General features: G+C 42.7%; 2 protein-coding genes and 5 non-coding genes across 9 annotated transcripts in view; 6 read left to right on the top strand and 1 right to left on the bottom strand.

The window, feature by feature from the left end:
* The window catches only part of LOC134449820 (uncharacterized), a 20,950-nt gene extending 1,235 nt beyond the window's left edge, over nt 1-19,715 (bottom strand). Inside the window, exons 1-6 of the mRNA XM_063199928.1 lie at nt 19,682-19,715; nt 8,824-9,031; nt 7,746-7,908; nt 7,181-7,310; nt 5,614-5,763; nt 470-588 (exon numbers count right to left, since the gene is read on the bottom strand). Of these exons, the coding sequence (XP_063055998.1) occupies nt 470-588; nt 5,614-5,763; nt 7,181-7,310; nt 7,746-7,908; nt 8,824-8,996 (735 nt within the window). The 5' untranslated portion in view covers nt 8,997-9,031; nt 19,682-19,715. The remainder of the gene's footprint in view (nt 1-469; nt 589-5,613; nt 5,764-7,180; nt 7,311-7,745; nt 7,909-8,823; nt 9,032-19,681) is intronic.
* Nucleotides 19,716-35,716: 16,001 nt separating this feature from the next.
* Nucleotides 35,717-55,863, top strand: nt5c3a (5'-nucleotidase, cytosolic IIIA). Of its 3 annotated transcripts, XM_063199599.1 has the most exons (10): nt 36,665-36,715; nt 36,893-36,984; nt 43,410-43,508; nt 48,029-48,098; nt 48,226-48,272; nt 48,446-48,531; nt 48,887-48,976; nt 50,071-50,233; nt 53,007-53,207; nt 54,070-55,863. In XM_063199599.1, exons 2-10 carry the CDS (start codon nt 36,955-36,957, stop codon nt 54,169-54,171), a joined length of 888 nt encoding a protein of 295 aa, XP_063055669.1. In that variant the 5' UTR covers nt 36,665-36,715; nt 36,893-36,954; the 3' UTR covers nt 54,172-55,863. The 3 variants fall into 3 exon arrangements, with proteins under 3 accessions (XP_063055667.1, XP_063055669.1, XP_063055668.1); XM_063199597.1 differs by lacking the exons at nt 36,665-36,715; nt 36,893-36,984 and adding an exon at nt 35,717-36,041; XM_063199598.1 differs by lacking the exons at nt 36,665-36,715; nt 36,893-36,984 and adding an exon at nt 40,810-41,242.
* Nucleotides 55,864-56,253: 390 nt separating this feature from the next.
* trnap-agg (transfer RNA proline (anticodon AGG)) lies at nt 56,254-56,325 on the top strand. Its single transcript has one exon. It is a non-coding gene; the product is annotated as a tRNA-Pro (tRNA).
* Nucleotides 56,326-56,712: 387 nt separating this feature from the next.
* trnap-agg (transfer RNA proline (anticodon AGG)) lies at nt 56,713-56,784 on the top strand. Its single transcript has one exon. It is a non-coding gene; the product is annotated as a tRNA-Pro (tRNA).
* A 5,487-nt stretch (nt 56,785-62,271) lies between these two features.
* trnap-ugg (transfer RNA proline (anticodon UGG)) lies at nt 62,272-62,343 on the top strand. The gene has a single exon. It is a non-coding gene; the product is annotated as a tRNA-Pro (tRNA).
* Nucleotides 62,344-62,813: 470 nt separating this feature from the next.
* Nucleotides 62,814-62,885, top strand: trnap-ugg (transfer RNA proline (anticodon UGG)). The gene has a single exon. It is a non-coding gene; the product is annotated as a tRNA-Pro (tRNA).
* Nucleotides 62,886-63,602: 717 nt separating this feature from the next.
* On the top strand, nt 63,603-63,674 carry trnap-agg (transfer RNA proline (anticodon AGG)). Its single transcript has one exon. It is a non-coding gene; the product is annotated as a tRNA-Pro (tRNA).
* The last annotated feature ends 8,415 nt before the right edge of the window (nt 63,675-72,089 follow it).

Below are 72,089 nucleotides of genomic sequence, written 5' to 3'. Positions count from 1 at the left end.
TTGCAGAGCAGACACCGAGACATTTGAAGTGATGAGGTTGGCTGTCGGCCCTGTTGAGCGATATGTGTGCGTGTGCGTGTGTGTGTGTGCGTGCGTGGGTGTGTGTGCCTGTGCTTTTGGCGGCTATATTTGGAAACTTAGAATTTGTACAATATATAGTAATATCAAACCTTTTTTTGCAATGCACTAAATGTCTCTGGCTACTCTTGTAAAACTATAGTATTAATCTTTAGTAATTTGGGCCATATCCATAAAATGTGTGTGCATGGCTTACAGATCTGTGGACTCTCTATAAGCAATGGGCGAAAGACTTGCATAAATCTCCAAGAAAATGTGTTTTGTGGTGCGTGTGTGTGGGTGTGTGTGTGTGCGTGCGCGGGTGCGTGTGTGTATGTGTGTGTCCATGTGCAGTGTGTGTATTCGTGTGTGTGTGTGTGTGTGTGTGTGTGTGTGTGTGTGCCTCCCGTACAGCCATCTCCAGGGTATGCAGGACCTCCTGGTCCACCATGATGTCAGTAAGGAGCTGCAACAGAGTCGTCCGAGTGTCCACTGACTCTTCACCCAGGGGAGACAGCTGGCGCGCTAGCTCTGCACAAACACACAACGTGCCATTACGCTTATGTTTCATTATTTTATATCTGTTATGGTGGCTTTTGTTTGAAATAAAACGTACTGTACTTTCTCTTGCCATGCTTTGCGCAGAGACACAGACACAGACAAAGACACACACACACACACACACACACACACACACCAAAAAAGTTGGGCGTTTCGTAGAGTACCTGAGGACGTTTCGTGGAAGACCTAAGGACGTTCCGTTCAACCCATGCAGACGTTTCGTGCAACTGGGCAGACGTTTAGTTCAGGCTGCCTATTTTATTATTATTTTTACATTTTATTAAACGTGTGTGCCTACCACCCCCACAATGCAATGACCACAAAACAAAAATTTAACCATGTAGAAAGTGCGTGCGCCTCTATTTTTTTTAAACTATTTTTATATTTTAGTTCAGGCTGCCTTTTTTAATTATTATTTTTATAGCCTATTGTATTAAACGTGTGTGCCAACCACCACAATGCAATGACCACAAAACCAAAAATGAACCATCTACTAAGTGCGTGCGCTTCTATTTTTTATTGGGCTATTTTTTATATTTTATTAAACGTGTGTTCCTACCACCATGCAATGACCACAAAACAAGGCAGTTCATTGTACTGTCCGTAATTTTACCAAACGAAAAAAATATCCACATAGAACAAAACAAGTCTCATGTTTCAAAAGTAGACGTTTCAAATCTTGACACAATGCGAGAAGCAAGAAGCCATCAGCTATAAGGGGACAAGGTGACTGCATTGACTACATCCCCGATAAATTATTTTAGGCAGCAGTCGTTCACAGGTTTTTTAAAAACTCCAAATGCTCTGACGATAACCCCTTCGTGAAATATTAGGCTACAGCAGATGCAACCAAACTGAATTATTATTTTATTATCTATTTGCCGATTATATTTTAGTGCTTTTATTTTCTGTCATAACACCATGCACTTCACCTTCTTTCCCTCTGCTCTTCTGCTTGCTTAATAGTGCTCAATAGTGTCCAGTCACATTGCTATTATTTTATATACTTACACAATCAATGCTACCTTCTTTTCGCTGCTGTGTCAACTGTGATGCTATGATAGCCTATTTTCAATTGCGTCCTCAGACGGCAAACGGGTTTAACTGCCCTGGTTTAACGCATCACTGTTACGCTATTTTTAACTGTACCTAAAGGAAACGCTCTTGAGCAATTATTTTATTTGTATTAGGTAGCCTAGGCCTATATTCGTTATAAAAACATATATCTTCGGACAAAGGCCACCCATAACGCTGGTGAATGAACTCTTGTGAATGATCCTGCATCCATGGTCGATAATGCATGCCAAGTGGACGTGAAAGAAATGCGAAGTGAAAACAACAGCGTGTCAATGCAAGCACTTTATTTATCACATGTAAAAAGAGAAGGCAGAAAGTGCAAGGAGTTAATAAATACATCATTGCACGAGTGCGCATATTCATGGAGCCATACATTACTCATATTATTACGCATGGTTAACAAAGCCATTTAATCACCATGTGAACAACACACCACTGTTGGGAACGTAACTTATTTACTGCCATATTTGCGATGCAACTGAATTCACAGGGCAAGGCGGCATGGCTAGGCTTTGAATGTATCAATCTCATCTGTGTTGAGCTCCTTTTCAAACATGAGAAGTTAGATACTATTAAGTCTGTCTGTGACCATTGTGGTTCTGATCTTCGACTTAACTCGGTTAACTCACGTGTCATATGAGTCGTGGCATAAGCAAATGTATAAGTCATTAAGCCATTTGCAGATCGCAAATTGGTGGATATTTGGGGATGCACGAAAGGAAAAGGCAAGTAGCCTACAGACGGATCATTTGCCGTTGCGTTTTACCCGCAGACAGTATGAGATCAGATGAGAAAGAAAGTTGCGTGTGGAGTAGAACTACATCCTATTTCTTGCCTTCTGCATTCGGCAAACTTTAATGCTTACGAGGGTCAGTGATAGGTAATTGCTTCCCTGTCACGTTTTAATAGGCCATGTATTACCCAAACTGGAAACAGATCCTTCCTTTGTTGAGCTGTTGATCTCGTGCCCTAACTGACGAGTAATTTGCACAGGTCATTTGTACACTGACCAGAGCTGATTTATGTTTTTATAACGAATAATAACAAATAATTAAAATGACCATGAGCCTATGCTGATTTCTATTTTATAATAACGAAAAAGAATACAGCTCCGTTTGACGGGACCAGGGGCAAAGGTCTAGGGGTGTAGGGGTAGAAATTAGAAATGGGATTTAGCGTAAAATTATTGCTCAAGAGCGTTGCCTTTAAATTTTAAAATAATGTAAAGATGATGCGTTAAAGGCAGTGTTATCTACTGGGGAACAGCTGATTTACATTTTTAAATAACAAATAATAGGCCTGGGCCTACAAATAAAACAAAATAGGCAGCCTGAAGGTTGACGGACGATTTCCAAGAAGCCGTTTAGTTCAAACTTAAAGGGACACTGTGTGAGATTTTTAGTTGTTTATTTCCAGAATTCATGCTGCCCATTCACTAATGTTACATTTTTCATGAATACTTACCACCACCATCAAATTCTAAGTATTCATTATGACTGGAAAAAGTGCACTTTTCATACATGGTTCGCCATTTTGAATTTCCAAAATAGCCATTTTTAGCTGCAAAAATGACTGTACTTGGTATTACTTAGTAAACTTTCATGTAAAGATCAAATTTGGCAATAGGCAGCCCAGTTTCAATGAGCAGCACAGTTGCAGTACCTTTTTTGTCCATTTCCTGCACAGTGTACCTTTAAGGACGTTTGATCTTAAGGACGTCCTCCACGAAACGTCCCAGGCAGGGGCGATTTTAGCTTATGATCTTTAGGTGGGCCTGGCCCCTGGTGCTGACAGTGGTACCTGACAGAAGTACCTGACAGAGTAAGCGTTCCATTTCTATTTCAGATTTGAGATTTTGTTTTCAAAAGGCTTTCAATTTTAAATAACAGTTCACTCAATGAAGGACTACCCACAAGTCATGACATTACATTTTCCAACACGAAATCTAACTTACATTACCTTTATAGGTAATCCTTGTGATTGGTAGCCTACTATGTGTCATATATGCACCCTAATGGTTGGCATAGTTCTTATGTGATTGAGAGGAAAGAAAAAGAGAGAGGAAAATATTATAATAAAGTATAGGAAGTATTATATAGAGAAGATACAAAGCCAGATGACAATGAAGCTTTTTTTGTCAAAACATGATAGCCTAGGCAGTTCTACAGGTACAGTAATTTGAACAGAAAGCTTGTTTCATCATTTGGCAGCATAATGGCTTAATGCCATTTAACCTTGTATGGATTTTACCCTTGGCACAACAAGTAGAAAAGACACTGAAGAACTAAGACTCCTAATTGGATGATATTACTGTAGCATATCTGCGATATATTTAGGGCTAGGCCATTGAGTGACTTAAAAATAATCAGAAGAGTTTTCCCTCTCATGTGCGCTCCTTGCACCGCAAATCACAGTTCCAATCGGTAGCTCAATAGATAAATAGCCTATTCATCGTGGGTTTTTAAAATCTGACATCTCCTTCTCAGGCAAACATAAAAATAAATAACAATTAAAACATCCCCTGCCAAAAGTCATGCCGATTATGGTAATCTCGCAACAAGGCACGCGCTCCCTGTCACTAAATGGACAGTAGAAACGGCACGGGCACCAAAGTCACTCCTGCTCATTCTGAGCCAGTATGTTCCAATAATAGCATAGTAAGGTTCAACCTTCACACTTCCCAATCATTAAAATCAGTAGGCTAAGTGAGAAGTTGGAGAGCCTGCATTCTCACATCACAATTAGGCCTACAGCATCACCAAAATATGGATAAACCTCATTTGGGCGATGGCAAACCTCGACTATCAATGTAATGGTGACTCGCAGTGTAATTTTAAGCTGAGATTTGCCTGCTGTTCGCTATTCCAACGCAATTGCTGAAGCATGTTTCATTCCCTCGAGTCACAACTTCTAAACGCTGCCAGGCAGATACTGTTGACTGTCCTGATTGTAGCGTAGGCTATTAGTAACAACCCATATTTAGCATGTCCTCATCATTTGTCCTCTGATTTTTTCTGATAAGTTTGCAAAGAAATGGCATGGTTTCCACAGTAGGTTGATACGCATTGTATTCCATCCGTATTTTGACTCCCCTTTCCATTATCTTGTTACCTCAAGCTTTTGTGATTCTGACTGACTCACCTTGCCTTGCATGAAGTGGTCAACAGAGAGCCCCATAACACCGGCGAAAGTAACATTGTGCGTCGCAAGGCACCACCTCACAAGATCTTAGCCACCGCTACCTAGGGTAGCCTAGGGCATATTTCACGGATATCCACAACCTAATAGTGGACTTTTTCATGGTCTTTCATTGCAACACTTTTTTTAACCAATGCTTACAAAATTATGTCAGTTATGATGACAATCAATGTTATCATAGTCCGCACATAGCACTGTAGCCTACACCACCTTATTGTGTGTAGTGTGTGCTCCATACCTTCTCATCACAAGAATATGCGCCGATTTGGGTTCTGCCTCGGCTGCATGATAAATCCAGAAACTACTTTCGCAAAAATCATAACTGAACACAACTCTGGCGGCAGGCAGTTGCATGAAGATGCAAACCAATCAGAAGAGGTGTAGCAGACTCGTCACAAGACCTTCCTTGAAGCTCATACACAGGGTTGCCAGACAGGGCAATAGCAGCAGAATATTGCGCAGGGGCAAAGCGACTGCGCAATTACATTCATTTCCAATTCACAAATAATATTTTAAAAGGCTCCTGAGCTAGTGGGGCCGAGCCAAGTCACGGTGGGGCCGTGGCCCCACTAAAAATAGCCTAAACTCGCCCCTGGTCCCAGGCCTTATATGAATGGCCCCAAGACACACACACACACACACACACACACACACACACACACACACACACACACACACACACACACACACACACACACACACACACACACACACACACACCTCTGAGTGCCAGTGAACAGAATGGTTCGAGGAGTGTCTCATCTCTGGCCGTGGCTTCTGGATCCAATACCTCCATCGTGATCACACTTTCTGGTTTAGGGAAAGTTGATTCCGCCATACCAGAACCAATGCTGCGACAAACTCTAAAAACTGATACAGTAAAAAAAGAAAAATAATAATAGCAGGAAATTATTGTATTCAGCCTCCTTGTAAAATTACAGCAATTTACCAGAGTTGCCAGTAATTTACTCTAATTGTACAGTGCATGTATTTACTGTATATTTACAGTTCTGCTACTGCAATTTAAGTTGCAGTACAGAGATGTTTCTACAATGCTGTTTATGCAATAACAGTTACAATACATGTTAAGAAATAAACAATTTTAATAATGTGCATTTATTGACACAACTATACAGCATACTGAAAGGACTTGATACCACTGACTCACAGAATAAAGCTGTGAATATGTATTTGTCGAGATGCAAAAACACATGTCACATGCGAATTGCATGTAAAATGGAGATCAACAGACTTTCCAAGAGAGTTGACTATGTGTGACCAAAGAAACCATATACTGTGTCATAAATGAATATAACTTATATTTGATCATTGCCTCCTAATTGCTGAATTGCACCAACTTTGATGTGTACCTTGGTGTGAAGGGAAGTGGTGTAATGACTTGGCTGAGACATAAGCTCAGTTCCTATTTGGCATCTTAGTCTGTGATTTGGTGCGTGTGGGTCTAAAGATCCTATTTATACAAGGTTTACTGGATTTGGTGAAAAAATGAGAGAGGTGAAGCATTTTTTTCAATTTCAAGTAAATACAAAATAGCGGAAAATCCACCCAGGTAGAAAATGACATCTGCATTGAACTCATGCAACCCCAAACCGAGTCAGTCCCACTACCAATCTTGACTGTAACCATGGGACATCTTTGTTCTTTATTTTTCTCTCTTGGTTACCACCACACATGCTTGACACCATCTAAAGCAAATGTGTTTATCATTGTCTCATCATTGCTGGAACCATGTCCTGTGGTCTGATGACATAAAGATAAACAGATTTGTTTTAGATAGTTTCATCGTAGTACGTAGCACGTACTGTAGTACAAAGTCAAGCCTAGTAATAGGACTGATGTGGTTTTGGGGTGCATGAATGCTGTCAACATTGAAAAGCTGAATTTCACCAAAAGAAACTCGCGTGTGAACATGTACCATGACTACTGAAGCAGATCATGATACGCTATGGGATTTTAACATAGGGGTATAGTGTTTTTGATTTCACAATGGCGACTCCAACCACCGTTATACAGTATAATCTGCTAAAAGCTACGCACAGGTTGGACCTTGGGACATTTGAAGCATGAGAAAAGAAACAAGAGGAACAAGGTGAAACAATTTTAAAAAACAAAAATCATGGGCGCACCAATCACACACACACACACACACACACACACACACACACACACACACACACACACACACACACACACACACACACACACACACACACACACACCATTAATTGTCCAGGGGAACTGTTCATTGAGCCACGTTTTTACCCACCTGGTCGAATAATTGGTTGAACATCATTGATTTTTAGCTTCATGAAGCGGTATGCCAGGGTGGTGTTGGCTGGGACACGCAGCTTCACTTTATTTTCTTTTCCAAAACTTCCGCTGTGATCAATGGACACCTTCAAGAACAATCACATCGGCATCATGACACCAATCACATCGTTGCGTACTGTAACAACAGTCACATCACTACACTCAAATATATTACAACGGCGTTTAATTAGCCTTTAATAGTCCCTTATTGCTGCTCCATATCCAAAACGTGTGAATTATATGGTGGCTTACTGTTGTAAATTGGTTTGAAAATGTAACAGCGTTAAGTGCTTATGTGAACTTTGCATAACGCTAATGTAGGCCTATTTCCAGGTTACTGTAAAACAAACAAACAAACTATGTTTACGGCGCATAAATAAAAGGCCCAAAGGGATGTACTTACAAGATGTCAACATAGGCCTACTGTATACTTGCACACACACACACACACACACACACACACACACACACACACACACACACACACACACACACACACACACACACACACACACACTTACCTTCTGAATGTTCACGTTTGCTTTGCTGCTGGCGCCTTGTTCCTCCTGTTTACTGATGAAAAACTCGTTTCTGTTAAACACACGTGCACTCACAAACCCCAACGTTCTTTTCCAATCCCACACTTCCAACTGCCTCAATAAGGGATGGCCCTTCTCCAGGTACCTGTAACACACACACACACACACACACACACACACACACACACACACACACACACACACACACACACACACACACACACACACACACACACACACACACAGAGTCATGGGAATGTGAGCACTACCTGGGAATTCCTCTTGAGACTTGTGTACTCGTTATGGGCTGTGATTCCCAAAAACTCCTAAGTAGGCCTAGTACTTAGGTCAAAGTAGTACATATGAGGGGCACCATAGGCTATATATCACATCACTAAAATAATATGCATACAATAACTTAATCATACAATATTTTTTTCTTGCACATGCAATTAAAATGCTTGCGCAATTAAAGTGCACAATGCGAGGTAAAAAAGTTTATGTATTAACTTTTCATAATGATGTGATAGTTATTTCGTATATACTGTATAGCCCACTCAGCACCTCATGCCTAAAGATACACTGTGTAAGATTTTTAGTTGTTTATTTTCAGAACTCATACTACCCATTCTCTAATGCTACCTTTTTCATTAATACTCACCACCACCATCAAATTCAAAGTATTCATTATAACTGGAAAAATTGCATTTTTCATACATGAAAAGGGGGATCTTCTCCATGGTGCGCCATTTTGAATTTCCAGAAATAGACATATTTAGCTGCGAAAATGACTGTACTTGGGTCATACTAGAAAAAATAAGTTTATTACTCAATAAACTTTCACAAAAATTTGGAAATAGGCAACCCAGTTTCAATGAGCAGCATAGCTGCAGTACCCATTTTGACCATTTCCTGCACAGTGTACCTTTAAGTACTACTTAGCCGTACTACTTTTTTTTACAAGGTTTTTTGGGAAACGAAGCCCTGATCTGAAAAAAAAGCATTGAAACCCTATCTGTGTATGAAATCGGTGTATTCCTGCGCGCGTGTGTGTCCTTACTTGTTGTACGACTCCCGGACCAGTGTGGCCATGTTTACTTCCTGTTTGTGGAGTGTTCCAATGTTGGAGTGCACTTCAGAGGATCCTTCACCCTGCAGTCCAACCTTTAGTCCTACTAGTCCCGCCACAGTAGCTCCCCCATCCACAGACGCAGAGAACTTGTCCTCAAACATGCCGGCATAATCCAGGAAGACCTCTTCCTCTACCTCTGCACACACACACACACACACACACACACACACACACACACACACACACACACACACACACGCCTTACTGAATTTCCACAGACACAAGTACACTCGCCTCCAAAAGAGTTGTCGCCTACCCATCTGTTTGGAATAACAGCTAATAACCTGACTTTCAATTAATCACTTGGCTTCAGAAGTCACTCATATGAAAGCTACAACCCTCTCGAATGAAAATGTATGTACAAAAATAAATTTCATGCACCAAAGAAAGATTGACGCTTTAATGAACACAGACAGGGCAGATTTTGACAAGACAAAAGTTTTGTCGCCTATCGAACATAATGTGAAAATGAGCAGATAAGTCACTTCAAAACACTTCAAATACGCAGATCGGGTGTCATACTTAATCACTGGTTCACTCACACCTCTCCAGAAAATCAACTTTGGCCTTAGGTGTATGTTTAGGGTCATTGTAATCATGGAAAGCAACACAATGAAAATCAATGGAGTTCAATGAGAGATGGTGACATATTTGCTATTCGTAGAGCAATACATTTTTAACTTCATGATGTAATCAATGATAAAAGCCCTCACACACCAGCAGCATGCATGCAGCTCCACATAAGAGCTGTATCCCTCCCATGTTTGACTTTAGGCACCATGTATTTTTTCCAAATTCTTCACCTTTAACACCAAAGAAGTCTCTCCCACTGTCCTGTCTCAAAAAAGCCAGCCAAGAGTATGTCAGGCCTAATTCTGACAAAAATGAAGGCTAATGAGACTCATACTCTGAAATCAAGATCCCAAGATCAACCATTTTAGAACTGATAGCATCAGAACTATATGGTGTTGGAGATGAAGAATATGAGAAAAGAGAAATGGTGCATAAAGTGAAACATGGTACAGATACAGCTCTTATGAGGAGCTGCATGCATGCTGCAGGTGTTTGGGGGCTTTTATCATTGATTAAATCATGAAGTTAAACATGTATTGCTCTACGAATAGCGAATATGTCACCATCTCTCATTGAACTCCATTGATTTTCATTGTGTTGCTTTCCATGATTACAATGACCCTAAACATGCACCTAAGGCCAAAGTCGATTTTCTGGAGAGGTGAGAGTGATTCAGTGATTAAGTATGACACCCAATCTGCGTATTTGAAGTGTTTTGAAGTGACTTATCTGCTCCTTTTCACATTATGTTCCATAGGCGACAAAACTTTTGTCTTGTGAAAATCTGCCCTGTCTGTGTTCAATAAAGGGTCAATCTGTCTTTGGTGCATGAAATTTATTTTTGTGCATACATTTTCATTCGGGAGGGTTGTAGCTTTCATAGGCCTATGAGTGACTTCTGAAGCCAAGTGATTAATTGAAAGTCAGGTTATTAGCTGTTATTCCAAACAGATGGATAGGCGACAACTCTTTTGGAGGCGAGTGTATACCATTTTCAAGGTTACTCAGACATGAGGCAGAAAACAACCACATACAGTAATATGGTACAATGCAGCACATCTCTTGCAGCCTTCAAGAAGCAAGTAAAGACTCTCCTCTTTCGTGGCTGTCTACTAGACCAGTGGTCACCCACCTTTTTATGCCCGAGATCCCCAACCTCTGCCTAGATGGCAAGCAATATCTACCTCTTGAAGCGTTGACAGGAATAAAAATCCAGTCAAGACTAAGTCGAGCTGAGGCTTTCAATTTAGCCTTATTTTAGCTGAATTAGATTATTATCAATATCAGTAATTGTAGTGCTATGGGAGCCAATGTGATGGCTATGATAACTGAACCTGGTCATGTAGGCTACTGTAGCCTAGGCCCAATTAGACAAATATAAGATGAAGAAGTAGGCTATGTATGTGTGTGTGTACTAAGCCTGTCTGCTAGTGATGCTGGCTATGATTCTGTCCTCGTTTGTTAGTCGCTTTGGTTATAAAGCCTCTGCCTAATGCAATGCAATAATAATAGCAACAATAATAATGATAATAATGCAATGGTGCTCTCAAGCTTTAAACTTAAGAAAATAGTCTCTTGTAGCGTATTGTGCCATTAAAAATCGTGGGGTGAATCGGAATGTAGGTAAAAAATCGTGATATGAAACAAAAAGTGAGTTGAGTGTTGAGTGACTGTGCACATGACCCAGTACCAAATACTAGTACCAAATATTAGCAAAACATAACATACCAACATTTGCAACCCAGCACAGAGAATTCTTATATGCGGTTCATAAGCAAAGGAATCAAAAGCAGAAGTAGAAGTTAAAAAAAGGAACAGAATTTCCTTCCAACACAGGTGACATATCTGAGTAACCGGTAGATTTGAATTTCTTTTCATAACATGATGCTGTTGGTGCAGTTATTTGAGCAGGGAGCTGGGATTTGGCAGCATGACTATTGCTATTTCACTCTGTCTGGATCTGACCCCAGGCACAACCAGTAGACTAAGGAGAGGTGATCATTTGATTGACCATAGCATTGGTCAAGAGTATGAGCAATATGACACCTAATTTGGCACCTACTGCCCTCAATTACAGTATATGAATCTGGATCATGTGATTCAAGATTAAATTTTCATAATTTAACAGACCAAACAGGCCAACAGGCTAAAAGCCAAACAAAGGGCATGGCACCCAACCACATTCGAGGGGCAGGTAACAGCAGAACAAGGGCAAAGTATGGATTGTGGGCTTTCAAAGCTTTGTTTCAAAAAACAACGGTACAGGCTGTAGGTAACTAGCCTCGCGCACCATCCTACGTACTTCCGCCAAGAGAAATGGTATAGTATTATGGGATGGTCAGGACCAGGCTAGGTAACCACCAGAATGAACTTTTCATTTTCTGAGTAGGCTGAAAAGTGCATGCAGCAGTTCATGAAGGCATCAACTCTCTCATATAACGTGCAGAATTTTGGTTCTTTTTTGTTTGCTCTGTAAATCTTCATTTTAGACATGGAACTCAACTGGAATTTGCCAAGTGCTTCTCTTTTTCACGAGTATTGGAAAATGGCTCCCACCACCATAAAAAGTGGTGACAAGATCACATTAACCATTTCTTAATACAGGATATGCATCATCTTACCCCAAGGCTCATTTTCCCTGTTCTCCCGTACCCTGTGTGTGTGTGTGTGTGTGTGTGTGTGTGTGTGTGTGTGTGTGTGTGTGTGTGTGTGTGTGTGTGTGTGTGTGTGTGTGTGTGTGTGTGTGTGTGTGTGTGTGTGTGTGTGTGTGTGTGTGTGTGTGTGTGTGCACCAAACCTGGATGGATGCTGTCGTTATCCTTGATGAGATCATTGAGGGTAAACCCTGTTGCTATGTACTTGCTCGCTGCAAATGGAAAGGGTTTCCGCTTGAAGACCACCGCTAAGGGATGGAGTTTGTTTGAATCATCCAGACATTGCACGGGGATAAGACTGCCGTTTTCTTCTATGTCCTTTAACAGGTTCTTCGTAACTTTGGCAAACATGTCTGTCTGTCTCACAGTTAGTGCCCTCGCGGTGCAAGACAGTTTTGTGCTAAAATCGGAAAGGATCAGCCTTTAAAGGGTGTGGTTTCGACAATGGCCCCTATTCCCAAAGAGAACAAGACAAGCAGGAAGCATGTTACTCTATACCAAACACCCCTGGGGGCACAATGTTGACCTTGGTCATGTGACCTGAGCATTTACTGCTATATGAGGAAGAGGTAATTGTCTGAAATTTTACTTCACTTTGAGAAATACCCAGAGGAGACTGGAGGCCCACGCAAAATGTCAAAGAAGTGGACATTTGAAAGAAATTTGCCACTAGCAAAGTATGACATTATTCACCACCTAGCCTGCCTAGCCTGGTGACAAGATGCACCTCTAACCCAGACTGTTGCAGTACTTCTACTTTTAGGTGTAATATTTTGAGGTAATAGCATGGTAATCAGGTGTAACGTGTTTCTGGGGTAATAGAATGCAGTGACTGACCTAGTAAGTAGAAGTCCCTAGTCTATCTCTCCTGTCCAGGGCCACCCAGCCCGTTGCACCTCGTCCATCAAAGAGACCATGTTGACCTCGTTGTTTGCACAAAATACGCCTTCTCCAGCCATGCTGAAAACCATTTAAGTGCAATCTCCAGGATTTGACATTAACTTTTTCAGTCACCAGCCCCTGTAGCCTGTAGCTGGTGCTTACAGTATACCGAGTCACTTGCCATTCAGCTATTCTACTAGCCACAAATTTAATATTGTTTTTTCTTTATCGTGATACTGTAGGCCTTCATATAACCTCAGAAGATGAGGAGCTAAAGCGAGAAGATGAGTGCTTGGCTACATGGAAATGAATCAAACAAATATAACCTTTTTCGTAAACTAAAACACAACAGTTGATACACAAACGGCAAACAAAATATTGGCTACTCTGATATGTCATAGCAAGGAATAAGATGCATGCCAAATTGGCTAGTGACACAGAAATTATTAGCCAAAGCCAAATTTTACCAGCATTTGGCCGGTTGGCAAGTGCCAATGTCAAGCCCTTATCCGACACTCATCAATGACTAGTCCAGTAAACTGATACTGCATTTCCAAGGTCTCAACCTGCATTATGAGATTAATAATGAGAGATTACTTGTCATTGTATTTAAAAGCCAATGAATGTTTACTTCTACTCTATCGTAGGCTACACAGAGGTAGTTATATCATTATAACTTAAAATAAGAATAAATGGATGAATCACAATACATGGATAATGGTATAGATACATTCAGGTGTAAGAGAACAAAACTCGTGAAATGTTTGCTTTAACAACACAACTTAACATGTCCCTCCCTGTACATTAGTATCCAGAGAGGTGTACCTTCTTTTGTATCATTTACAAGGCTTTTTTATTGTATTTTTCTCAGATAGGACAGTTAAGTAGAGATAGAAAATGAGTTGGGAGAGAGAGACGGGGAAGGGCCGGCAAAGGACCCAGGCTGGATTTCGAACCGGGGTCGGCCGCATAGCAGACGAGTGCCCTACCATATCAGCCACGGTAGGTCCGATAAGTGCTCTTCATGCATTCCAGAAAGACACCCTGCAAGTCTTTTCCTGACAATCGTATGTGTCACCACGTCAAATTTGCCACCACTAGGCCTTCTTCAAGTATTTGTTTGTTATTACTATTATTGTTGATGGTAATTTATAAGGAGAATAAAAAGAAAAAATCAAAACGATTTTAGTGTAGCTCAGAGTTTCCAGACCTCACAGAGAGCGGCTTCAGTTAGAATGGGAGACATTACGACATCTGAGATGGTGGTCAGCAGCACAGGAGCACCACAAGGAACGGTACTCTCCAACTGCTGTTCACTTTGTACACAACTGACTTCAGTATACGATTCTGTGACATTCTACATGCATACGTTTTCAGACGACACTGCAATTGTGGGTTGTATCAGGGACGGTCAGGAAGAGAAGTGAAGATGATGAGTGGTAAAGGACTCTGTGGGATGGTACCAAACCAATCAGCTGCACCTGAACACCACCAAAGCCAAGACAATTGACTTCAAGAGAACAACCCCGCCTTTGGTGCCTGTCTCTATTGAGGGAGAGAATGTGGAGACAGTCTGCACTCACAAGTTTAGACATGCACCTTGACAATAAACTGGACTGGTCCGCAAACTCAGAGGCACTCTAAAAGAAGGGCCAAAGTGGGCATTACATGGCTTAAGTGCAACATTTATGATGGTTTATGTTTACTTTTAGTGTTTAGTGCACAGTATTTGTGAAGATGGTTAAAACTGAGTGTGTGTGTGTTGTGTGTGTGTGTGTGTGCGTGTTTCAATACCGGATCAACAACTTAACGTGCAGCACTTACAGATGTTTAGGGGAAAGTGGGTCAATTGGGAGGCGGGGGGGGGTGGGGGGGGGAGAGGGGGGTGGGGGGGGGGGGGGGGGGGGGGGGGGGGGGCGGGGGGGGGGGGGGGGGGTGTTGTCTCATTCCACCCTCCTCAGGAGTTGATATGACCTCATTTTTGGATCCTATTGACTGTTTTATGTGGTGTGTGTTTGTGTGTGTGTGTGTCATGGAAGTACAAAGATGTGAAATGTGATTATTCAGAATGAATAAACTGATTTTATTTCACAATAAATATTTTATTAAGGGGGAGAAAAACAAACGTCATCTTTGTGTGTGTATGTGTGTGTGTGTGTGTGTGTGTGTGTGTGTGTGTGTGTGTGTGTGTGTGTGTGTGTGTGTGTGTGTGTGTGTGTGTGTGTGTGTGTGTCCGCACGTGTGCGTGCGTGTTTGTGTGCATGTGTGTCAAGGCTTGACATTGGCACCTGCCAGCTGGCTAAATGCTGGTAAAACCTGGTTGTAGCTGGTAATAATGTCAGCGTCACTATATTGCCAATTTGGAAGGTAGCCTAACAACTTACTTTGTATGACATATCACAATATTTCGCTGTTTGGCCCTTATGTAAGCCTACCAATTGATTGGATTCAACATAAGGCCAAGAAAGTTATTTAGTTTCTATTTGTTTGATTTATTTCCATGTAGAAAACTATGCACTCGCCGTCTTGCTTTAGCACCTCATCTTCTGAGGTTAGACTAGGCCTATATATGCAGTATCATGATGAAAAAAACATTGCATTTGTGGATAGTAGCCTAGAATAGCCGAATCAGGAAAACCACTAGCCATAGTGGCCGATGAGAGAAAAAAGTTTGTGTCAAGCCCTGGTGTGTGTGTGTGTGTGTGTGTGTGTGTGTGTGTGTGTGTGTGTGTGTGTGTGTGTGTGTGTGTGTGTGTGTGTGTGTGTGTGTGTGTGTGTGTGTGTGTGTGTTTCTGAAGTTAAAGCTAGTAGGTCTATGTCAAATATAGTCAAGGAAAGATGAATAGATATACTGTATAGGCCTATAGGTTTGCCATGGGAAGAGTGTGGAAGATAGCCTTTCTGCAGTTAGGCTAGTTCAGACTGGAGAGGTTCACAGTGAGGAGGGGAGCATTTGCACTGCCTCCTAGCCTGGTGAACCAGCGCCACCCGCTGGACGGCAAAGTCTGGTTTATCAGGCTAACTGCCTCCTGGTGCAGCAGGTGGGCAGTCCATAGGCCTTCAGATGGAGAATTGTTCCTGTGTTTCCTCTGTTTCTGCTGTAGGCCTATTATCTTGTTTTCTTCTGTTCTTAAAGGTGAAAAAGATTTGCCCCAAACAACGCATAGCCCTACAGACCCAGCCCAAACAGACATTTGCTGGCTTAAATGTATAGAGCTCCTAAGTCACACGGAAACATGTAGCAGACTGTAGTATTTCTTGTTAGCATTTAAGGACTTTCCGGTTCCCACTCGATGGCCGTGGGGAATGGGGACCAGTCTCAAATAAGGTGTGTGTGCAAATACGCAACTAGCGAACCCCCGCAAACTGACGAGGGTATTACAAATATGCTGTAGGGATGACATGATTGATCATTTTTGTGTCAAACGCCGACATAAATACGATGTTGCTCTCACATGCTTAACCCGGAAAACTGGCAAACTACAGGAGGGAGATTTCATGAGCCGTGACCATGGTAACCCATGTCTGTAGGTGTCGCAGTTGAGCATCGGGGTGAAAAAGCCGCCATCTTGTTTTCTCCATCCATTCATTCTTAATGCATGAAAGAGTCACACAATGTCTTCTCCGAAGGTTTCCAAAGATTTTTCCAAGAGAACGCAATGTTCTGCAATAAACTGCAAAAATTACCAGTCGACCTCTGAATTGTCTTTCCACCGGTTCCCAAAAGATCCACAGAGGTAATGTACTTTTTCTTTATTTGCAAAATTGCTGACCGTGTGTTCTCGGTTGCATTGCTCCACTACTGTCTACTGTGGGCCTACTGCCAAGTGCTACTGCGTAGTGTTATAGCAAGTAGTACATTTTATACATAAATGCCCTATGGGTAAATGGAGTGCAGCCTGCTTGTCAGTGAACGCGCTCTGACCCACTGCCTTGAAAATTAAACGATGAGTGCGCTACGACTTAGCGCACGGCATATTTAACTGCCAAAGAATGAGTGAAACAAACGCTGTGTTCTGTGATCAACTGTCACAACTAACAACTGTCACAACTAATGTGTCTGATTTACTGATGGTATTGTGTTATACTTAAAGAAAAAGTTTTCATATAAGGTCATTGTCAAATGGATATGCTATGTATGACATTATTGTGTACAAATAATAAAATAAATCATTATCACGTCTTGAGTTTTGAGTCGTTTTTCTGTCATCTATCTCCTTAAGTAGGCCTATCTCCCTGAGTTATTATATGTTTTTTTCTCTCTCCGTCTGTAGCCTAATATTGATGTTTTTTTTTGTTGACATCTGATTTACTGATTTAATAATAATAAGACTAGGGCCTATTCAAAGACGTGTGGCTGATGATAAACACCAGTGTGTAATTGAAAGATGTAGGCCAATTTTAATACAAGGACCTACGCCTACCTTCATAGCCTACCGGTAAGTCTACTATTGTGAAGCCTACATAATGACATGATGCTGAGTTGGGCTATGTACACTATCTCCTCTATTCTGGATAGGAAATGTGCAACAGATGAAGACACACAAACAGAACAAACAACACTGACAGTTTTTTTAAAGGGTAATTATATAGGCTAGGCCTAACTACCCATGAGAACATCTTAGAACATTAAAACATTATGACCCGAGTGGGAGGGATGATGTTGACGGATATCATCCCTGGTGTGGTTCGGCCATAGGCACGAAGCCGAAGGCTGAGTGCCGTCGGCAATCACACCAGGGATGATATAGGCCTACGTTAAACATCATCCCGACCACGAGGGTCATATTGCTTTTATACAATAGTTCAATTGCCAACAAAATACCAGAATAAATGTTCGAATTCATGTTTATTAGTTACCTTCATCATACTTTGTTTACCTGCTCCGCTAAGCAAAGTAGTTCCGAATTGATTATGGTTGCTATGCAATGACGAGCTGACAGTGCCAGCGCGTAACGTTCCATGAAACGCTGTGAAGTGCATTTCTGTGTGGACTGCGAATGGGCTTCGCTTAGCCTACTAAAATGATGCATGATAAATGAAAACACTGTGCAACTTCAACATTTTAGTAGATGCCTACTTTATAAGCCTTTTGGCCGACATTGATTTTCACGTTTTTGTGGACCACAAAACTTGCTGATAGCTGCGTAAAGACACACCTCGCCTTTCCCTCTCCAGTGCCGCATGAGATCCTTGCGCTGTTCTCACACGCACAACCACACAAATCAATCCCTTGTAAGCCTATGATATCCCGATGTCTGCTTTAGGCTACTGCAGGCTACAACTTTGCTGCTGAAACACTTTCATAGGCAAACGTCTGATGTGGGTGCGAACCCGAGATGGGTTCGCGTTTTCCCTCCCAATAAACTAAAAGGCAACTCATTCCAGTTCCAAGCAGCCATCATTTTAAATTGCATGGCACACGGTATCTTGCTTCCAGATGCCCACTTTGTAGGCTACTATTAATTGATTTGCACGTGGTGGATGGCAAGCTTTGCTGATAGCCTAGGCTGTATTTTTAAGCCATCTCTTCCTCGTCATTCCCTCTCCCGCAGCGCAAATGAGATCCGATTATAGCGGTTCTCATACACTGCAGGAGACCGACATAGCCTTTCTGTAGCTGTGTCGAAAAAGTGTCAAAAAAGTCCCGCATAGGCCTATCTCCCGTTTGAAACTATCTTCCGTGTATGAACAGATATTTAACGTAGGCTACATGTGTTAGATTGCCTTCAAAAGACTACGAAATAGAGGTCGCAGAGGTGTGCCAACTTCCCAGACAACTGCACTAGAATCAGATCACTTCTTTCCTCTCTGCCAGAATCCAAATACCAACGGGGATAGGCTACGCGTCTCTGTCATGCGGGCGTGCGTGCGCCCAACTTAGTCCAGCATTGAACAATGGAATAGAATGATGGTGAGTTCAAAATACGCGGCCCTGGTTACATTCACTTTCTCCGCAGTAGACTATGAGATAGAATGATGGCGAGTTCAAAATGCGCGGCCCTGGTTACATTCTATCCACGGCGGAGTGATTATTAGGTGTGATGAGTCTCCGGGGATGATGTCCACCTAGACATCATCCTCCTTACCGACGCGTAGAATGCCAGTAGAACGCGTCTCGTCCAATCAGACATCGCAAAATAAATTGACCGGATCTAACTATTGTATAATAAAACATTATAGGCCTTACGCTTTTACCACTGACATAGGCCTATAATATGGTTACGTTGGTCTGTCTGTCTTTGTTAGCAGAACTCAAAACATTATGAAAGAATTTTGATTAACCTCAATTGAGTTGATGGAAACGACAAGAGAGACGTGATCAATTTTTGGTGGTGGTGGTCTAAATCCAGGATTTATTGCCTGATAAGGCGGATTTTGACATCCGAGTTTTCAAAAACAAGGGAGTAAGACTGATGCCCTAACAGGTCAATTATTAAGGCAAACTGCTTCCTTGGCTTCCAGATCTACACTCTTAATATATTTCTAGTTGCTATCATTAATAATATAGCCTACAGTCTGGTCGGCATGCTGTAACCTATGTAAACATCATAGGCTATGCCTAAACGTTCAATAATGCCAGCTTGCCTTAGACCGAGTTAAGACTATACTTACTACAATCTATAAATATAAACTGCGTTTTAAACTGTCTACAGAATAACAACTAAGATCACTTACCCCTCTTGTCATTTCCAACAACTCCACAACATTTTAATCAAAATTCGTTGATATATATTTACAATACACTACCGTCATTAATTACTATTAGTATTAGGCCTAGTAATGGACAGCAGTGCGGAAAGCCTCCAGATGCCTATTCTCCATGGTGATTCAGAGTCCTACTCTAAAAAATAATTTAAAATGATGTAGCTAACTTCTTAACAGGACAGTGCATGATTTGGTATATACACCACAGTAACTGGGGAGACCCCGTTGTTTCAAAAATATTTTTCTTTGTAATTTACGTGGAAATTGAGTTAATGTCACCCATACATCTCTATGTATTTCTGGCGATTTCGAGCGATTTTCACCCCACCCGCCATTTTCTTCCGGCGCGACTGATTCCCAGAAGTTAACATGGTTATGAACCCTGTAAGCAAAGAAAGTGGATCTAACAAGGAGCGACACTCAGGTCTTTCATGGGAAACAGTCAATAGAGGGTGTTTTGAGTCAGTTTTGATTCAAATCCGCCATTCTGGAATCACGTACGCCACTGTGGCTAGTTACTTTGGCAACTTTAGCCTTATAGATACTCAAGTTCTGCACTGATTGTGTTGAGAAAAACACATGAGATGGTATAAGCATTCATAACTGAAGAATTTCCGATAGTTATATCGATGTAGTTGTACCGTATTATGTAGAAATCCTGTACACATTCCCAATGCATTCCTATGTAATTTGTCCGATATTCATTCCAGAATGGCGGCCACGGCTGAAAATCATGGGGCAGAGTGTTGCAATGGGGCGTTGTATTGAGTGTCGCTTCTTGTTAGCTCCACCTTCTTTGCTGTGCGTACACCAGAGGCGGTTCTTAATGTAAGCACTTAAAGCACGGCTTACCAATATAAAAGCGACAGACGCGACATCCGAATTTAAACCCTTCATCCTGTTGACGTGATTCAGCTGTCTGTGTTGTCTGCTACTGGCGGTTCTTATAAAACTGGTTAAACAGCTACACCACAGTGGCTATCGACAAACACTGTTTAACAGCGATGGTGAAACACGTTACTACAGAAAATGAAGCACAATTTCTAAATGACTTGGAGTCAATGGCAGAGAATCTGATTTTTAATTGGCTTTCCGCCGATGCCCCGCCAGTTTTTGAAGCACATTTTGATTGTGCTTATACCAATAGCACACCGGAAAATATGATTGACAGATGAGTTGATGAATCATAACTCGATCTGACACCTTACGTTAACATTGGATTCAGGAAGTAGAGCTCAGGCAGACGTGATGTTTACATTTTTGACTGAAGCCAGTTGATTTTATGATAACACATTTGAACTGCAATCAAAGTTTTCAGGAAACGTCTGTGTTTTGGATGTGGACAATTCATGGAGTAGAACTTTGGGACATATCAAGAAGAAACGAATGAATAATATGCAGATAACATGAACCACACACTAGGGATGCACCGATACCACTTTTTTGAAAACCGATACAAGTACGAGTACATTAATGTGTGTACTTGCCGATACCGAGTACCGATACCAATACCTTTTGCCACCAAAATACAATGAAAATAAATGCATGGCCTTGTTTTTTTTCCACCTGTGATATTTTTATTGTCCATTTCCATGTAGATTTAAATGTTAGTAAATGTATGAGGTGGCACTTTTTTCCATGTTGATTTCAAGTCCACAGAACATGACAAGATTTTGCATTGTTTTGAGTAGTAGTAGTACTCGTAGCTGGTATCGGCAAGTGCTTGACGAGTACGAGTACGAGTATAATGATACCAGTATCGGTATCGGTGCATCGTGGCGCCCGCTCTTTGCCAGTGAGACAAAAATGGCGGCACTTCCTGTTGATTTTCACATGAAAGTTTTGCTTAATTTAAAGTCCCTAAGCCACTATAAATGTTGTGGCTTCCATATATTGATGTAAAAGTGCCCCACGAAGTAATGAAGCACAACGAAGTTACTCCACATCACCCTTTCACCAGTTCGTTTTTCTAAGCTAGGTGGGTGCTAACTAGCATTTGAAAGAACCAGACCCAAAGGGGATTTCTGCAGCCTGAGTCCACTGAGGGAATTTATTTTCGGGCTGAAGATTAGCTTCTGTCCCAGTAGTAAACAGAGTTCCCCGGCGGTTTGGCGACCACGCCCCCACGCCTTATTTGGCTCACTCAGCACGTGCGTCCTCAGTCCAATCGCAATGCTTTATTTTTCCCCAGACGTTTAATCGCATTTAAGTGAAAGTGCCATGTATACACGTCGCAAAACTCTTAATCCGATCTATTTAAATCTAATTTATTAAATCGGACTTAAAAACATCATGTAAACGTAGCCAGTATGCCTTTCTTGCTTAGCTATGATATCATATGGATTACAAACAGGAACGTGGACAATGATTTTGAAAGCGTGTGGATTAAGTGAAAGTTTGGGATTTCTGCGGTCAAGACAGCATTTTAAGGTAAGGTTATATTTGTCCGCTGTAACATGTTTGGTTGTTGATCACTCGCTCACCCATAGATGGGTTCACCATTGTTCAGAAGGGCTGGTGTCTGTCTTTCCCGTAGCCTGTTTTCAAGTTAACGGCAGGCCTACGCAAGTTTTTGGCAGCTCTCGTGTACAGTGAGTGTACCCTGGTCGCAACGGCATGCTCGTGGCCACTCTTGACTTCATTTCTATTAGTTCTACCTAGCAGAATAAGAACCCTTTCTGGAATGATGACCGTCAGTGATGTGTTTTTCTGTTCAATTAAGTCCATGAGCCAGACCACCGATCGCAATCGAAAGGGTGGGCAAAGTCTTGTTGGTATTTTATTATTGCTATATATGTCCAGTTTATGAATTGGTATGATAACCTTGGCAGAAAAGTAGCTTTATCATATTTATCATGTATTTCTTATTTGAACCATTTTACACTAAAGACGCCTAGGCTAATTTGCTAATATCTTGATAAATTGAACATAAAAATGACTTTGAGATAAATATATTTATAGGAAAAGATGTTATACAAAGTTCTTGGATAGTTCAAAGGGCACGTTACACATATTTCCCACTTCCCACTAGTTCAGGCCCCCATTTTCACTGACTTTTCATTTAAAAATTTGGGTTTATTTCTCAAGAGTGAAAATACTGGAAGATTGGGTAAAAAAAATAAATCTTCTATGCCTCACCACACAATTTTCCCAGTACATTACAATACAGGTGGGTTTTGTATTACAAGTTTCCTTAATAGTTATGTTTCATTATCCAAACAAAGTGTAATGTACTGTACTTAAATGTAAACTAATTTACAGACACACTCGAATTTGATATGTGGACAAATACCTATTTGATAAAGCAGAGACTACACTTTTTACATCGACTAAGGGTGTTCGTAGAGGATAAAGTCACTTTTTGTACCATGCTGTTGTTGAGAGTGTACTACACTATATAATCCAGTGCCATGCACAGACATTTTTGGGGACAGGGGGCATGTGGAACTTCCAGTTTCCTTGCTAGGTTAGAGCAGGAGTGGGGGAGCCGTTTTCATTCGTGGACCACTTCAAATTTTACAAAATGCTGCACTATGAACACAGATCAGGATTTCCCCCTGCAGTTTAGGCCTATATTGAAGGTGGGCACCTTCACAACAGACCCCACCTCCACTAGGTCCCCTGAAAACAACTTAAGTGTATTGCAAATGAAATTTCTAAGAGTTCTTTACAAAGCATGTCAAATTCCATTTGAAACTGCATACGATTAAAATTACATCAGGGGCCGTAAACGGCCCTTGAGACTTAAGTTACATTCCCTACCCTTGAATTATAAACTATATTATATCAGGGGCAATTGTCACATGCTTTTGATCTCAAGAATTTCTACCGTAGATGATCATGCCAATATGGAACACATTGTGACAAAATAAAAGGGAACTGTCAAAAAGGGCCTTTTTTCGTCCAATACTGCGAAGGGGCAGGTGCTTTAGCACCACCAAGTCCGTTCCTATATCTGTGCATGCCTATGATACAATCACTTGGGTTTGGAAATCTAACCATAAAAGTTAAGTCCCAAATCAACAGACTGACCCACTCTGCACTGAAAGTAGTGGGGGTGAGGGATCACCCCACCTTCAAAGCAACATACTGTATGAAGAGTCCAGAGAGCAGGCCAGTAACAGGGAATAACAGATTACACGTTTCACGATTATTAACAATCAAAAAATTGAAGAGTTGCATTCTCTTACAGTAACTACTTCAGTGACTGGTAATGAAAGTACATTTACTATGTGAAAATAAGTGGTGGTGTCTAGATTCATATGTTATGCTATTCTCAAATTTTGACCATTCCACACATAACCCAGAGAATACACATAATGTGCATGCGTGTTGGTGTGGCAGTGGCTGTGCGTCTGTGCCTGACAGATGGAGTTGACTCTATGAGCTTTATCTGCTTGCACTTGTCTCCTTCGGCTCAAATATCTACCTTTATCTGGCTGTCCCTGCTGGTAACTCTTATAATGTCGTCTTCGGCTGAGTTTCCCAAAAACATGTAGCCTCTTACTGCAGCTGGGGTCGCCAGCGACCCTATTCACTTGCTGAAAATGCTTAACTACATCATAACAGCATTGCTATGAAATTACAGAGAGCCATAGTGCTGCTCTAAGGGGTTAAGTAGTAATAAGTAGTACTTAAGTATGAGGCACCCTTTAGACAATATCAGGGATAGACATCAATTCAAGTTTATACAACACCTTTTCTTGTACATGCATGCTTAAACATAACACATGTGTGAGGAAAAGGCCTATACACTTTTAGTGGTGATGTGTATATTCCTGATATAGGCTACTGACAAGGGGCCACCTCATACTTGTTTACTTTACCTGTACCTCATACATGTGTAATTTGTAGTTTCCAAAGTAGTTATTAAAATGGGTGATTTTATTTTTACTCAAATTACAATTTGGCCCAAGTATTTTACTTACATCTACCTGGAGTACTGAGGAAGACAACATTGAAATAAAGGGGAAAATCTGTCAGACATGAAGGGAAATTGTGTGTTATTACCATTTACCATAGACTATCTATTTTGAACTAATCTATTGGATTACTATTTAGGGCCCGCTGGCCCCATACCATTACACACACACACACACACACACACACACACACACACACACACACACACACACACACACACACACACACTGCTGCTGGTGTACTTGACAGACCTTTTTTAATATTTATTTTCTTCAAAATGCTACTATTACCATGTCAGAACGCTATAAAGGACTTTTTTTAGGAAAAGCACAAAAGCACAACAAATACCTCTTAATGTATGTCCTCTACAAGTCTTCTGTTGTCCAGTCTTGCACTTTAAATGTCTGTATGAGCACTGTCTATGTCCATACTGTCTTAAGTCCATGTATAAGTACTGTCTATGTCTATACTGTCTATGTCCTTACCTAGATTAGTCTATGTCTGTATGGGAAAGCAGGAAATGTAATTTCAAATTCTTTGTATGACCAGTGCATGTAAAGAAATTGACAATAAAACCTACTTGACTTGACTAGTCCGACAGCCCACAGACGGTACACAAGTTGCAAGCAACTGGCTGAGAATAGTAGAGCACACACCAGGGACTAGATCTGAGGGAGTAGCTAGCAACGCAGCCTGAAAACAGTTTTTTAGAAGATATACAAGACTTATTATTTATTAACAAAACTTATTCATGAATGTAATCTCACAACAGGGAATTAAATAAAATCCACCAGACTATTTCCTTTGGTAGGCTTCCCAGCCTTTGAAATTGAAGGTCCTAGACCCAAACACAATGAAATCCAGACCCCTAAATTCAGAGTAATGGGCTATTGTATCAATGAGCTGACCCTAGGCCTGCAACTTTGCCACACCAGGGCACACATAATTTTGTTGTCATGATCGCCAGGTTATTGGAAGATGACTTGTGTAGAGATAGACAGAGGTCATGAAGGGTGCTATTTAAGGAAAGCAATAGAAATACAAACCGAAAGTAACTAACTTTTACTCAAATTAAATGTTTTGTATTTTTTTAACTTTTACTCAAGTAGATTTTTAAAGAGGTAATTTTACTTCCACTTTGAGTAGAATTTGAACCAAGTAATGGTATTTTACTATTTCTACTTAATTACATTTTTTAGTATTCTTTCCCCTCTTATAGCCTCCTACTGCAAATGGGCCTGGCGACAGGCCAATTCACTCTTGGCTGAAAACGCTCAACTTCATTATAACAACATTGCTAACAATGCAGGAAGTCTTAGGTAACCGATTAAGACTTGGCCATTACCATTTGGTGACAATAAGGTTATAACAGAGGGACTGCGTTACGACGTTAAAGCCAGCCGGCCGGGGTGCACCACATGACAACCGTGGTACACTACATGACAGTTTTCTTGAACTACTTCGTACCCAGTGCGAGTACTACAGAGCCACCAGGTTATTTGATAGGGAATATCTTAACATGAAATACAGATTTTCTAATGTAAGGGGGAAGGGGCTAGGGCTACAATAGAAAAATAATGTAAAGTAAATACAAAAAATAATCATAAAAACACAAAAGGACAGTGCAGGCCGCGGAAAGCTCAGAGCCTTAAAGCTCATGATGAGATCAGAGCTCTTTCAAGCAGTTTTTCATAAGCTGGGGCAGGACTTGGAGCTGTCCATGGATGTATTCATGAAGCATTTAGGTGTGAACTCTACATAACATCGACAAATACGTAGAACATAAATACAACCTGCTACCAGCTTTTCTGTACTCAGCATGGAGTGTGAATCAAGCCAACTTCCACCATGTGAGGACTGTCTCCTCATGCATGCTATGTTTGCCAACTATCAGGCTGGCATCTTGAGAGCAAGTCTTCAGCAGCATCCACAAATCCCAAGCCCACTTGACCATGGTTGGGCCAACTATGAAAATGACCAGCTCATTATGGATGCGGCAATCTCCAGCCCCTGACGCCTAGTACCGACTGGGGAAATTGGCAGGCGGGATCCGCGACGCGCAATATCGCGCTGGGGGTGTGGTCACGGATACTCCCAGTAGATTCTCCCCGGGGCTAAGTACGCTGCTCACCCGACTTTCGAGCCTCGCGGCGCGGCATGTGTCTCGCAGCTGACACCGGGTAGACCGAGCGAGATAACAAACGGCGAAAGGTCGTTTGCACACATTACTCACCCAATATCACAACACAGTGTGTACATGGCTTAAATTTGATTGTGTTTTGGTCCTAGATAACATTTAAGCCCCGTTATATCATTATAGAAGTACAGAAGTAGTCTAATATAAGCTTGTAGCTGCCTGGTTCTGGTAAAATGCTAACGTTAGCTTACCCGGTTAGCTCAAAACATCGAGTGATCAAATGGCAATGTGGGGTAACCTATTTGTGTTACATAAGTTCGTGGTGCATTTTTACATCAATCCGTGGTAGTCGTGACATTTATAAGCATTTAGGGTCTTTATTTTAAGCAAAAACGTGATGTTGGAAATCACAGAAATCGCCGCCATGTTTTTCAATTTTTTTTGTAACTCCCGCCCTTGCTACCCATACGCCCATCTGATTGGTTATTGGACCATCAAATTTGCATGATATAGAGATCTCGTCTATATCAAACCGCGTCCCGCTGCGATATCGCTTCCCCTCCGCGCTGTCAAGCGCGATATCGCCCCCATTCAAAGTCAATGAGAGCGGAGCGGAATTACTCTGTGTGGGTACGGGCCGTGAGGCAGTGCTACAACTGATGTCTTGTAAGTGCAGCCATCAATGTAAACTGCCGGATTGCCAATGTCCGAGAAGTAGCTCAAAATGCACAACCCTCTAAAAACTTCAGACATGCATATATCAGCATGAAGAGGATAATCATGGTGACATATTTCCAGATGCTTACTGGACTGAGTCAGATCTTGAGGACTGAAATAATGCTCTTTAGTTTATTTTAATATGGTTAATGTGTATTTGTTCATGGTGTTTGTTTGTGTTATTCTTGCTGTTGTAGGACAAGTTTAATTAAAAAAAAAAAAAGATTTCATATGTTGTCATTTTTATCACATTTTGTCATTCACATATTGCTTAGGTGATTCTATTAGGTCTATTGGTATGGTCTAACAACCGTTATAGGGTCTTGATTGAAGGGAAAGCATCCCTGAGGAAATGTAAGCACCCTGTGTGGTCAAAAAACGGCATAATAACAAAGAACAACAATACAGTTTTCACATTTCCGTTTTACTGGTTCACCATTTCAACGCATGATCTTTCACTAACTACCTCTTTGCAATGGTTATCATGCCATATTAATGTACAGTATATGGTTGTCACATTTTGTATGTGTTAATTCATTATGTTTTTGGTGTTGCTTTGCTGTTGGGGGAAAAGTAAAAAAGTAAAAATTAAAAAAACATAAAAACGGATTTCATATGTTATCCTTTTTATCACATTTTGTCATTCACATATTGCTGAGGTGATTCTATTAGGCCTATTAGTGTGCTCTACCAACCCCTGTAGGGTCTTAATAGAAGGGGAAGCATCCCTGAGGTAATTCAAGCACCCTGTGTGGTCAATTAACTACATAATAGCAAAGAACCACAATACCGATTTTCACAATTCCATATTACTGGTCCACCATTTCAACATATGATAACTACCAAAAAGCTACCTGTTTGCAATGGTTATCATGCCAAACTGTTTACTTGAGATGTCCAAGAAGTCAAAAAAACAGATTAGAACTTGCCCACCCGTTCGATTGCGAGAGGTCAATTTTTGGGACCTGGCTCAAGGCCTAAATGCATTGCTGTAAGATGCAACGCGAACATTTGGATTGTATTTTCAAGTCGTGGAGTGAAGGATGTCAAATGCAACGTGGTAGAAATGACTTAGTAGCCGAGGGAGCTGTCTGAAGTGGTCAAAATTCACAATTTAGGAGCGTTTTTATTTTTTAAAAAACTCATCTGGGGGAGACCCCACTAGTTTGGCTTGGTTACAGAATTTGTGCTTACCAACATCACACCCCCCAAAACCGCCACTGAAGTACACCATTATTTTGCTGCACTATCCTATCTGCACATGCGCACCACCCAAGTCTGCACGATCCGGATTTGTGGAGCAATGTCGCCCTTCGTTTAGCTAAAAGCTGATCTGTTAGTGTCGTTTCGCTAAAAGTCAGTCTGTAAGGGCCAAAACATACCAAGGCGGAACGGAACGGTCGCAGGACGGACGCGGTCTTTCTGCTTAGTTTTGGCCGGCGTGCTTTTCTCTGTCTTGCACACTGACAGCGTCGGCGTGCGCGGCCAGTCCTATTCAAAACCCTCCCCACAGCCAAAGCTAACATGCTACTTTGCCATTCATTTGAATGAGCCACCGCCGGTCGCCGGCGTGAAAAATACGCTCGAGTTCTATTTTCCAAATGCAGCGCGGCGCGGAGCCGGCTCCCGCGCCGCTGACGCTCGACTACCGCCGGTTGGTGTGTAAGGACAGATAGGTTTCAATGTATTTTCACTGACGCCGGTAAAAACCGCGGCCGTTCCGCGCCGCTTTACCGCCTTGGTGTGTCAGACCCCTAAGATTTGTTTTATTCAGGTAGCCGAGGCTACACAGCATTTTTCGTGGTTTATACACCACATAATGTTATAAATGTGGGAAATACTGGTAATATTATATAATGGTGCCGGTGGTAGGCTAAGCAAAATTGTCATTTTCTAAGTTAGCCTAAAGATTAACGAGACACTGACGTGGCCGTTTGTCAAAGATGGCAGAGGCCTATTGATCAGACAAGAATTGTGTTTTGTCAGCGTCTTCTTCACAAATAGTCTACAATTCACAACAAAGATGGAATTAATCATAGATAGACTTAGGGTCCGACTCCTTACAAGTAGTAAAACGAAGGACGACAATAGGCTCATACGACTTAGATTTTCGTCGATCGATGGAGAAAAAACACGTGAGCGAGAACTTGTCACGATGTGGGTGTTATTAAAACAGCGCATTTAAAGTCGGGACCCACTAGTTTGACACCCTCTCGGTACTTACGTGGTACATCACATGGTAATCAAACATTTCAAACAAGCGATTTAAGGTTGGGGTTAGGTTTAGGGTTAAGGTAAGGGTTAGGCTTAGGGTCGTATGACGTAAGCGGTAAGTACCGAAAGGGCGTCGAATTAGTGAGTCCCATTTAAAGTCGGCCACAAATATGAACGAGACGATGAGCTCGCACCAGTTTGTTCTACTAACACACCACGTGTGAGGAGTGGGGGGACAGGCATCGAGGCGGAGCTGAAGTGGGGACATGCGCAAACCTGTGTAGAGGTGTGAGACAAGACTCATACCCGTGAGTGAGTTGTTGACCAACCAGTTCATGGGCGCTTGACCTCGGAGGCAGTCCGCAAACGAGCGTTTAAGGGGATAAGCAACTGCAGAGGTTGCAAGATCTGACTGCAGTAGCATTCATCCCGCGATAGTTTGACACCATGTGACATATCACCTCGTCGACACAACATCACAGAAATGTTGAAATTTGACAGGAAATCTAACCGTCATGCAGCATTTTCATCCAGAGAGCATTGCTGTCTAAATGCGCATGCATGCGTCAAGTCAAGTTGGTTTTATTGTCAATTTCTTTACATGCACTGGTCATACAAAGAATTTGAAATTACGTTTCTTGCTTTCCCATGCAGACATAGACTAATCTAGGTAAGGACATAGACAGTATAGACATAGACAGTACTCATACAGACATTTAAAGTGCAAGACTGGACAACAGAAGACTTGTAGAGAACATACATTAAGAGGAGGTATTTTGTTGTGCTTTTTCTAAAAGTCCTTTGTAGCGTTCTGACATAGAAATAGTAGCATTTTTGAAGAAAAATAAATATTAAAAAAGGTCTATCAAATACACCAGCAGCAGTGAGTGTGTGTGTGTGTGTGTGTGTGTGTGTGTGTTTGTGTGTGTTTAGTGCAGGTAGAAAGTGCGGTGTGCGTCTGTGTGTGTGTGTGTGTGTGTGTATGAGTTGTGTGTCAGTGTGTGTATGTTTGGGTTTAGTGCAGAAAGTGCAGTGTGCTTGTGTGTGTGTGCGTGTGTGTGTGTGTGTGTGTGTGTGTGTGTGTGTGTGTGTGTGTGTGTGTGCGTGCGTGTGTGTGTGTGTGCATGTTTTGAGTTAGTGCAGGTTGAAAGTTCAGTCACAGATGTACAAACCCCAACTCCGATGAAGTTGGGACGTTTGGTAAACAGTGAATAAAATCAAAATGCTATCATTTTCAAAACATTCAATCTATTCATTAGATGGAGAATAGTGAAAAGACAACATATTAAGTGTTAAAACCGAGAAAAAATATTGTTTTGGGGGACATATGTACTCATTTCTAATTTGATAAATCCAACACGTCTCAAAAGAGTTGGGACGGGGATCAGTGAAATTTAGTAAACATCCAAATAAGATAAAACAACAAAGAAGAACATTTCAAAATGAATTGTACTGATGGACAATATAGGTGTCCAGGTATAAGATCATCACAGAGAGGCTGAGTCACTCAGAATTAAAGATGCAAAGGGAATAATTACCATAGTTATTACATACATTTTTGAATTCCCTTTGATTTACCACGATTGAGTGTATATAAGACATATTTTTGTTAATAAAATCATTGTATAGGTTCAGGACATCATGAAATATATATTGGCTGTAGTCTCACTCTAATTCCTGGAGTGCTAGAGCTATTGAAAATTGACCATATTAAGAATGCTTAATGCATGAAAATGATACAGGGGTGTAACATTCTCCTAAGCACCTGAGCTCACTTGAAATAGACCCAGAAGACATGGGAAACTGTCCTTTGCTTACAGAAGTCAGCAGAAGTTGTAGATGTCCATTCTTTTTGACAATAATAGAGCATTGCACATCCTGTGCTACAGTGAAAATGGACCATCCAACTTGTGTTAGTGCTAGCTTCAAAAGTCAGCCTCCATGATGGCATGCGGGTGCAGTAGTGCATTGGTTAAGATGTTCTCACTCATCTGTAGAGTTAAATACAGTGCTGAATGGTATAAATGGGTTTTAAACAGCATGAAAAGCCACCCATGCATTATATTTTGAAGGGAGATCTTCGATTACTGCCACATAGTAAGGTCAAATTGCATTCTCTACTATGTTTTAACAGTTTGGCTCCCATCATAAGGACCAGCAGGTGATAAAATGGTGGGTTTTTGGTCAAGACCTGTCACACTGTAAGCACTACAGAAAGGAAAACATCGCAAAACATGACAAGGAATACACCCACAATTTAAGCTGGTGAAATCATGTCCAAGATAGGAATTAACACTGTTTTTTATATAAAATCATCTCATCGGTTAATGTATTTAACTGTTAAGTGTTGTCTTTTGTTTTGTTTTTAGTCTTCCTCGACATTTGCTGCCATTTATTGTCCCCGTCCCAACTCTTTTGAGACGTGTTGGATTTATCAAATTAGAAATGAGTACATATGTCCCCCAAAACAATATTTTTTCTCGGTTTTAACACTTAATATGTTGTCTTTTCACTATTCTCCATCTAATGAATAGATTGAATGTTTTGAAAATGATAGCATTTTGATTTTATTCACTGTTTACCAAACATCCCAACTTCATCGGAGTTGGGGTTTGTAGTAGTGCAGGTGGAATGTTCAGTCGCAGATATGGTGGTGGGGATGAGGGGGGGTGTGGGGGGGGGTTGTCAGTGGCCTGGCTGGCTAGAGGCTGACAGTGGAGGGAGAGTGGGTTGAGTGTTCAGTATCTTGATTGCTTGGTGCATCGAGCTGCTTGCAAGCCTGGTGGTACGGGAACGGAGGCGCCTGTACCTCTTTCCAGAGGGCAGGAGGCTGAACAGTTTGTGTGCTGGGTGGCTTGTGTCTTTGATGATCATCAGTGCTTTCCAGGTGAGGCGTGCGGTGTAAATGTCCTGCAGGGAGGGGAGTGGTACTCCAATGATCTTCTTCGCTGTGTTCACAACTCGCTGGAGTGTCTTCCTGTTTTTCTCCGTGCAGCTTCCTCCCCACACTGTGAGGCAGCTGGACACGACGCTCTCTATGGTTCCTCTGTAGAATGTTGTCCTGATGGAGGGTGTAGCACTTGCCTTCTTTAGTTTGCGCAAGAAGTAGAGACGCTGATGGGCCTTCTTCGCCAGTGATGTAGTGTTGGTGGTCCAAGAGAGGTCGTCGCTGATGTGCACTCCAAGGAACTTGGTGCTGCTCACTCTCTCCACAGCATCACTGTCGATGGTCAGTGGTGGCAGTTGTTTTTGGACCCTCTCCTTGGTCTTGTTGACATTCAGCAGGAGGTTGTTGTCATTGCACCATCTGGCCAGCAGGTCTACTTCTTCTCTGTAGTGAGTCTCATCGCCCTTAGTGATGAGGCCCACTAGTGTTGTATCATCCGCAAACTTCACTAGATGGTTAGTGCTGTGGGTCGTTGTGCAGTCATGTGTCAGCAGCGTGAACAGCAGGGGGCTGAGAACACAACCTTGCGGAGCCCCCGTGCTCAGGGTCAGGGTGCTTGAGGTGTTATTCCCTACCCGTACTGCTTGTGGTCTCTGCATCAGGAAGTCCAGCAGCCAGTTGCAGAGGGAGGTGCTGAAACCTAGTTTGTCCAGTTTTCTGATGAGTTGTTGTGGTATTATGGTATTGAATGCTGAACTGAAGTCAATGAACAGCATTCTCACATATGAGTCTTTATTGTCCAAGTGGGTGAGGGCTGGATGGAGGGCAGAGCAAATTGCATCCTCCGTGGATCGCTTGGCTCGGTATGCGAACTGGTAGGGGTCCAGGGTGGGGGGTAGGGTGGCTTTGATGTGTGACAGGACTAGCCGTTCGAAGCACTTCATGATTATGGGCGTCAGTGCTACAGGATGGTAGTCATTGAAGCATGATGGTGATGATTTCTTCGGCACGGGTATGATGGTAGCAGCTTTGAAAAGTGATGGGATGACTGCTTGCTCCAGAGAGATGTAAAAGATGTCTGTGAAGACATCCTTCAGCTCTTCTGCACAATCCTTCAACACTCGGCCAGGTATGTTGTCTGGGCCAGCTGCTTTGCGTGGGTTGATGGTGGCCAGTGTCGTCTTCACACTGGCAGAGGACAGGTACAGGGGTTGATCATGGGGGGGAGGGGGAGTTTTCTGTGGATGAGTGTCATTTTGTGCTTCAAAACGGGCAAAGAAACTGTTCAGGTCGTTTAGCAGAGAGGTGTTGTTGTCACAGCTTCGTGGTGCGTTGACGACTACTCAAATGCACTTACTCACTGCGTCGAGTCACAATTTTGGGGAGGGGCCCCAGAGTACCTGCGTGATGGGGGGGGCTTCACTCCGTTAACTGCGCGACTCACTGTAGGGAAGTTGGTCTCACACCGGCTCCGTTCTGGTCGGCCTGAAAGCCTTTCAGGTCGACCAGAACGGAGCCGGTGTTGGTGCCCGCACCAGTTACGTTCAGCACTAAAGTGCTAGTCTGCGAACCGCCCGTGTTCATACCGGGCTCTGAACTTTTCCCGCACGTGACTATGGTACCCGGATGAACCTGCTGACGGCCACGCTGTCGTCACGGTTCGCAGAGAAAAACCTAGTATTTTGCGGTTCGCATTGCGAACCAACTTTCCAGTTCGCGAACGCAAATATCTGTGGCGTGAACACGACGACCGGTTCGCGATTAGGTGCGGGAACGGGGTTCTCAGTCAGTGTTGCCAAATCCCGCTCAAAACGTTCTCAAAAACCACCAAAATGCGCTAAATTCCACCCAAGTTCAACAAATGACAAAAAATTCTATGGGCATAAAGCGGCAGAAAAACGCCAAATGGCCATTTTTTCCCATTTTCACCCGTAGACGGCCATCCCCAGTAGCCCAATTTGGCGGGTAACCGCCCAATCTGGCAACACTGTTCTCAGTCGGCCTGAACGTGCTCAAGTATGGCTTTCAGGCCGACCAGAACGGTGTCGGTGCTCGCACCAGGTACGTTCGGCACTTAATACGGCTTTCAGGCCGACCAGAACGGAGCCGGTGTCAGTTCTCGCACCAGTTACGTTCAGCACTAAAGTGCTTGTCTGCGAACCGCCCGTGTTCTTACCGTGCTCTGAACTTTTTCCGCACGTGACTGTGTTACCCGGATGAACCTGGTGACGGCCATGCTGCTGTCACGGTTCGCAGAGAAAAACCTAGTATTTTGCGGTTCGCGTTGCGAACCAACTTTCCGGTTCGCGAACGCAAATATCTGTGGCTTGAACACGACGGCCGGTTCGCAATTAGGTGCGGGAACGGGCTCCAGCACGGTTCTCGGCCTGAACGCGCTCAAAGTGTTTGTTTGCGAACCGCCAGTGTTCATACCGGGCTCTGAACGTTTTCCGCACGTGACTGTGTCACCCGGATGAACCTGCTGACGACCACGCTGTCGTCACGGTTCGCAGAGAAAAACCTAGTATTTTGCGGTTCGCATTGCGAACCAATTTTCCGGTTCGCGAACGCAAATATCTGTGGTGTGAACACGACGGCCGGTTCGCGATTAAGTGCAGGAACGGGCTCCAGCACGGTTCTCAGTCGGCCTGAATGCGCTAAAGGTGAGGTGAAAAAAAAGAAAAGAGAACCAAAACAAAACACGCATGAATCCCGATTGTTCCTGGATCAGTGCGTTCATGGCCAAACTCCAGAACTCGATTGTCATGTGAGCAGTGTCGTCAGCTGTCTCGAGAGGTCCCGAGCTGGTGAAGGCAACACTAGTATTTTGCGGTGCGCATTGCGAACCAACTTTCCGTTTCGCGAACGCAAATATCTGTGGCGTGAACCGACGGCTGGTTCGCGATTAGGTGCGGAAACGGGCTCCAGCACGGTTCTCAGTCGGCCTGAAAGCGATGTCGGTAGCTTCTTTTCTGTTTGTGTATGTTTCCATGACAGCCATCAGCATGGCTCATACCATTTTCAAAAAGCCCATCCCGGGTGAAATAGAATGAGCACGTTTTTCGTGGTTATAATACAACGTGATGTGCGCCCTTGGTGGAAAATGGTTATTGTGGGGAGGGATATGCGTTATGTTGTGGACAATTTCAAAGCAAATCCTCCCACTAATGGTAGTTACCGCCAGAGGGGAACGTGTGCGCGCGTAATGTTCATTTCGCCCCTGAGGACTGGAGTAGGAAGAAGCCAGAGATGGGAGGGACCATGTTGACATGAGAGAAGCCGGTTGTCGTTGGGTTTTTGAAACAAGTAACAGTATGGATAAAAACGCTATGGTCAAAGTTGGGGCCGTGGCGACCGCCAGCATGTGTACCCTGTTTGGAGGCGTTGTTTTGGCGCAATATATTTTCACCAGGAAGAACAGAGCTGGGAAGAAAACGAAGATAATCGAAATGGTGGGTTCACCCGTTTTCTGACATTGCTAGTGCGCAGCTGCGAGCCTTCGTAAAAATAGCAGCATTTAGAGGTCATGCTATCAAGAGCATTCGTGTGTTGACCACTTCCCTGAAGTGACCGCAGAATTGCGACCCTAGACCAGAATGTTTGTTCTTTGCCTTGTCTGATGGGAGACCGACAGCTTTACATTATGGTAACACGAGCTAGCCTAGCACACCAACTGCATCCAACCCAGTTATGCAAGGTATGCGACCGCTTGAAGGAACTCAGTTTCGACCTTACCCGACTCGTCGCCCAAATCGCTGTTTATACTGACATGTAAATGAATGTCATTCGAAACCAACATGACTTTAAAAGTTTGTTTAATCTCTACCCAGTCTGTATGGACCGATGGCAGCTGACTAGCCAAAATAAACTCAATTTTTGGCTAAGATGTGTCCTTGCAGAGACATTTTCTCAAGTGCTTCTCCTGTCAAGTGCTTCTTCTGTCCTGTACTGCTGTCAAAAAGCGAAAATGATGTGACAGCTCTGGCAGGATCCCCCTTTACGCTTACGTCATTTGACGTCATGTCAGATTATGATGGTCATATTGTTGAATAGTCTCAGTGCAAGCCAGGAGGAAATGGCTACAGTTAGTTCTGTTGACTTATTTGCAGTGTGACAGTTCCCAAAGGTACAGAAAGGATACATACATCCATTGAAGATATGTAGTATAGACCAGGCTTAGCATTATTGTACATAGGTCCAGAGTATAAAATGTCAATGTTTCAATTTTTTTTGCACAAATTTGAACTACATTTTGGAATTCATTCATGCCTGAAGTTGACCACCTCTACACCTCAACCGCTAGGTGGCAGGCACATACGGCTCTGTGATTGAAGCTCGTCTAACTCAGAAGGACCTGTATCCAAAATGCCTCATACCATAGCTTTGGTCCAAAAGGTAATCTGCATTGTGTAGAGTTCAAGTTCAAATTCAAATGAATACAAATAACACAAACTTTTTGAACATGAGTTTGTGGATTTATGGAAAGCCTTTGTGCATGATGTTCGCTGGGGCTGTAGGCTCATAGGTTAGAAGAAGAGAGATTGTAATATCTGTGTACTCTTCTGTGGTGTATCATGATTCACTTTCACACTGGACACATCAGACCTTTACCTGCTCTGGATACCGGATCAGTGTTTGTGTTGGCAGATCACAAATGGATTGTATATTTAGCAAAAAAAATGTCTGCTATGGTCCTTTGGTTTGGCATAGAATAGAAATCGATTGCCTAGTCCTCCTGAGCAATAGGCAGGGTTTCCCCCAGCACTTCACAGTTACAGTAAGGTGCCCAACTTGACACCAAATTTTTGTCACTTTCTATTGTCACTCTAGGATGGAGGACATTACAATAATAAGACAATAATAATACTGACAGTAGCAATAGTAACAGTAAATAATAATAATATTAATAGTTATATACAAAAGTGGTAAGATTGGAGTAGCAGAATTGTAAGCAGCATGTTGTATTGTCTTATTGTTCAAGTGAGGTAGTGCAGAAAGGTGCATGACATAGTGCAGTTCAAGAGAAAGGAAAAAACTTGGTCATCCACTCAGTCATACACTATGGCTTGGTCGCTGCCATTCTGGTGACAACAAATCTTTAGTAGGGGCCATGTCTTTGTTTTCTATCCTCTTAATGCAGATGGGCCGTTGACGGGCCTACAAAGTCCCTGCTGTAAATCATGACTACATCATAGCAACACTGCTATGACGGTACAGAGGGTCATAAGTAACAGATTAAGACATTAACATTTTGTGGACAGTAATGTTATAACAATTGGGGGGTGTGGGATTAAAGCACGAAGACATCTCATGTCATGCACTGATGGCAACAAAGTAATCCGTTGCTGAGGTTCATGTCAGGAGTTGAGCACCCGCTTCAACTTGTTGGAAGTGTGACGGTGCTGACATTTATATCCTGCACTCGCACCGAGGGTGGCAGCTCAATGCCCTCTCCCCAGCAACACCTCCGGATTAAAGAGGAAGTTGAAGTCAAGTCTGTTGAAAGAAATCATGTGACTTCAGATGCCCACTGCTTTTATTGTTCCTACTGTACATACACTCAGGCCTCAGTCCCTTTTTTCGTGTATTTATGAGTACAAGTGTAGTGTGCAAACAGCAAATTTAATGTACACTGCCAATCCGAATGCTCCGAGTACACAACATTCAGAGCTCAGATTTTTTTTTTTAGAGCCGTTCATAACTTTTGAGCTCTCGTTTCTTTATCAAGAGTGGAATGCTGTGTGTGTGGGTTTTTTTATTTAAAAATAATAATAATAATTTCTCTTTTTTTCTCAAACGTGATCAGAATGAATTTATGAATGCAACATAGGTTGTGTTGGGTGACTGGTCCATTGTCACTGCTGGATTTGCAGGAAAGCAGAGACCTGGTGTAAGAGCTGAAAGAGGATTAGCCAACAGGCTATGTTTGGTGTTACTCAAGTGCTGACAGTCTTTGCAGCTGGATTTTTTTTCAGCTTTCAGGCTGACTGTAACACACAGACACTGTGTTAGCTGTTGTCTGTGCTTGTATTCCTGAGGTTATTTGTTAACAGACTTTCAAATTGTAATAATGAGTAGGACACACACACACACACACACACACACACACACACACACACACACACACACACACACACACACACACACACACACACACACACACACACACACACAAATCAGGTCATTTCATCAGCCAGGACATTCAGGGAAGATATTCTTGTCTCGTGTAAACAATGAGAGTGGGTCTTTACAATCACGCTCACAGGCATCTTTTACTAACTACTGACCACATCAGCAGCCAGAACTTTGGCATCTCACTACGATATTTACACCTGATTGATGGACAGAGGAGTGAATGCTAATCAATATGTTAGTCTTAAAAAAAAAACATTAGATCTGCCTTAACCCATTTAAGCCTAACGCACCTGCAAAAAACGCCTGTTGAATGCCTAAGCAGCGTGTAGCCTGTAGCCTGTAGCCTGTAGCCTGTAGCGTCCATGCTGGTCCAGGTGACTAGGTCAACATCAGGCTTAAATGGGTTTAGGCATGCAGTGTATAGGTTGGACATTATGTCTGAGAAATCTTTCCTGCATGTTTGAGAATTTAGGAGGATATCTACTACCCTAGATACTGTGCCATACACTATATTTAACATCCCAGGAGCGAAGTCGACCTACCCCCAAACCTGTTGTGATCACTTACTGCATTTTAGGTACATTTTTGAACGCCAAGTCCAAGTCCCAGCCTGCCTCCCTCACACGCTTCTTTGCCGTCTGTGTGTCTGTCGGTTTGTCTGTTAGCCCATGATCCTGACGCAGCCATAAGAGCCATGGATGTTTCGCTTTGTACACCACTGAGCACAGGGAAGCCATTAGGGCTGACAAAGCAAAGGGGTTACAGGGCCAGGCAGGAAATATTTTTGGGGGCTTTTTTGACTTTTTTATTATTACAGGACAGCGTGAGAGTAGACAGGAAATGATTGGGAGAGAGAGATGGGGCAGGGCCGGGAAATGACCCCGGCCGGACTCGAACCGGGGTCCCTGTGGGCAATGTAAGCTCAAATGTGGGTGAATTAGGTCCTTATAGCATTGAGGGGTGGGGGTGGGGGCATTTCAGATGAGATTGTCCCAGGCCTGGCCAAAAGTTGTCACCAGCCCTGCACACAGCCAGAGGTTGGTGCCCAAAAGCGCAACATGCAACAACACCTCATTAGCAAGGAATCTGTGGTGTTTTGAACCTCTCAGCAATGTTGTGGCTGTTAATGGCACGTCACTTCTTTACAATTATGTTACTACTACTACATCTCAACACAAGCCAACAGCAGCTGCTGTCCAGCATTAAGCTTATGGCAACAGTACGTTATTATTACAACTTTTGCAAAAACAGCATGAAAATGCTAAATGGAATGCAGAACATATTTAATCTGACCTGCATGATTCCAGCATTACTCTGGCATTACAGGAGCTCTTAACTAATGTTGGCCATAGAGGCAAAGAAGCCTACAGTTGAAAACACTTCTGTAGGCAAATGGTCTATTTGTGCCCGTGTGAATTCAAGTTTAGTACAGACTACATAGTGCTGCTGCGCTGACCCCAACACACACACACACACACACACACACACACACACACACACACACACACACACACACACACACACACCACATGTTGACCTCTGATCTCTGTCATTGGCCTCTTGCATGCCATAGTCATGTCTCTACCCCATGTCTATGCTGTGTGTGTGTGTGTGTGTGTGGAAGGGGGGTGAGTGTGCTATCTGTGTAGTCAGCATTTGTGTGTGTGTGTGTGTGTGTGTGTGTGTGTGTGTGTGTGTGTGTGTGTGTGTGTGTGTGTGTGTGTGTGTGTGTGTGTGTGTGTGTGCGCGCGTGTGTGAGTGAGTCAGTGCTACGTCAATAGCTGCAGGCCCAGGGGAGGTACAGTGGCTTGTGCAGAGGTTAAAGGTGAAGGCTTGGATGTGTGGACTGGGTTGTATTTTATCTCCACCGGCTCCGGATTGGATTGTACCAGTCACCTTTCCTCCACCAACCTCATTCTGCTAAGAAGACAAATGTGTGTGCGAGTGTGTGAGTGAGAGAAAAAAAGCAAGAGAGGGAGAAAACGAGAGAGAGCGAGAGAGAGAGAGAGAGAGAGAGAGAGAGAGAGAGAGAGCAAGAAACACACACACACACACACACACACACACACACACACACAATCCAAGATTTATTGCCCATAAATGCATGCACAGCAGCAGCAGTGTGCGTATAGGCGTGTCTGTGTGCTTTACAGCCAGGGTTCCCAAGAGATCAGACAAGAGAGGTCCGACAGTGTGTCTGTGGAATTTAGAGAAACAGTCCAAAAAATTGAGAGTACTCAAGAAATAGGCCACTGACGGAAATTGAGAAAATGTGTGCGTGTGTGTGTGTGTGTGTGTGTGTGTGTGTGTGTGTGTGTGTGTGTGTGTACATTCTATGTGTGTATGCTTGTGTTAGTCCAAGACCTCTTAGAAGGGGTGGGGGCAGAAGGCAGCTTTATCTATTTTCGGCGACGCCCCCACGAGCCGGGGCTCTATATAAGCCCGAGCATGACAGAGAGATTTTTCTTCTCTCTTGTTTTTTTTTATGCGCAACGATCCTGAACACTTTGGAGCAGCGGTAAGACAGTGATATCTCTGTGTGCTATAACAAAAAAAAAGTTTTGGGAAAGATCGATTTGAGTGGCATAATGGGATGTTTGATGTAACACAGTGGAATGTGATGAATTTCATGTGTTATGCAGCATGATGTTGTTATTACATGACTTACGGTCAACATTTATGATGGTTTTTGTCTACTTTTAGTGTTTAGTGCACAGTGTTTGCAAAGGTGGTTAAAAGTGTGTGTGTGTGTTGTGTGCGTGCGTGCGTGTTTGTTTCAAAACCGGATCAACAACTTACTGTGCAGCATATAGGTAGAGAGGGGCACTTACAGATGTTTAGGGGAAAGTGGGTCAACTGGCGGGGTACCCCCTGCAGCTCTTTGTCTCATTCCACCCTCCTCAGGAGTTGACCTGACCTAATTCTTGGATCTTATCGACTGTTTTATGGGGTGTGTGTGTGTGTGTTACTCTGTGTGTGTGTGTGTGTGTGTGTGTGTGTGTGTGTGTGTGTTACTCTGTGTGTGTGTGTGTGTGTGTGTGTGTGTTACTGTGTGTGTTACTGTGTGTTTGTGCGCATGAGTAGTAGTGTATCTGTATGTTTTGGCAGTAAGTTTCCGCCAGTCAGCCCTCAGGTTTTCACTGGGCGGAATATAAACTCTTCACAGCTGTTGACTTTGGTTTGCCAACCATCGGAGAATGTTGTGTTTATCATATGCCCAGGCCACACACACACACACACACACACACACACACACACACACACACACACACACACACACACACACACACACACACACACACACACACACACACACACACACACACACAAATTCACTGTGACGGTTGTGCTGCCATTAGCAACCTTAAAAATACCCCCTGATCTGCTTACACAGTGCTGTGTCTGGATTGGGGGAGGGTTGTGGTTATGGCAGTTTTTTGAGTGAGTGAGTGTCGAAGTCTCTGGACTCCCAGAACAGGGATGTCCCCTCTTCTTATCTGCGGTGGTCACTCTCATCAGTCTTGCCTGTTTGAGCTGACATGATGACAAAATAAAAAAAAAAGCCAGTTTCATTTTCAGTTTCAATCATTTACTTTTAAAATACTTTTTTGTAAAAGCAACCAGTTCAAATGAGTAGCTGTGTTATCATGTATCGAAGATCAAACGCTGTCACCTACTCAGTTAATGTTCAACAAAATTCAAATCAATATGTAAATGAACCATCGAAGACTACTACATTTTACTAGCTCACATTTGCATTTAGTATGCTTTACATGTGTTGCTCGTGCTTTAGAAACAAAGTTCAGAGTGACCTTCTAGTTAAAGCCAGATTACAGTCCTACAGGCATACTGTATTATGTTTGCCCAGACAGAATTGTCACTTTTGCGTCACATTGCTGAATTTTAGATTGAGAACAGGAACAGAGAACTACTACCTGTGCTGAGCTGCAGTCAAACTGCTGCTGCTACTGCTGCTGCTGCTGCTGTTTGCGGCAGCGCTGAAGAGACATGCTCCCGTCTTCAAGGGTGAAGAGCAGCTTTTGACAGTGACACTGCCATTGCCACTTTGCCACTTGTAGCCCCCTCATCATGGCCTTTTGCTGCTGGGGTTATGGTGGGGTTGGGTAGGCTAGGGTAAGGAGGGGACAGAGGGTGTGTGTGGGGCGCGGGGTGGGGTGGGGACTTGTTTGGGTCCACGTTATGTAAGTAGACAGCTTGACATCTTCACAGCTGTTGCTCTCCATCAGCCTCAGAAATAACTGTGTGTGTGTGTGTGTGTGTGTGTGTGTGTGTGTGTGTGTGTGTGTGTGTGTGTGTGTGTGTGTGTGTGTGTGTGTGTGTGTGTGTGTGTGTGTGTGTGTGTGTAAGAGACTCAGCTGGCAAGCTGTCTAGGTCATACAGCCTGTGTTTTGACTGCCAGTTCCCCAAGTCCTTCTGTCACTCCTTGTCCTTTTGCTCTGCATTAACCGAGGAAATCACACAGTTAGGCATAAAGTTATAAAACACGTAAACCAAATGCATCAGACTGGTAGCATTTCTTCAATATTGGGCTTTTGCCATCTGAAAACAGTTTTACATTCAATGGGACCAATCAAATAAGGAACCTCATAACTCTTGGGATTTCACAACAGCACGAACACTGTACTGACTGAGCTGTCTGCTGTCTCCTCTCTTCCGTGTCCCAGATGCCGGAGTTTGAGAAGAGCACGGTGCACATCAAGGACCCGGAACGGGTGGAGCAGGTCATCTGTGACCTCATTAAGGGCGGAGCCCCCAAACTGCAGGTACGGACGGACAGCTGGGTGGGAAGTGGGAAGCGTACGTGCAGATTATGAGTGCATTCCAATATGAGTACTCCCTTCCTCCACTTGTGCTTGTGGCCTCGCGTTATGCTGATACCCCGCTTCCGTGGAGAAAACAATTAAGTTACCAGCCTAGCTACAACAATTTCTGGGGGACTATTCTTCATTCACCATCCAGTTTGCAAACGAAAAAAATGCTTTACAATTGAGCCTTTGCGATATATTAAAATACAATGCTGTTGTCAGTGATGTCATCATGACGTATTACTTCCTGGTACGAGGCCACAAGTACAAGTGGAGGACACAAGTCCTATTGGAATACCCATTTTGTAGTCTGGCTCTTGCTGGATGTGTGTAGTTCCTTCAGCACAACTAGGCCAGGCGTGGCTCCATGAGCTCCACACACACACAGACGTTGTGTTTCTCGAAAGCATAGTTGCTAGTAGCCAGCCAACTTGGGTAGTTGCCAATGGGAAATTGCCTTGCAAACAACAAAGTAGCTAACGTAGTTTGCAACTGTAACTCGAGAAATGCACGCCTAGTGAATTGCGTTATTTGAGAAGTTTTTCATCCTGACAGCCTTTTTAGAGATGTGATGTAGTCAAAAAGCGACTGTTGTTTTAGATAGCAGTGGTGACTTGAGGAGTCAGGTGTCAACTGTATTGTAGACTATACCACATCAGTGTTTCCCACAGAAATTTTGGAAACTATGGGGGCAGCCGGGGTTTATTTTGTCCGTGGGGGGGGGGGTGTCTTCTCACACAGGCCTTTTTTTTGGGGTGGGGGGAGGGGTGGGGGGTGTATTCTTGCAGCGTAAATGCAAAACGGCAAAACAATGACTACAGTATGACATTGGCGCATGGAGAAACTGTAGGCCTGGGCCTATATTTCAGCCATTTATATTTTGAGAAATAAGGCTACATAAGATTTTACCCATGACTTGTATAATAGTAGTACATTGTCATTGTCAAAAAATGCAGTACAGTGAATAATTTCTGTTTACAACACAGTTTCATTCGTCCCTCATGCAGGGGTCTGGGAAACAATAATAAAACAAAATAGGAGCAGAGATAAGAATTTAAGAGCACTGTGAAATTGTTAACGCATAGACAAAAAGGGTCTTAGAGGGTAGGCTATGCCTTTTCCCCCACACATATCTGTAGGCGTACACATTCTACATGAGGGGTGCTGGTCACAGGGCCATTTTTTTCCAAATTCCTCCCATTAAAAGGGCTGAACAACATATTACACATTTATGTCTATATTCACATTCATTACACATTAATTTCTATATGCAGCCCGATGTCTCCTCTGCTGTGTCAATGAAGGTCTGTCACCAAACTCATTACAACTGTAAAACAAAGCCTAGGGAGTGTTAGTAAACTCATCCCAACTGTCCCTTCTCTGAAGGTTTTTTATATTGCTCCCAAACCCAAGTAAACTACAACAACTTGACTAGGCTTTTGATCCCTGTCTTTCAAGCACTTGTGGTTCTCTCTATAGCAGGGGTGCCCAACCTTTTTTAACCAAGATCTACTTTTGAAGTTGATGGTCTGCCGTGATCTACCAAGTCAAATTCAAGGATGTCAGTATGAAAATTTAAGACCACCATTTATTAATCACCATTATTATGAACAAAATGTTTTCAGTAGGCTACTATGGCCATATCTTTTCAGTGTGTTTTTAAAGTGTGTTGAATAGCCTATCTTTACAAAGCAATGCAGCACTGATAGTATGCAGAGATAATTTCAGTCATACACAAGTCATAAGCAACTGAAACAATTTCAAAATGATAAACATTTGGTAGGCCTATATAAAAGGCACATAGGCCCTATTTCTAAAATATGTGTGGTATAGGCTACAAATTAAAAAGGGCTCAGAAATTCACCATTTGTTATGGGTAAATAGTAGGCTACTATGAGAGAGGGAGAGCGCAATGAGAGAACTCATTGGATTGGTTAACACCCCTGTTAAGTGTGACTTCTTCTATGAAGGTTTTTTTTTTTCAGCTCTCTGGGACAGTAGCACAGCAAAGGCTTTCTATTGTGAGTTTGGCCAATCGTTTTGTCCACAACTGAAGCAAGAAACAGCACAAATTGAAGTGAATTCCATACATGTCAACAACTAACATTTCCCTTAAGCTAGATTTATGCTTCGGACGCATAGAATCTGCGTCCGTCCGTTTTCTGTCTATGCGAGTCCACGCCCCTCTCTCAGAGGCTCTGCGCCCGTCGTCGAGCGCCTCCAAAAAATTCTAACTATCCGTCGGACGGACGCGGAGTACGCAGACAAAAAGGCACTATGATTGGTCGTCTCGCTACTTCCTTGTTCTGTTCTTGTGGCAGCGCAATGCCAGTAGTTTGCGAGAGCAGAGCTGTATTCTGTTAAAAACTTTATTAATGCCTTGTGTGTAAATGTGTGTAAATACACGAAGCTACAAGCTAAGTAACAACCAATGCATCAGTTGAACACTCGTGGCACAATGCCTGCGGTTTTACTACCGTTCCTCCACCGAATGTAAACACACATCGGCAGAATCAACTGTCTTCACATGCTTGCATTTTCTGCTCGTGAAAACAGACTGGGTATGTCAAATAATGATTAATACCAGTGCATTGCCTTTGCAATTTGTGTGAAAATACCTAGCTAACCGGGATAGAAAGCAACATTGCTTAATAATGACCGCAGTGCTTACAATGTAGTGAAAGTAGTCTAATCGCGCAATTTCAAATGTGGCTCGCGACGAGACCTCGGACCTCGCAGAACTCGCAGATGCATGAATACAATGTTGGTTCGTGGCCACTCCCACGCGAGTTTTGACGAGCGCAGTTGCAGAAGTCTAATCTGACCTTTAGGCTACACGCGGCACGCGATGTAAACGCAGTTAGCGATGATGCATGCGACTAGCGATTTGGACGAAGATCCTCGCATATCGGCGTGTCATAACGCATCGTTGCGCACATGTTCTGTTACTCACCCGATGTTACCCCTCATTCTGTGTTACCGTGGGACTACTTATCTAACCAATACAGAGTCCATAGGATGTATTTACTCCAGGAGGAAAATGCGAAGGAAATTCAAAATCGTAATTCAAATCGTTTTTAACAAAAACGGATATCAAAAAAAAAATTGTTTTTTTTTTTTTTTTTTTTTTAACATTTTCGTAAACTATGGCGGCCAAATTTAAACTATGGCGGGCCGCCATAGTTTCCTCAATGTATGGGAAACACTGCACATATAGATTTTTTTCAAAGATGAACAGAGAATGCTTTTGAAGTAATTAATTGGTGGCAAGGACGGACAAGTCGTCGAATCTAGTCCAGCACAGCTCACACGGATCTATGCACAGATCTCTTACAGAGTTGTGCGGAACTACACAGATTTGACTAGAGCCGGGTTATATATTGTGTTTATTGTACAGGAAAGTATTGTCTGTAGTTGTGACCGGACCTGACTCTGATTAATAAATAAACTGCAAAAGAAAGAAGTTTACCGCACACTTTCTTGACTTTATGCTCGTTTATTCAGAGCGAATCTTATTCAGAGCGCTCTGAATAAACAAGCATAAAGTCAAGAAAGTGTGCGGTAAACTTCTTTCTTTTGAAGTATACACTCCTGCGTTTACCAGCACCTAGGCAAGGCAAGGCAAGGCAAGTTTATTTGTATAGCGCATTTTATACACAGGTGCAATTCAATGTGCTTCACAAAATTAACAAATGCAAAAAGAAAGGAAGCAGGTAAGAAAAAAGGAAATAAATTAGAGTCAAAGAACATTTAAAACATTAAGATAAAACATAAGGTAAAAATAAAATAAAATAAACATAAAAATAAAAAAAATAAGAATGATATATAATTTAAGCTAGGGGAAAGCATCTGAGAACAGCTTTGTCTTGAGTCTAGATTTAAAGCTATCAATAGTGGGTGCCTTTTTTATGTCATCTGGAAGCTGTTTCCAAAGCTTTGAAGCATAGAAGCTAAAGTATGCCTCTCCACACTTTGTTTTAACTTTTGGAATCACCAGCAAATTCTTCTCCGTTGACCTTAGTGACCTGGTTGGTGCATACAGCTGAAACATATCCAGTAGATATGTGGGTCCCATTCCATTTAATGATTTAAACACAAGAAGCATTGCCTTAAAATCAATTCTGTAGCTTACTGGGAGCCAATGCAGCGATCTTAAAATTGGAGTAATGTGGTCGAACTTCCTTGTTTTTGTAAGAACCCTTGCTGCTGCATTTTGTACAAGTTAGACCTAGAAGCTGTGCATGGAACTTTGAACTGACTAATAAATAAACTGGTTTACCTGTTGGTTAGGTAAAAGCTGTTGATGGCAACGTGTTGAAGGAAACTTCGAGTTACTTTTTACCTGTAAATGTATTATGTATAGAGTTGTGGTTGTAGATATGGAGGTAGAGATGCGGTCAGGTGCTTTTTAGGACTCAAGCACTATCTTGAAAATTCCTTGATGGCAATTCCTTATTTTTCTTTTCTCTCTTCTTCAGATAATCACAGATTTTGATATGACATTAAGTAAATTTGCAATCAATGGAAAACGCTGTCCATCTTGTCACAGTAAGTAACCCTCGTCTTGAGTTTGACTTGGCAGGGTTTTTTAAACTCCTCTGCTGAAGTACACATATAATTCATTGGGTAAGAGTGTTTTTCTGGCATTTACTGTAATGGTTCCTTTTTTTCACAGATATTATCGATAACTGCAAACTTGTTACAGATGAGTGCCGTAAACAGGTAATATTATTTTAAATATCCGATTGATAGTAGACTACCATCATTTGGATGAATAGTGAAGACCTCAAGGAAGTCGTTTTTATCCAAAGTTTTATAAACAAAAAGGATTTGAAAAACAAACACTGATGATTTGGTTGCTTACACATAATCCTCCTGTTTCCACGTGTTCTTAGCTGCTTCAGCTCAAAGAGACGTACTATCCCATTGAGATAGACCCCCATCTCACCATGGAGGAGAAGTATCCATTCATGGTCGAATGGTGAGGTCACATACACACACGTTACATTTCTTCAGATGCTTAGATTTAACCCTATGAATGCACACATGCTGGGTAACGGTGTAAAGATATGCACATCACTATCATGAAAGAAATCACACAGGTGCATGCTTATTTGATTTGTATTGTACACAACTTGTGTGTAAGCCTTGTTTATATTCTGCTTTTTGTCCATATATCCCCATTGCATATGACCAACATAGTGTCTACATGTGCGCATAAATATACAGTGCATGTTGTGCCACATGCCACCTGAGCATGTGCCTGAATATATAGGTATATGTTCTGGCAAGAAGGCACGTTTGAATAATAACTACGGCTGTTGCTACTCTGTCAGGTATTTCAAATCGCACACGTTACTGGTGGAGCAGAGACTTCAGAAAGACAAGCTGCCAGAGGTGGTGAGAGAATCTGATGCGGCTCTGAGGTAAGATCTCACTCACACACACCGGATCTGCAGAAAACACCCATTAAACATTCTGTATGGGCTGTTTGAAATGTGTTGCACAATAGTAGAGATGGTCATTTTGGACTAGCCTCGCGCACCATCCTACGTACTTCCGCCAAGAGACTTGGCTCCGCACTCCGTCTGGTACCTGTTTTCTGTGGAGCCATGTTGACCAGTAGGATTTGCGCCGGTGTTCTGACAAACGGTCCTACATTGTACATTTATCCTACGGTAGGATGTTCTGTCAGACATGTCTGTTAAACGGTCCTACATCGCCATAGATAGACGTCAGACATGTTTGTTCAACAACTTATAAATTAAATCCTGATTTTCCCGAAACTGTCCTTCCTGCTTCCTGCAATCGCGTCAGATCAAACAACCTCCAAACCATAAATACGAAATGAAATGGTAGTATTATGGGATGGCCAGGACCAGGCTAATTTTGGACGGGGATATTTTGGGATTTCCAGAAGTTTAACTTGTCACCCTCTTTGCACAAGTCCTAAGCAGGGTGTTCTGTTTGTGTACTCACTCAATCAATAATGCTGACAAATTGCTTCAATTTCATGTGCTGCGAAAAAGAAATCCACAAAATGTAACTCGCAAATATGTCAGTATGGGGTATGTTGTCAATGGTAGAGTTGTTGTTTGAGCAAGTTATCATCAGTTATCCTCTGTGTCTCCTGCTGTGACGTGTGTGTCTATGCAGGGAGGGCTACGAGCAGTTCTTTGCCGTCTGCTGCAGCACGGCGTGCCCGTATCCAATCCACAGTTCATCTCAGCAACCCTGAGACTATTCCAAGAGTCCGGCTCAGTAGTAAAACAGGTTAAGTTAACCTTAAAGTAGTGGTAAATAATGTAAAAGAGGAGCCTGAAGTCCTCTTTTTTTTACTACATGGCACCTATGGGGTATCTATTAGCAGATTTACCACTTCCTGTAGGTTAACTTAGCCAGGTTTATCACTTAACCATGTCCTTGGAATTTACCTATCCTGTCGTCAATGGTAAAGTTGATGTGTGAGTGCACACAAGTCATCCTCTGTGTCTCTCGATCTGTGACTGCGTCTATGCAGGGAGGGCTACGAGCAGTTCTTTGACCGTCTGCTGCAGCACAACGTGCCCGTCTTCATCTTCTCGGCCGGGCTGGGTGACGTGCTGGAGGAGATCATCCGCCAGGCCGGCGTCTACCACAACAACGTCAAGGTGCTCTCCAACTTCATGGACTTCGATGAGAATGTAAGTAATAAAGGACAGAGCGTTTGCCCACGTCATCACGCACCCACTTACTCTGCCCTTACCCTAACCAATTAGCACTAGAAACTGTCAGCCAAGTAGGAATGGCACTACCCATGTTACTGTGGATAATTAAGTGGATAGAAAGCTGTATTCATTTTGACGGTGACAGTGACGACTTACACTCACCGGCCACTTAATAAGGAACACCTCTCTAGTGCTGGGTTGGACCCCCTTCTGCCTTCAGAACTGCCTGAACTGCCTGCAACAATACTCAGGTAGGCTGTGGCATTCTGACAAAGATAGATTGGTACTAATTGGCTCAACTTGTGCTAAGAAAATATCCTTATGCCATTATGTCCCCAGCCTGAAACGTTGATGTAAGGCAGGGTTGACCCATGTTTTCGTGTTGTTGAAGCCAAATTCTGACCATTCCACCTGAGTGTTGCAGTAGATATCAAGACTCATCAGACCAGGCAACATTTTTCTGATCTTCTAGTGTCTTTTATGGTGAGCTTGTCCAAATTGTTGCCTCATTTTCCTGTTCTTAGCTGACAGGAGTGGTGCCAAATGTGGTTTTCTGCTGCTGTAGCCCATTTGCCTCAAGATTTGATGTGCTGTGTAATCAGGGATTCTCTTATGCATACCTCGGTTGTAATGAGTGATTATTTGACTTAATGTTGCCTTTGTATTAGCTCAAACCAGTCTGGCCATTTTTCTCTGACCTCTGCCATCAACAAGGCATTTTTGCCCACAGAATTGCTACTCACTTTCTTTTTTTCTTTTTCGTACCATTCTTTGTAAACCTTAGAGATGGTTGTGTGTGTGAATATCCCAGCAGATCAGTCTTTTCTGAAATACAGTACAGGCCAAAAGTGTGGACTCACCTTCTCATTTAATTAATTCTCTTCATTTTTGTGGCTATTTACAGAACATAGTACATTTTCAAGGATGGCATCAAAACTGTGCATGAACACATGTATAATTATGTGCTTAACAAAAAAATGAAAATATATAACTAATAAAAAACAGTGACGTCAACACAGAAAAAAACTGATGGTGCCACACGTTTCAACAAGCTTATTTTTCTGTCTATTTTCAAGCAAAAACACCCAGTCAGTCAAGCCAATCTTAATTGATTCAAGCAATACAAGCAAGCTTTTCTTGATCTGATAATGGGTCACTTGGTCCAACATAGCTAGTGAGTGCGTATACATGCAGTTCAGTATCCCGAATATGAGGCATATCCCAGTTATGATCATATTCGGGATAAGGTGTTTATTTGAGCACAGAACGTAATATCCCAGTCAACATTCTTGGCCATTGTAGAATTCTCTTCAAATGCGTGTAGCCTGGATACCAGCGACAGCGTTCTATGGGAAGCCCCTGTATCCGGGATGCGGCAGTATCCCGGCTTCTGTCGGAATACTCCACCTAGCATATCCCGATTTCTCAGTATCCCGAATAAGGGCTTATTCGGGATACTGACGTGTTTATATGCTCAAACGCAAATTCAGGATACTTAATATCCCGATCATATTCGGGATACTGAACCAGAGATTGTTTCTAAAGGAATTCCCTTAGCAACAGTATCTCTGACTGTACTGCATGTATACGCACTCAGTTATCTAGGTGGAACAGAAGTAAAAAAGTAAAACTAAAGGTGAAAACCCCTGCCAGATTCCCTCCAACACAGGTTTGACCTCTCCATGTAACTGGCTGTGACTCAATGTAAGATCAAGAAAATGTCTGTAAAATGCTTGTGCTTGTATTTAAAACTAGGTTTTAGGTCTCAAAATTCTAGTTCCACAATTCTAGTGAGTTATTGGAGGACTCTAACGTTCAATTAAGATTGACATGACTGACTGGGCATTTTCACTTGAAAATAGACAAAAAATAAGCTTATTGAAATGGGTGGGGCCCTCTGTTGTGCCGTGTTGATGTCAGGTGGATAGACCGCTGGCATTGCTGTTGGACAACAACTAGAATGATATTTTTGGCAAGCACATAATTCTACAAGTGTTCATGCACAGTTTTGATGCCCTCCATGAAAATACACAATGAAAATCCACGAAAATAAAGAGAATGCATTAATGAGGAGTTGAGTCCACACTTTTGGCCTGTACTGTACTCAAATCGACCCCTTTTAGCTTGACAGCCATGCCATGTTCAAAGTCATTTAAATAACCTTTCTTCCCCATTATGATGCTCGTTTTGAACTGCATCAGATCATCTCGACCATGTCTACATCCACAAATGCATTGAGTTGCCACCATGTGATTGGCTGATCCGAAATTTGTCTCAATGAGCAGTTGTACCAGTGTTCCTAATATAGTGAGTGTATATAGACAAGTTTACATTATATAAGGTGACATTACACACCATTGACCCCAATTCAACCTCATTGCTATATTGTAAAGCATGGGAACAAACGTAACATAGTTGATATATCTAGTTATAATGGATTTTCAGAACTTCCTCACAAAATTGGCTATAGTTATTTGTTTTCTCAACATGCCTAAAATGTCATTTGACTCATTGATACAATTTGAAAATAACAAATTTTTGGTCTGAAATGTAACACTCTGTGGATTCTGTATAATCACCATGACCAACCAGGCTGACTTTCACTTTCATCCTTTATGTGGATTCTTCTCAATCTGACCTCAACTCTTACTGTATGACCGTGGAATTAAGAAAACGGCTTTCATGTGTTATGGATTGATCCGTTTCTGGTTTTTTTTTGTTGTCTTTTTCCTCCTCCTCCTCACACCAGGGCATCATCCGGGGCTTCAAGGGCGAGCTGATCCACGTGTACAACAAGCACGACGGGGCGCTGCGCAACACCGACTACTTCCGGCAGGTGAAGGACAACTGCAACATCATCCTGATGGGCGACTCGCTGGGAGACCTCAACATGGCCGACGGCGTGCCCAACGTGGAGAACATCCTGAAGATCGGCTTCCTCAACGACAAGGTGATCTAGTGCAAGGGTTTTTACACCGGGGAGTGGGACACATGGAGGCGACAGGAGCGAAACAAAGGCGGGCGAAATGCAGTGTTCCGTTCTCACATCTAAACGGTCAACAGGTTGCAGCGGCGAATCAAATCAATTTCCTCCTCATTTGCATAATATTAAACTTGGCTGAATATTTTCGCCTGGCTTTGCCCCTGTTTGCTTGCTTTTGCCCCACTGTGCTCCTCTTAAAGGACTGAATGGCAGAGTGCGCTTCACTTCCAAATTCCAAATTCGCGTGCATGTGTCCCTGCCGTTAACGTGGTTCTGACCCGGGCCTGAGGTGCTCTGTATTTGCTTGTGTGCAGATACTGTATGATGGGGTAGCTCTTCCACCGCCTTAGTGAACAATGAGACCAAAAACACTCAACCCTTGCGCTGGTGCAACAAAGATGAAAGTTGGATATTTTCCCCTCAATTTCAGGACACTAGGTGGTGCATGTGTAGTATGTGAGTTCTTTCCAATATCCGAACTCCCTTGCTCCCTTGTCTGCTTGTGGCCTCGTGATGTCTTACTGACGACAGAAGTGTATTTCAATATCTCGCCAAAAGCACAATTCTAATGTCATTTTCTCATTTGCAATCGGGATTGTAAATGAAGAATAGTCCCCCAAACGTTTTTGTGGCTAGGTTGACAGCGGGGGAAACGTTTTCTCCACGGAGGTGGGGTGTCAGCTTCTCCACGGAGATGGGGTGTCAGCGAAACACGAGGCCACAAGCACAGGTCGAGCACTGGAGTCTGCATATTAGAAAGAAGTGTGTGTGAGAGAGCGTGCGCACACATGTATATGTTGCTCATGTAACCCTCTTGCTTTCCTCGCAGGTGGAGGAGCGTTTGGAGAAGTTCATGGACTCTTACGACATCGTCCTGGTGAAGGACGAGAGTCTGGAAGTGCCCAATTCTATCCTCCAGAGGATCCTGTGAACGGTCAGCCAAAGGTGTCACCCCCCCGCCCGCTCGCCTACCCACATCCTATGCCCCCCACCACCAACCCTTCATTCATGAACGTCCCCTTCTCCAGACCACTGGGACACCAGCTACCTGAGACCTTTGGGGATTTTGTCTACCGCAGTTCAGTCCAGTCCAGCCCAAAACCCACCCCATCAACACCACACCACTTCAGCCAACTTACACATCTCTTCAAGACTTCTTCTGGGCCACCTCATGTTCATACCCCCCCCCCAACCACCCACACACACACACACACACACACACACACACACACACACACACACACACACACACACACACACACACACACGCATTGTTTTTAAAGACAACTTGGCTCCTCATCAATGAACTGTTCTTGTTTTCTGTGTGCGTGTGTGTGTGTGTGTGTGTGTGTGTGTGTGTGTGTGTGTGTGTGTGTGTGTGTGTGCGTGTACGTCGCGTGCGTGCGTGTGTGTCTATGTCTGTTTTATTTTTGAATCACTGAACATCCATCAACTTCTGTTTGCTGTATGTCTGTTTGGTGGGTAGTAGCTAACTGGACGGAATGGCACAGTTGACACACCACAGTGCTATACACAGACAGCCAAACAAAAACCAAACATATGTCTGTGAATCGACTTTGTTCAATTTGCACATTATTATTGCTAGTGCTATTTTCATTGATTTTATTTTTATATGAGTAATGTTCCAGTGTATGTAAAGCAGAAGTACATACTGTTTTAAAAAGAAAAAAAGGGTTGTTTGGGTAATATGGTCATATTACAGACGGGCCCTGCATGCTTATGTTGCATCATTGGATTATTCTTATTATGTAATAAGAGAAAGAGGTTTCTAGATTTACATTACAAACGTGAGGTTCTGGATTTAAGGAGGTCGATCGGAGGCACCTTTCCTACATCGTACCGATCGACTGTTCCCATGAGTGTGTTACAATGAACCTCCCATGGGGTGTCTGTCTGTGCACTCCATGCTAGTTTCATAGAATGTATATGTCATGGGTTTCCTCCAAGCAATAGGAAAAACCGCACACTGAGGACTTAGAGGCAATACTATATGGTGGCTGTGTGTCGCTCATCTACATGAGTCTATGGGTCCCACTCAGTATCTCACCTCCCACCGCCTCCTTTCGCTTGTGGCCTTGTGTTTAACGTTTACGGCACGCCTCTGTGGAGAAAATAATAAAGTTACCCTGCTGTCAGCCTGGTCACAACAAATTTTGGGGGACTTTTCCCCATTCAACAACCCAACTGCAAATGAAAAATTGATCTTTGAATAGTGCTTTTGCGAGACATTGAATAAAACTTCCATTGCTAATGACCTCTTTCCTCACATTACGAGGCCACAAGCACAAGGACTGGGTGGGAGGTTAGATGCTGAGTTGGACATTATGTTCAAAAGGATTACTTCCTTGATTTCTTTTCTCTTTCACCACATGCTTTTTACCTGTGTTTTGTGTCTGATACTACGAAGGCGCACTACCTCCAAAATGTTCACCTCTGAGGTGGAACTGTGTATCTTTTTCTTTTGTTTTTATTTGCACTCATTGTAAAGTCCTCTTTGTATCAAGCATAGTAGTGTATGCTGCTACCATCTGCATGTTGCCTTTCTAAAATTCATATCATGTGAGGAGGTTGAACTGTCAATAAAAAATACAAGACACACACATCAGCGGTGTAGTCTACTTTTTTGAAGTGGGTATACTGTATATTTGAGCATTTTTTGAAGTGGGTATACTGTATATATTTGTGCTATTCAAAACAATGGATCAATCAATTTTAAGTGGGTATACTGAAATCCCTGAAATTTAGAAGTGGGTATACTCCGTATACCCGCGTTCTACGTAGACTACACCACTGACACACATTGACTAGAGGGGCAGTTTTTACAGACTTGCCCCGTTATTCGTGGACAATGGAGTACCTTCAGTGGCCTGTAGATGGCAGCAAAATCCTTGAGGACTATTTGGGAAAGAAAAGTTGTGGAAGTCCAAAATTAGTCAACGTGGCATGTTTGAAGATGAAGAAATACTATTGGAGGATATGAAAATTTCATATTGGCTCGTTGGTCTAGGGGTATGATTCTCGCTTAGGGTGCGAGAGGTCCCGGGTTCAAATCCCGGACGAGCCCTGCTTTTGACCCAGGAGGTGCAAATTCAAGAATAGTGGGCATGGTATATTTGCTGAACTCAGCATGTAACTTCTATCCAGGTACATGTGAGCAAACAACGAAGGTGGGGATTTGTGCACAACATATGTGACTGTCTATTTCAATCTCACGACCCACATAAGTAGAGCCTGTCCAATTTCACCTTGGTTTAATATATTTTAAGTAAGGATTTTCTGAACGTATTATCTAATTCAACATATTCTGCACATGAACAAGGCAGTGGTTGAACTTTGCATGGAGAAGCGGCCCAGCTTGTTTTGCATTTATGTCATTAGTGACAATGGGAAATAGATACGTCACATGTAGTAAATTTGAACTTGACTAGATTTATCATGACTTAATCTCGGCGGCTCGTTGGTCTAGGGGTATGATTCTCGCTTAGGGTGCGAGAGGTCCCGGGTTCAAATCCCGGACGAGCCCTGAATCTTTTCCATTTGTGTTTGAAATCGGTGCGATGGCTGGTCGTCATGAATCTTCAATCCGCAGTAGTGATAGTTGTCACAATAAGATTCGTATCTCTAGTGTAATAAATAGTGCATTGAACACTCAACGACGAGGGATGAGAATGTGCAGCCTAATCGGTACAGCACTTTATTGTTACGGTGGCACTGGCCACCTTGACAAGAAACACCTACCACATTGCCTAGGTCCCCTGAAAAGATAAAGAGTTCGTGTTGTGAAAGTCATTTCTAAAGTTGCTCAATACTTTTAACACCCCCACCACCTTGATTAACTAAATCTGCGGGAAGCACTATGTGTAATCAAGTGCTAGATAGATATTGAGCCAATCTGTCTAACCAAATCAGAACACGCATACAGGGCAGAAAGGCAGTGAAGGAAATTAATTAGACAGCTTTAATGGTGTCAATTTATTTTGTGTAGTTTGGTACTGTTAATTTCCCCATGCGTATCTGAGATGAGTCATATTGTATATTACCTATACTATTACAAAAAATATTGAACTATTGTTAGCTACTTCTCAACCTTTGAAATGAACCAGTCAGATAAGCAGGGGTCCCTGTCGTGCCGAAAAGCGAGTCCCTGGCAGAACACGAGTGCCCTCATTGAAACCAATGACATTTTTGGAGAGAAAATTATACTAATTTTTGCAGAATGAATTACATGATTTATGAACTAAAAATATGCTTATGAAACATTACTCGTCCTCCACTTAATATGAGCTATTTTAATGAAACCGTAACATTTGTTATGACAATTCTTCGATTATTTTATGGAAATAATACTGAAATTGTAACCAGCTCTTTGTAATACTTCCAGAAGGAATGTAGATGCTTTATTGGTAGGCTTTCCATCTTAAATTGCTTTATTGGTAGGCTTTCCATCTTAACCCTATCCAGACCGGGGGGGGGGCAAAAAGTGCCCGCACCAACTTTGATGTCGTATAACTCCTGAATGACTTAAGCTATGGCTACGAAACTTGATGACTTTTCCTAAAATGAAGTTGGCTACAGTGTGATACCAAAAGATTAGGTGTATCATTTTTGTTGTTGCCATGGCAACGGCTTTCTGACAGGTACGCCTGACCCAAAATCACTGATCTAAGTCTCATCAGTGTACCCTCCTTATTGCATACTACTTATGGTATAGTTATTCCATTACATCAGCATAACTTTACCAAATATAATATTAGCTTAAGTAATTATCATTATAAGTTAGCATTTTATGCTAATTCATGCTAATTTATGCTAATTTGATGACGCCATCACATTTAAAATCAAATAGCTACTTTGATCTTTACCAATGCACATTTCACCTCAATTTTATTTCTTCTTTTTATTTCTCACTGCTTGTGTGTCTTATGTAGATCATACCCTGCAAATTTAGTAATAATGTACACTGTTGTTGATGGCTAACTGCTTGCGGCAATGTTATAAGAAACTGACGCCGCTTTGCCATATCTACGACGTGATTTTGTCACGTAATTTTCCATGTTTTTTGATATTTTTATTAGCATCAGAAATCCTTGTGAACATTTGAAGTGGTCTGATGCACATAATAACTATAATTCACGTGCATTACCCAAGTTAGATGGAAAATACATTAAGGTGACATTTGGGCAATGAAATCAGGAAATGACATCATAATGACGTCATAATACCCAATAACGACACCAAACTGATGTCAATCATAGATTTTTGGCTGAAGATCATCTCCTCCAAGTTTGGTGGTCATACCCCATTCGGTTCCTAAGTTATGAGGGGGGGGCCAAAAGAGCCCCCCCCCGGTCCCAGGAATGCCAAAAAAGCCCGGTCTGGATAGGGTTAAATTGTGTCGGATTTGTCTGCAAAAATGGCTAAAAAATATCGGAAAAATTGGTCATCGATTTCCATTGGTTTCAATGAAGGCAGTCGTGTTCTGGCAGGGACTCGCTTTTCGGCACGACATCCCCATTACGCATGTTGCGCGCTGTGCGTAATGCGTAAAATATGTAATGGTGACCCTGTCATCACGGTACGTTTTTCAGGTCTTAACAGAGAACAAAATTTGGAGTCCACTCGTCCACACCTGGCTTGATGTAGAATGCAATAGCTTTCAGCTACCAGGGTGTGTCATGTAAGCATGGATTTCAGCCCACTATACTTTGAAGCCTAGAGCGTACCATGGCCGACTTGTAGTGAGGCTTGTTAAGTCAATATTCCATAAGAATCTTTCATTTGGTGATACAAGCACCAAATCAGGTACACGGGTTCTCCAGGGCCTACTCTGCCAGAAAAGGTCGCTATCCAGCTGAAAAAACAAGATGGCGGCCATTTTTCAAGATGGCCGCCTCATTAAAGGTGAAAAAAGCTGACATCTGAGTGATGGAATATAAATAATATTAAAATGTATGAATTCTGACCAGGACAACTTAATAGTATCAATATTTCATCAGAAAATGGCCACCACTTTTCAAAATGGCAGGCCTTACATAACTGAAAATGCATATTTATGACATACAGCTGTCCGATAGCAGGTATTCATTAATACATACTAACCTTGCCATCAGTGTTGGAATACAATGTCATAAAACAATTTTGTTTACATTCTGTATTAGAGTGATGTTATAGCACAACCAGGAAACACTGGAGACATCACTGCTGTGAGACTCATGGGGATCAGTGTCGGCTTGTGGTACAATAGCTGTAGTTGTAGTTTACTAACTCTTTTAGTAGTATACTCACTTTAGTTGTTAGTATTTATAGTCTCCCATATGCTATCTAATAAGACCCTCTATATAGCTTAACTAGAAATGTAGTTAGTGTAGTTAGAAATTTAGTTAGATAGCCGCACCTGAATTGACAGGATGTGCCAGCACGGGAAACCCGAGCCAAGGGTAACGGGGCTTCAGTTACCCAGATGGTATACAGATCGCACGGGACTTAAATGACACGGGATGAATGATCAGGCTGGGTGTAGGGCAGAAGTTGCCTGATTTTCATAGACTTCAGATCACATACCGCGATTCTGGTTTGACCAGGACTATAACGATTAGCGTTTCCATACAGGGCGAACTTTGTTTCCATGGCCTGGTTAACCCGCCTCCCTCGGCTTGCTACTGGTTGAGGGCTGTGGCGAAGTTTAAACCAAACATTTCTTAGCCCAATAGAACGTCTCTGCATAAACCACGTCACTGCCTTGAACACGCCTCTACCCAGGACGGTTGAAAATGCTCAGTTGATTGGTTCCAGACAAAGTGGGTGGAGATCCCGCTGTAGCGGGATTGAGCAAGCTCCTGGCCCTACTGTGTGTAGCTGTCACCGGTAGGGCGGAGCCCGGCTGGGCAGAAGATGACTGAACCTTGCCATATCTCATTTTGTACGGTTGGGTGGTAAAAGGATAGCCCCTCGGCCTTTAACCGTATTACACAAGATGTCTGCTAAAAATCCATTGAACTGCAGTACATGTCTGGAACAACACCTCAAGCACCCTGACCCTGAGCACGGTGGCCCAGCAAGGTTGTGTGCTTAGCCCCCTGCTGTTCACGCTGCTGACACATGACTGCAAACAACCCATTGCACTAACCATCTGATGAAGTCTGCGTACGATATAACACTGGGGGGCCTCATCACTAAGGGTGACGAGACTCACTACAGAGAAGGAGTAGACTTGCTGGTCAGATGGTGCAAGGACAACAACCTCCTACTGAATGTCAACAAGACCAAGTAGATTGTTGTCAACTTTCAGAGGCGCCAAAAACAACTGTTACCACAAAATTCCTTGGAGTGCACATCAGTGACGACCTCTCTTGGACCACAAAGACATCATCACTGGCGAAGAAGGCCCAACAGCGCCTCTACTTCTTGCGCAAACTGAAGAAGGCAAGTGCTACACCCTCCATCATAACAGCATTCTACAGAGGAACCATCAAGAGCATCCTGACCAGCTGCATCACAGTGTGGGGAGGAGGTTGCACAGAGCAAAACAGGAAGACACTCCAGCACATGGTGAACACAGCGTAGAAGATCATTGGAGCGCCACTCCCCTCCCTGCAGAACATTTACACCACTCGCCTCACCCGAAAAGCACTGATGATCACCAAGGACATAGGTCACCCTGCACACAAACTGTTCAGTCTCCTGCCCTCTGGAAAGAGGTGCAGGTGCCTCCGCTCCCGTACCACCAAGCTGGCAAAGACCTTCATACACCTCTTAATCTTCCCTCCTATCACTGATAGCCCCCCCTCAACACTGAATTGTGATTGCACATTCTACTTGCACTAACTCAAAACACACACACACACACACACACACACACACACACACACACACACACACACACACACACACACACACACACACACACACACACACACACACACACACACACACCACACACACACACACACACACACACACACACACTGAACTAACTCAAAAGCACACACAAACATGCACACACATATTGCTGCTGCTTCATGCCTGTTACTTAATGACTGTACTGGATACCAACTAGTTGTAAATATTGCACATTACAATTGCTTACTTTATATTTATTATTATTTCACAATGCTACTATCACCATGTCAGAATCGTCACAATAGGACATAACTGAATATGTACAACAATACCTCTTCTTAATACATGTTCTATGTATGCCTGCTGTTGCCCAGTCTTGCACTTTATATCTCTGTAAGGGTATTGTATAACCCTTGCAAAATGCAAATTGAAAGCCCTGCCAAATGGGGGTGGCAAAAAGATGGTGAGACCTGGAAAGTTCTCTGGTCAAAGCTTCCTGCAATTGCAGAGAGTTGCCAGCAACTGACAAAATGTGGATGCAAGACTGACTGCCGAGGAAGATGCAAATGCTATTGCTTTAGCCTCAACTGTACACAGTTATGTTCCTGCAAATGTGAGGACTAAAAAGAGCTAATCCAACATGTGCATCAGAGAGTTTTCCTACCAAAACAACAAACCCAAACAACAAACATGTAATCATTATAGGCATACTGTTTTTGTAATATTTAGAATCATTCAGTGAGTGTTAGTTTATTTACATGTAATTATGAAAATACTATAATTTCCAATATTTTCGTTTTTTTTTTGAGTGTATAATTGAATTTGCCATGCTCAACATAATATATTTCCATACATTAATATTCAAAATATGATCAGTCAATCAACATATACATAAAAGCCATTTAAAAGCAGTTCAATTGGCGGCCATCTTGGAAAATGGCCGCCATTTTGTTTTTTCACCTGGATAGCGACCTTTTCTAAAAGGGTAGGGTCTGGAGCACCTCTGAACCAAATTTGATGCTTGTATCACCAAGTGAAAGATTATTTGAGGTAATTGCTCCACTATTGATTGTATTATTAGCCTATGTTTCTAATGAATATTTCTGAAGTCATTTCATTTACACTAAATAATAAGTATATATACGGTAACCACATCATTGATAACCGAACCGGCTCGTTGGTCTAGGGGTATGATTCTCGCTTTGGGTGCGAGAGGTCCCGGGTTCAAATCCCGGACGAGCCCGAGTTTTAAATTCACTCCTAAGAGATGAAATTTGAAACCCGGTTTGAAGGCGTCCGCCTCTGGTGGCGTGTCAAATGAAATTGATAATGAGGTTACGCAAGGCATTGCAATCTGACATGAAACTTCATCGTTAAAATATAGGATTGCCATTCACTGTCTGTACATATCCTGTGGTTGGAGAGGAGGAAGACCAGAGCGCACTCTGCCTCTCCAACTCAGACTCAGACAAAATCGGTCCTTTCATGACAGGTAGCCTACGGTCCTCCCCTCCCACTTTCCAACTATCTGTTCAATAATATACACTCCTCTCCAACTCACACACAGACAAAACTGGTCCCTCCATGACAGCTACGGTCCTACTGTCCGCTCCTCATACAGGCAACCATGTTTTACACACATTATTATTTTTTTTGTATTGCCATCATTAGCAATGTACAGTGATATAGAGACGATTTTACTGTCCGCATACCGGCTCGTTGGTCTAGGGGTATGATTCTCGCTTTGGGTGCGAGAGGTCCCGGGTTCAAATCCCGGACGAGCCCATGTTTTCATTGACAGTATTCTGAAGATTCCAACCTATGTGTGGTCATACAAGGGCTGTTCCTCTAATGGACAGATACACGTAGGTCAAGCCCTGTATGATCTGTAATACACAGAATGAAGTAGGCATGTGTTGCCTTGACTGTATACTATGTAGCCTAACCTCCAAAATCCCATAAATCAATGTTGGCACAAAGTTCCAAAAAATGTACGGGTTTTCACTGTTCACTTCACCCTCCTTTGATGCTACTCCTCATTTAAAATTACAAAGCCACATAAACTCGTGTACGCTCGCATAAACTCGCTGTGTAAAGAAACCAGAATGTAGCCTATGCAGTCGACTGCAACGCCTGCCCGTGGTCTCTCGGGCACCACCAGTTGCTGCTCTGTGGACATGCACAACGACAACACTACAGTAGCACAGTACTTACCACTAGGTGGCTACCAAGTCCTTTGAAACACTGAAAGCAAAGTACCGGTATTTTAAGGATTTGGGGTTTGACGTGGCATCCCCCTGCACAATATTGAAGTGAATGTGCCATCAATTTTTAGATCAAATTGCCGTGTTCTTGGGAGTTCATTTTGTAAGCAGTGGGCCTACGTGTGTAGGGAAAATGTCCGAAGTGCAATTTGAACATGATTTCAAATATATATATTAAGTTTACTATACAATCTCACAGAATACCATCCGAACTCCAAAGGAAATTATTTCAAAATATGGCTCGTTGGTCTAGGGGTATGATTCTCGCTTAGGGTGCGAGAGGTCCCGGGTTCAAATCCCGGACGAGCCCTGTAACTTTTCAGTAAACTTGGAAGCAAGATAAATAAGGCAAAATAGTGCCATAATGAGTGTTGTGAAATATTTAACAGTAAATATCTTAAGTGTGATAAACTGGCTGAGAAGAGCATTTGCAAAGTGCTTTACAATAATGGGCTACTGCACATGGCTTCAAGGATTTAGGGCAGCCTTTATAATTAATGTGGCCATTAATAGCAAACAATAACAACAGTTCATGTAATTCATACACGCAAATAACTTTTCATACAATGAACAGTGGCAACACAGTGTCAACAAAAAGCACAACAAACTGCAGCATAAGACAGCTGAAAAATATTAAGTGGCCTGGCTGGCACAGTCAGGGCATGGGCATATGAACACATTGTATCATTCTTTTATTAACAACAAAAAAAAAGTTTGATACTTGTAGGTACAATTTTGACCAGCAGGGGGGAGTACAATGACAACATATCTTGTTTGTGTAGGGTGATTGAACTTTCTGTCAGAATATTAATGACAGCTAGGCAGCGTCCCTACACAACAGCCCATAGCTATCATTGTTTACATGTGAAAGTAACTATTTAACTTTTTAATTTGCCAAGGTTTGGTCATAATGTTTATATTTGTGGGGTTCTCTCTATTGCAAACACATTGTGAAAGTGAAAGCCCACTGGGAAACTCCAACTCTCATTGTCATTGTGACACAGTACTCCACAGCACACAAGTGAACACTGCACACATGCCTCACCCGTGCAAGGGAGCAGCCCCCAATGGCACCCCAAGTGAGCAATGCGGCAGGACAGTACCATGCTCAGGATTGGAGAGAGCACTGGTTAATTATTACCCCCACCAACCTGGCGGGTCGGGAGTTGAACCGGCAACGTTTGGGCTACACGTCTGACGCCCTAACCGCTTACACATGACTGCCCTAGAATATGCTCTAGAACAGTGTTTCTCAAACTTTTTCAGTCCGAGGACCATTTTGTCCCCCAAAAAATGTTCAGGGACCACTTGTCAATTGAATTGACAGTTGACGGTTGCTAATTTGACACGTCTAATTTAGGGGCTGATCACATAGGCTACTTTTTATTCACATTACAAGTCTTATTGTGCTGAAAAACAGACTTCAGCTATGTTTAGCTTTGTAATAATGTTACAAATATAGCTTACTGATAGCTTGTCTTGGAAAAATAGAAATCCCCTCGCGGACCACCTGAGCTCTGTCGCGGACCACTAGTGGTCCCCAGACCACACTTTGAGAATCACTGCTCTAGAACATAAGGACCCTCATACGCACACCTCTCACTACTTGCAGAAAGGAGGAAATAAAAGTGACCAAAAAAGATGAAGAGAGAACTGCACCTAAACACAGAGAGCTGAATTAGGATGCTGCAGCCTTTCATACAAACAAACCTGTCCTAACATCTCATATAAGTTAAAACATTGCGGTCTCGGCTACAGGTCAAGAAGTAGGCCTACTACAGTGAAGTATATGATATGGATATTAGAGATGGCGGATCCGGAACCGGATCTTGGATCCTGTACATTTCTAATGGATATGATATGGGTCTGCTTTTAAGATGCACAACAGCAGCAGCTACTCTTTTTAACACTCAATGACTCTGCAGGCCTAAAAGTTTTCAACCATCATTTTTTTCTCCGTATGGCCCTAATGATATGGATTCCCAGACAATTCATTTTATGAGTTAATACCTTGAGACTATTTGTTTATTCAAATGATCATTTGACCAAAATTTCTGCAGCTTTCATGCTACTATAGACGCAGTGAATTTAAAAAAAATGTTTTTGTTAAAGTCAATTTTGTTGTCAGTCAGTGAGGCTAAACAGGCATTATGGTCATTCGACTCAGCGTTTCCTGTGGTTGTTCAGTTCCAGCTTCAAAGCGTTTTAAAGTATTTGTTCCCAGATTTAGGAACAAAGAGCGAGGTGTGCACACGGTGGGTTCTGCGAAAGCACCTGAGATCAAAGGGAGCCAGACCAACAACAAAACATCCCTGCCAGGCGTCCTGTGCCACGCGTGAGTAAGGTAATTAATAAAGGCATTATGAGCACCAAGGTGCTAGCTACTTTGACAAGTGACCCCCCCTTCTGCAGTTACCAGCATTACTGCCAGACAGACTGCTTTAATGAAAGTGCCTGTCAGACTGTGATCATGGGCGGTTCTAGACAGGGGCTAGAGTGGGCGAGTAGATTTCCCCTGTAGATTGGCCACTGCTGTGGCCCCTGTGCTTAACAGCCAATGACTGCAACATGATATACATTTTTGTACATTACATATTCCTAACATTAAAAAATGTATCTCTTTTGCCAATTCATACGATTTATGCCAATGTATGGGCCTCCTGAAAAAATAATGGCCCCACCTCGGCCCCCTTGGTAATTTTGGTCTAGAACCGCCCCTGACTGTGATCACTTTGTACAGGGCAGCTTTATTATTTTGTCCAATCCCATCAAAATGTGTGACACAAGTTTAAAAAAAAAATCATGACATTTTTTTGGGCCTTTATTATTGACAGTACAGTGCGAGAGGAGACAGGACATTAGAGAGAGACACATATTAAGTGTGGATTAATGAAACAAAGTCCTCATTTGAAAGCCATCAATATAAGCACAATCTTTAGGGAAACAACACAATGCAGTCTGGTAATAAAGATAAAGGAATTTAAGCTGTTCATCCATACCTGCCCTTATGACCTACTAACTACAGGATACCTTGAGAACATTGTCCCATTGAAAAGAAAGGTATCCTCAGCGCTCCTGTTCTTCACTGTCTTCACTGTCTGGCGTGCCACGGTAAAGGACTGAGTTCAAAGTGAAAATGTGAGTTGGCACTGCTCTAAATAAAAGCACAAATTAATCATCCACATCTGACATGTTCCAGTGACTTTCCCTCTAAACATTGTCACAGCAGCACATGGTGTACACAGTTTGCTGTGAAATGAAAAAAAAAAAACACTAACCCAAAGCAGCATTGGCTACCTGTCTGCAACAGAACCTTGTGCTAAATGTTCCCAAATAACCCTCAGTTGCTTCTAAGAGGGACCCCTCAAAAAGTTCTCTGAGGAACATAAACTGAACTAATATCCAAATGATGAACTAGCTATATGTGACAAACTGGATCTTGAAAGAGTTGATGAGGTTTGAGTTAAAAGGGTTTCAATCAATCAATAATTCATGATTTATTATTGTTTGCATAAAATCCAGAATAGTTTGTGGCAACAATTTTGTTAAAATATAGCCTATAGGTTCCTGACTCAGAATTTGGCCAAGAATAATAGTAATTTGGCGTCTCAAAGGGAAACTGACCGATTATTGAGAGGTCAGCACAATGGAGCTTAAAATGACATGTCACCAGCCCTGCCGTGGCCAACCGGTGGGGCACTCGCCTCCCATGCGGCTGACCCGGGTTCGATTCCCGGCCAGGGTCCTTTGCCAACCCCTCCCCGTCTAACTCCCCCAATTCGCTTCCTGTCCACCTCTCCCACTGTCCAGTCAAATCAAGTCGAAAGAGACAAAAAAATGACATGTCACCAAATTGGCAGCAGTCACATTGTCAGAGATTGTGTCAGCATACAATGTGTGGTGGAAAATACATAGAGCACAGGCATAACAACGTTACTACAGATTAGTAGGGCTAGCTTTCTTAGGAAGGGAAACAGTCTCGGATGAGAGATGTCTTCACAAGCTGCTTGAATTTTGGGAGAGAGGTGACCCTGCTCTTGTAGCAGCAGCTGGTAGATTGTTCCACCATTGACAATGGCGGAGGACAGATTGGACTGGGATTGCCTTATGTGAGCAGTCCAATCTGTTACATTGTCCCTCAGGTTTTGCTATGATGTCTGGCCTATGTGACACTCTACTTTTCAATTTACTTGCTTGCATGGGTTTATCATCCCATGTGAATATTATTTTGATGCTTTAGTTTTCACATAGCAGTCAAAATGTTATTTTATCTAAAGTGATTGGGCACAAGTAAATGCAGGAGCTCAAGGAGAACAAAATATGCAAGAGCAGAAAGTGCAAGACACTGCTTTGAATTCACTGATTGTTTAAACCTAGCTGTCTTAATTGATGGATATCCCCCACCGACCTTTTCTATGACCCTAATCAACTTGTGAGGGCTCCAGGAACAATTTCCCTTCATTTGAACCCATTGGATCCCTGTTGTTTCACCAATTATTTGCTATATAGATTAGGCTATACTATGACCGTCTATTTTACAATAACAACTAATAGGCCTAGTAGTAACCAGTTACAGAAACTAATGGAAACTTGCCAGACAAAACAGGTTAAGGCTTTGGAACACAGTCAGGGGCACCACCAAGACTAGGCCTACTGCATGGCTCTTTGTCAGACGCAAGCCACTCCTGGATGGGCGGTCATTATACGCCTCTTTTCATTTTTGCCTAGTCTATTGGCCAATAGACGCTCGTCGCTGTAGATTATGTGGCTTGTGTGACCTGCCTGTCTGAAATGGGTGGGCCTAGGGAGTGTTAACGTATGTAAAATTGCCGGTCGGTCGTGTTGGCGGCCGTGACACGTAAAAGGGGCAATTCGATAGTGTATTCAAATTTGCCGGAGGAGAGGGAACGGAACAACTCGGTACAGAGAGGCCCATTGGACAAATGGAAGAAGAACGGGGAGAACAGATGCGGCCACTTTTAACAACAGTGAGTACCAGAGCCAGAAACATATACAATTCTAAACTTGGGTAGTCAAACTGTTGGCCATGTTCTCAGCAGAATAAGGGCTCTTTCAGGGCTCTCTGAAAGAAGAGAGGGAGGAAGATATGGGGGTGGGGATATGGATAATGATGTTTTGTTCCCTTTTAGTTTACTTTGAGATGTTGTTTATACATCGATCAACTAGCCAGTATCTATATTAGTATTACGGTGTTAAACACTGTGAGTTGATACAAGAGAGAAATCAAGTGAGCTTCATCATCGCGTCTTTTGTTGTTGGGGACCATGTGTGCGCCAGGAAGTATCGTAGCACAGGCTACGAGGAGTAGCGACTACGTCACTCTAACGGTGAATAATAGTAAGTGCTAAAATAAGTGGCCCACGAAGCGCAGCGCATCACATTGTGAGTTTCGTGAAAGATAAATCATGTAGTCACTGTTCTTACCTTTCGTGTTTTGTGCGTGACTAGCCTATCTTCCCATCTGTAGGCGACACCACGCGCCGGGTTTTGCATCTTCCTGGGTTCATCACTTTTATCAACACTCGGAAGTAGCTCGCCTCCAATAGCTATGTCAGATTTCCATGCAGAATTTAGGAGATCTCACTACTAAAACAATGTCAATTAAGTGGCTATCGCGTCTATCATGTGAAACGAGCATAGGCTCTTTTAAAGCCAACTCCATCTTCTCCCACTGCGTTTTAGCATCCAAGGCTCTGAAATCAGCAATAGCTGCTGTTGATTGTTTAATGCCAGTTGGTATGGTTTTACCAGTTACAATCACATTCACTTCCATTGTAGCCTACTTCGACTGAAATATCTGATTTAAAAGTAGGCCTATGCCATGTCTTCTAGGCTATAAAAATATAACATTTGTTTGTTCATTGTTCCCGAAGTCCTCACACTGAACGAGGAAAGAGATCTCTGTTTACTGCAAAAAAAGTTTTACATTTAGCTAGCTGACCAACGTCCAGGCCATTCGTGGGGACCTTTTTACGCATGCTACCAGACTTTTGGGAAAGACGGACAAAAACCTAGTGAAATAGCCATCATGTACCTAACGTTTATCACATGAACAAGCGGCCTATGCCCCACTCGTTCATGCGCATTTGTTATTCGAATGAGACGCCCTCTCCAAAATAAAGGGAAAAAACAGATTACGCAGAGCGCAATGGGAAGTTAACTGAGTGGAAACGCCCGGTGTTTTCATGATTGTTTTGGAGTAATATTAGGTGTGTGTATCATTAAAATACATAATTGTTTTCAGAGGCGAGGGGGTATCGGTCAGCCTTCACTTCCCCTCACTCCACCTATGCGCGCTGTGGCGCAGGGGCGCGTTCATCGTGATTGCCAGGCGCAGTATCCCACTTCCCTGTGGTAACCATAGCAACCCGGAGACACCAGCTGCAGACCGGGAGTGTGCGTGTGTATGTGTGTGAATGAAGCTTTGAACCTTCATTGGTAATTATGAGGAGCCATGACCCTGTGTAGCATCAGGGATGTGCAGCTCCACACAACACCACACAGCCGAGTTTTGTATGGAAAAATGCCTTAAATGTGGTGAAGTAGCCTAGTTGCAGTTGTGCCTTTCCAGTGACTCTTTGGTGGCTCCCAGTGCCCCCAATTTTCTTCCAAAAGTGCCTCCCAGTTCTCCCAGTGCCCCCCATTTTCTTCCTCAAAGTGGACACCTGTCTTGGTCTTGTAGGCTGCCACTTTTTCATGGTTTATCTCGCAATAGAGGACCAGTCACCCTTTGAAAATCATTACACTCCAAGTTACTGCCGCAACACAAGAGTTGAACATTTGCACAGAAACATGGTTATGGTTTAGTTCACGCCTGTGTGTCTAGTCAGCGTAATGGGTAGTAATGGGCATGGAAGGGTTAATGTTATACCACCAGTCAGGTAGACCTTTTCCTTCTTTATCCTTTAAGCCATAGCCTTTTTCTGTTGCGTTCTTTCTCTCCCCAATGGATCTGCAAAGGAATATGGAGATATTACAATGGCTCATCTTGAAAGGAAATGTCACTCTGTTCCCGTGGGTTTGCTAAGAGGGGTCTCAACAAGTCTCTTTCATCTTCCACTCCTCTCTCTCTCTCTTTCTCTCTCTCTCTCTCTCTCTCTCTCTCTCTCTCTCTCTCTCTCTCTCTCTCTCTCTCTCTCTCTCTCTCTCTCTCTCTCTCTCTCTCTCTCTCTCTCTCTCATGGCTTCTCATTCTCAGCCAGTCTTATTGTCTTTTGTCTGTCTGCTTCCTTTTGTGGTTCAAGGCCATATTTCCAGTGTGCTCTTTCTACACATCTGTTCCAGCCTACCGAGAGAGATCAAGAGAGAGTGAGTGAGTGAGTGAGTGATAATCCTGACTGGTCCAGTCTACACGGTTGCTGTCATGCTGGAATAAGAAGGGCCATGTTATTTTCTCATTCTAAGCCTTTTTCAATTCCAAATGTTCCATCATTTGAATACATTTGATCATTACAAACACTACCTGTAGCAGTCAGTGTGTTAAACTCAAGTCAATGTTGAAGGGTACTTTGCCAGTTCATAACATAACAAATATCAGGCCTAAAATGAACAAATAGTAGTATTAAAATGTATTTGACCAGACACCAAATATGAAATTTAAGCAAGAATAAATAACAAAAAAGTGTTGAAATGTGTTTAAGTAGTGGATTGCTGGTTTGATTACTGACACAGCTGGGTGGGGGCCAGGGAGTGACGGGAATAAGGCTGTAAAAATATTGGATCGAACCGAGAAATCGTGATACTCAGAGTCACGATACTGTATCGTGATGTAAAGAGGCAGTATCGTGATACGCCCTTTCAAAGTTTTGTTATCCTTCATTCCAGAAAACAACCATATGCTATAATGTGATAGTGCCAAGCTTCAAATGAGATACATTTCAGAAATCGTGGGGTTTATCGAACCGTAGGTCAAAAATCATGATGCGAACCGAATCGTGAGTTGGGTGTGTCGTTACAGCCCTAGATAAGAAGTCTCCCCCACCTGGACTTACTGAGACACCCTGATAAAGTCGTACCATCCCCATGCTCTTCTCTTCTCCCCTGGGATGCTGGTTAGGCTGCCCCCTTTGCACCAGGTTCTGCATAAGTGGGATTTTGTTTTCTGCTGTGGCTTGCACTGCTCACACACACAGTAACAAAGTGGGACTTTCATTTTCAAATCGCCCCCCCCCAGTACATGAAATGATGTAACATGGCAAACTGAAAGCACGGTGCAAAGTTGTCCTGAGGATGGTGTCCAGGGCTCTAAATTAACTTTTTTCATCACGGGCCAAAATGGCTAATAGATATTAAAGTGAAAGAAAGTGAAAGCCCATTGGGAAACTCCAACTCCCATTGTCATTGTGACACAGCACTCCACAGCACACAAGTGAACACTGCACACAACGAAATTGCATTTATGCCTCACCCGTGCAAGGGGGCAGCCCTCAGTGGCGCCCCATGGGGAGCAATGCGGTGGGATGGTACCATGCTCAGGGTACCTCAGTCATGGAGGAGGATGGGGGAGAGCACTGGTTGATTACTCCCCCCACCAACCTGGCGGGTCGGGAGTCGAACCGGCAACCTCTTGGATGCAAGTCTGACGCCCTAACCACTCACCCATGACTGCCCTAAATTAAGATATCAATCTTGCTAGCCAAATACACGCTCCCTAATGGGTCAAAGTACCTAGTAAGTTGGTCTTTTCTACCAGCCATGGTCAAATT

This window comes from Engraulis encrasicolus, chromosome 5, assembly GCF_034702125.1.
Source record: "Engraulis encrasicolus isolate BLACKSEA-1 chromosome 5, IST_EnEncr_1.0, whole genome shotgun sequence".
NCBI lineage: Eukaryota > Metazoa > Chordata > Actinopteri > Clupeiformes > Engraulidae > Engraulis > Engraulis encrasicolus.
This window is presented reverse-complemented; position numbering and strand designations above follow the sequence as displayed.

Bases quoted from the DNA above. Each gene is read 5' to 3' on its own strand.
- nt5c3a (XM_063199597.1), top strand. From the start codon at position 35,859: ATGAGAGAAGCCGGTTGTCGTTGGGTTTTTGAAACAAGTAACAGTATG. The intron at 50,234-53,006 runs GTAAGTAATAAA...TCCTCACACCAG, and splicing joins TCATGGACTTCGATGAGAAT to GGCATCATCCGGGGCTTCAA. The intron at 53,208-54,069 runs GTGATCTAGTGC...CTTTCCTCGCAG, and splicing joins TCGGCTTCCTCAACGACAAG to GTGGAGGAGCGTTTGGAGAA.